General features: G+C 45.1%; 1 protein-coding gene across 1 annotated transcript; it reads right to left on the bottom strand.

Moving 5' to 3' along the window:
- Nucleotides 1–53,885: 53,885 nt before the first annotated feature.
- On the bottom strand, nt 53,886–67,341 carry LOC141990099 (prolactin-releasing peptide receptor-like). Its single transcript, XM_074957068.1, has 4 exons — nt 67,089–67,341; nt 59,582–59,689; nt 58,757–58,819; nt 53,886–55,021 (listed from the first exon to the last, which is right to left on the bottom strand). Exon 4 carries the CDS (start codon nt 54,981–54,983, stop codon nt 53,886–53,888), a length of 1,098 nt encoding a protein of 365 aa, XP_074813169.1. The 5' UTR covers nt 54,984–55,021; nt 58,757–58,819; nt 59,582–59,689; nt 67,089–67,341.
- Between the last annotated feature and the right edge of the window lie 4,748 nt (nt 67,342–72,089).

Below are 72,089 nucleotides of genomic sequence, written 5' to 3'. Positions count from 1 at the left end.
GAGTTCCACAGATTGACTGTGTTTTGTGTGGGGAAAAAAATACTTTCTTCTAGTTTTTTTGTTTTTTTTTTTAAACCTGCTGCATATTTTAATTTAGTAACTCCTCCTTCTTGGGTTATGAGAAGGAGTAAATAACACTTTCTCCACACTACTCATGATTTTATAGACCTCTATCATATCCCCTCTTAGTCGTCTCTTTGCCAAGCTGAAAAGTTCCAGTCTAATTAATCTGTCTTGATATGGCAGCCGTTCCATACCCGTAATCATTTTTGTTGCCCTTTTCTGAACCTTTTCCAATTCCAATATATCTTTTTTGAAATGGGGTGACCACATCTGCATGCAGTGTTGAAGATGTGGGCGTACCATGGATTTATATAGAGGCAATATGATATTTTCTGTTTTCTAATCTATCCCTTTCTTAATGATTCCCAACATTCTATTTGCTATTTTGACTGCCGCTGCACATTGAGTGGATGTTTTCAGAGAACTATCCACAATGACTCCAAGACAAAGGCACCATCTCCATGGGTGCTCCAGGGCTGGAGGATCCACAGGGGGGAAAATGGTGGGTGCTGAATACCCACCAGCAGCCCCCCTATCAGCTCCCCTCTACCACACCCCAGCACCTCCTGCCTGCTGGTGGGGCCCCGTGGATCAGCGCCTTTCCCTCCCTCCCCCGTGCCGCCTGCCTGCCACAATCAGCTGTTTCGTGGCTGGGAGGGAGGGGGAAGGAGCAAAGATGCAGCATGCTCAGGGGAGGGTGTGGAGTGGGGGTAGGAATAGGCGGAACAGGGATGGGGCCTTGGGGGAAGGGGTGGAGTTGTGGGCAGGGCCTGGGGTAGAGCTGAAGGTTGAGCACTTTAGAAAGTCAGCGTCTGTGCTCCAAGATCTTTCTTGAGTGGTAACAGCTAATCTAGACCCTATCATTTTATATGTATAGTTGGGATTATGTTTTCTAATGTGCATTACTTTGCATTTATCAACATTGAATTTCATCTGCCATTTTGTTGCCCAGTCACCCAGTTTTGAGAGATCCTTCTGCAGCTCTTCTCAGTCTGCCTGGGTCTTAATTCCCTACTCTTGCAAGTCACCTGGCCACCCAATCTTCTTTGCATTTCTAGTATGTTAAGCATGCACTTAGCACTGCTTCAGGGGGCTGGAGGACTAGTGAGCTGTAGCTCACGAAAGCTTATGCTCAAATAAATTTGCTAGTCTCTAAGGTGAAACAAGTCCTCCTTTTCTTTTTGCGGATACAGACTAACATGGCTGCTACTCTGAAACCTGCTAGGGGTAAGTTTGCCCTGTCCAGCTAGTGTCTAGGCTCAGTTGCTTAGGTCACCCAACCATGGTCTTGTCCAATACACTCCTGATCTGCAGGACACGGTATCATGGAGGGGATTGAGGACATAGTGTGAGTGGAGCAGGAGCCTGAAGTCTTGTGGCCATTAGTAGCCTTTCAAGCAGGTCTTTCTGACGTGCTCTAGCTTCGTCCCTCAAGCTGCACCAAGTCTCTCCTTGTGCTCTGATGCCTGTCTATGCCTTTCCACTTGTCGTGAATCCTGTTCCCTTTAATATTGTACCTGCTTGTTGTCCCTGACCAGGATGTCCACTCATGTATTCATTACGGAAATGCCTCCTCTTTGACTGGTCCCTGACAGCTCAAAATCTCAGGCTCCTGTTGAGTGTGGCTGGGCTGCTGAGGTGGAAGGGCCTGAAAGCAGAACATTGGTCCCAATCCAAATCCTATCAACTTCAATGGGAATTATTCTAAACTAAATCGTGGGGAGTGGGATGCATGCAGGTCAGTCAGCATCACATCAAAGGAAAAACTATCATGAGCCAGTGAGTAGTGCTGCCAGTATTCCATATTAGCTGCAGGAGCCCAATTAAGTCCAGCTGTGGCTAGGACTTCAAACTCCGGGGCTCTTAATGCAACACTTTTCTCAAACACTAAACTCACTAAACATTCAAAAGAAAAGGTACCACAAACAGTTTTTGTTTTGGGTTTGTTGTTAAATTCACCGTTTTTAGTTGCTTTGCCTTGTTCCACCTCTCATCCACAGGAGACACTGAGCATATTTCATAACATAAGCCACATTTTAAACATTGTGATAACCAGGCTCAGCATTAGATTGATCTCTCTCTCTCTCTCTCTCTCTCTCTCTCTCTCTCTCTCCCAGATAGCTCTTGCTGCTTTCAGAAAAATCAAGTGACTCATTCTTTGAGTACAAGCTCTTATTATAAAATACTCCTCGGAATGGATGAGAGCCTTAAGATCAAGAGAACAATTAGAACTATAATGTAGTTATGTTTTTCTTTGATCTTGCTGTTTTTCTAGAGATGGGGTTTGGTTTCATAACCCCTGGAGTTGCACTTTGTTTAAACTTAGCTTTTAATGTTGAATGAACCAAAGCAGGAAGCTTATAGATTCTAAGGCCAGAAGGGACCACTGTGCTCATCTCATCTGATCTGTGTTTACAGAAGATTAGAGAACTTCCCCAAAATTCCTACAGCAGATTTTTTTCAGACAAACATCCAATCTTGATTTAAAAATTGCCAGTGATGGAGAATCCACCACAAGCTTTGTTAAATTGTTCCACTCACTGTTAAAAATTACGCCTTATTTCCAATCTGAATTTGTCTAACGTCAACGTCCAGGCATAAGACCATATACCTTTCTCTGCTAGATTGACAAGAGTATTATTAAATATTTGTCCCCCATCTAAATACTTAGACTGTAATTAAGTCACCTCTTAATCTTCTCCTTGTTAAACTAATAGCTAGACTTAAGGAGATCAATCACTATAAGGTATGTTTTCTACTCCTTTCATCATGCTCGTGGCTCTTCTCTGAACCCTCTCCAATTTATCAACATCCTTCTTGAGTTGTGGCCACTAGAGCTGGACACAGAATTCCCATAGCATTGACACCAGTGTGGAAAACAACTGAAATTCCATTGTTTGTGGAAAGATTAGGTATTTTTAGGGCTACCAAGTGATTAAAAAATTTAATCTCAATTAATCGTGCGATAAAATTAATGATTAAAATTATTAAAATTTAATTGCACTGTTAAACGATAATAGAATACCATTTGTTTTAAATATTTTGGATGTGTTCTACATTTTCAAATGTATTGATTGCAATTACAACACAATACAAAGTGTACAGTGCTCACTTTATATTTATTACAAATATTTGCACTTTAAAAAAACAAAACAAATAGTATGTTTAAATTCACTTAATACAAGTACAATAGTGCAATCTCTTTTTATCATGAAAGTTGAACTTACAAATGTAGACTTATGTACAAAAGAAATTGCATTCAAAAATAAAACAATGTAAAATTTTAGAGCCTGCAAGTCCACTCAGTCCTACTTCTTGTTCAGCCAATTGCTCGGACAAACAAGTCTGTTTACATATGCAGAAGATAACGCTCCCCGCTTCTTGTTTATAATGTCACCTGAAAGTGAGAACAGGCATTCCCATGGCACTGTTGTAACCAGTGTCACAAAAGATATTTATGTGCCAGATGCGCTAAAGATTCATATGTCCCTTCATGCTTGAACCACCATTCCAGGGGACGTGTCCATGCTAATGGTGGAGTCTCCTCGATAACAATCCAAAGCAGTGCAGACCGCTGCATGTTCATTTTCATTATCTGAATCGGATACCACCAGCAGAAGACTGATTTTCTTTTTTGGTGGTTCAGGTTCTGTAGTTTCTGCATTGGAGTGTTGCTTTTTAAGACTTCTGAAAGCATGCTCCACACCTCGTCCCGCTCAGATTTTGGAAGGCACTTCAGATTCTTAAACCTTGGGTCGAGTGCTGTAGTTATCTTTAGAAATCTCACATTGGTACCTTCTTTGCATTTTGTCAAATCTGCAGTGAAAGTGTTCTTAAAATGAAGAACATGTCCTGGGTCCTCATCCGAGACTGCTATAACATGAAATATATGGCAGAATGCAGGTAAAACAGAGCAGGGGACATATAATTCTCCCCCAAGGAGTTCAGTCCCAAATTTAATTAATGCATTATTTTTTTAACAAGCGTCATCCGCATGGAAACATGTCCTCTGGAACAGTGGCCAAAGCATGAAGGGGCATATGACTGTTTAGCATCTCTGGCATGTAAATACCTTGCAGTGCCAGTTACAAAAGTGCCATGCAAATGCCTGTTCTCACTTTCAGGTGACATTGCAAATAAGAAGAGGGCAGCATTATCTCCTGTAAATGTACACATGGTTGTTTGTCTGTGATTGGCTGAACAAGAAGTAGGACTAAGTGGACTTGTAGGCTCTACAGTTTTACATTGTTTTGTTTTTGAGTGCAGTTATGTCACAAATCTACATTTGTAAGTTGCACTTTCATGACAAAGATTGCACTACAGCACTTGTATGAGGTGAATTGAAAAATACTATCATTTTTACAGTGCAAATATTTGTAATAAAAAATAATATACACTTTGATTTCAATTACAACACAGAATACAATAGATATGAAAATGTAGAAAAACATCCAAAATATTTAATAAATTTCAATGGGTATGCTATTGTTTAACAGCACGATTAAAACCGCAATTAATCGCTATTAATTTTTTCAGTTAACAGCAATTAATCAATAGCCCTAGTATTTTTTTAAAAATGATTTGGTTATGTTGTCTCCAGCAAACATAGCCCCTGTTCTCTATAAGGCTGCATGACTTAAGAATTCCCTCTGGCCACAGAAACCAAACACATGGGACTGGATTCTACCGTCTGCTAAGACCACTTTGCACCAAGTAAGCACTACAAACAGCCAACAGATGGTAACTCTCTTTCTGGGTTTTGGAATGTGGAAATGCCAAGATTGTAATTTCAAGATAGTTGTTGGTGCACTGGAAGATCAGAATTTAAGGTTGTGCAATGATGTGTGATAACATTGTTGAGCAGACACCGAGGGCATGTCTACACTGCAATAAAAAACCCATAGCTGGCCTGTGCCAGCTGACTCTGGCTCGCGGGGGATGTTTAATTGCAGTGTAGACATTCGGGCCCAGGCTCCAGCCTGACCCTGAACATCTACACTGGAATTAAACAGCCCCCTGAGCCCGAGTCAGCTGGCACAGGACAGCTATGGGTTTTTTATTGCAGCATAGCCAGACCCTCGGTATAACAGAGAGGGCTTTACTATGGTGGAATGTCATAATGGTAGAAGGCCAATGCTTGACTATTTGTCTTGTATTTTACTGGGTGTGAATGTTGCCTTCATTTAGGTCTTCCTTGCTTTTCAGTGTTTGCATTTTTCATATGAAATATATTTGAGCAACCTAAATGCTTTTATGGTGGATACTTTTAACAGCAGAAGTTCACCAATCTCCAAAGCTACTAGGATTTTGTTCTGTGGTTTTTTTTTAAAACCCACTTAAATATCTCAGACATAACTACAAATGCCCTTTGGGACATGCTATAAGTCTCTAATGTAGTCTGAATTGTCAGATATATTAGTGCCAAGTGGAGGGTAGTGGGGTAATGAAATCACTACCCTACCATTTGGTAAGATATTTAAAAACTCACATGTTCAGTATCCGTTCAATAAATAAGGGAGAAGCCATTAAAAACAGCAAACTTGGACTGGCAGAAATGGCAAAACGTCTATGGGAATTAATGAGCAAAGCAGGATCAGGTCTCATTTTTTCGAGTCACTGATCAGATGTTCCGCTCCCGCAGAAAGTCAGCCACCCTGTGTCTTGAAAACATATCACCGCTTGTTGAATGATGTTGGCTGAAAAAGTAATGTTTCCCTGACATTGGAGCCCAACAGAAGAGAAACTGCAGCCCTTTGTAACTGATCCCACTGAGCTTATCCAATGAATCACAAACTCGCCATATGATGTAACCCTCGAGGTACAAGCAGGGCTCTTATGACCCACGTCACTGAATCTATTTGCAAGTCCTGGTAGCATGAACAGGACAAGCCTCTAATGATGTGGGGGGAGGGGTCTCTTTATATTTCAGTCATGTTTTGGTAGGCAGGAAACATTTTTCTGTATGTTTTGCATCATGGGGTCCGTTCAACCTCTGACTTCCCACTGCTTGTCCTCTATCATAGACAGAAACGCTAAGTACTTTGAAAATCACAGGTCCAAAAGCAGGTTATGAATGGACTCAGAGTATTCAATAGCTTTCTGAACCCCAGGGGCAGAACAATTGCAGAATTCAGAGCACTTGCACGCACTTAAGAGGAAGTCTTACAAAACACACAAGTATATCAAATTCAGACCTAGCCATGTCACCTACAGAGACAGTTACAAGCAACCAGAGTGAGGCTGGACCAGCCACGTTTAGCTAATAAATAACAGAGGTAAGTACCAATAGCTTGTTTAGTTTCTGCAACACAAAGTAAAACCTTCATCACTAAATGAAAATAACTGCACTTAATGAGTAGAGAATTGGGTGCTCACTTCTCATCCACTGAACAGCATGTTGTTCCTGCTTGTGCTTTCAGTGTTGCCTGACGTTTAAAATAGACTCGCCAGGAGTTTCCATTAAATCTCCAGGGCAGGAGAAAGCAGGTGTCATTGAGGGGAAAGCATTTCCTCTCTCTAGTGCTCCATTATCCAGTAGTTTCCAAATTGTTCCTCCAAGAGCAGAAAACTTGTGTGTAAAGGACTTAAACTCTACCTCAATGTTCCACAAATTGGAAACTGGAGAAGTTTCCAGCTCCCATCACAAGAGGGCTCTGATCCTGAGTGGAGCCTCCGGGCACTACTGTAATACAAATAAACAACAAGAGTTAAATATAATTTCACCATCATTTTGGTTTTGCTGAGAGGGTTTCCAAGTGGTTGTTGATGTTTTATTAATGCCTCATGTAGGGTCGAATCCTACTCATTTACACCACAGTAAATCGGGGCTAGCTATATTGAAGTCAGTGGAGTTACAACAATGTAAAACCAGTATGAGGGCAGAATAAGGCCCATAGATTTATGGAAAACTGATCCCCCAGGTCATTTTTCTTTTCTTCAGTCTCTTATCCTTGGCTTGGGGGCTTTGGCCAAAAAAAAAAAAATCCAGGAAGCAATCAGCCACCCCCTTCTCTCCTGCACCACAGTTCTGGGACTTTAAGCAGCATTGTCTAAGTTCTCTTCCTCCCCCCCCCCCTTTTTTTTTTTTAAACCAGTTTCAGGCCTCATCTACACTTGAAAATTAGGTTGGCTTAACTAAGTCAGTAAAGGGTGTGAAAAATCCACACCCTTGCGCAGCATTGTTAAGCCAACCTAAGTTCCCAGGGAGACAGAGTTAAGTTTGACAGAAAAATTCTTCTATCAACCAGCTACCACCTCTGGGGGAGGTGAATTACCTACACGAAGGGGAGAAGCCCTCCCCTTGGTGTAGGTAGCATCTACACTGAAGTGTTACAGCAGCGTAGCTGCAACGGTGTAGCTGTGCCACTGTAGCCTTTTAAGTGTAGACCGCCCTTAAGGCTTGTCTAGGCTAGGGAAATTTGCACTAGTGTAATGACATAATTGTGGTTACATCACTATAGCCCTCTAACATGGACACACTATACTGTAGACACATAGTGCATGTATGTGTCTTCTTACACCAGTGCATCAGTGCTAAAAATTCAGTACAAAACCACCTTCAAGCCAAACTAGTCTGCGTGAAGTGTTGTGAACAATAATTTATTGAGAATAGTGTAAGGATTTCTGACTATAAAGGCAACTAAGCAACCATTGCTGCTAGGTGTGAGATGCAAAGTTTCAGAGCTAGCATTCTGGAGGCCTATGAATTAGAGGTAACTGCAAGGCGCAAAACAGCTGTGTATTCTTGCCCCTGCTCTCAGTAGCCCCAGTCTTATTTACTCATTGACAGTCCCAGCTGAAAACTACAGCCTGGAATATGAAAAGTGGGAGGCAGTAGCATTAATTTGGGGTGGAGAAGTAGAAATGCTCTTTCCTTTTCTGCACTGGATCAGGTTACTGTGGATGCAGTGTGAGAGGCCAGGATCTAATTACAAAACATCCAACTGCAATACAACAAGGAAACATTCCCATCCACACTTGGCCACTAAATGTTTTTTCCCCAGTGTAAATTGTGAGAGTGGGATTGACTGGAATAGAATGTACCCGACGGCATTGCTAATCAAATGTGAGAGAGCCCCCGTGATTCAGCTCTTTGGCAGCAAGGGCTCAAAATAACAAAGGAAGAAATGTTGTGTCATCAAGGAGCTGTATGGCCAGAATCCTTAGGATCCTAATCCCATATGTCTAATTTGCATAAAATAAAACTGGCCATGCCTGGCTGCATCTGTACTATGGAGGATGCCACCTTTGGGGAGAACAGGGCCCAGCATAAAAAGCTCTAGCTTCAGCTGAGAGGTGGTTTCTCTTGCCTCAAGATGGAGAATTGCAAGTTGGAACTGGTAGGGCCTGATTGCACAGGTGCCAGGCACTGGAGAAAGTGGAGGTCAAAGGGTGTAAGTCAGTGGAGAATCCTGACCTGCTAGCATTTTACATTCACTTCGCACAGCTGTACAGATGCAGAACAGTGGACAATCCTGTGTCTGTGGTCCTTTCCCTAGACTAGGAAAAGGGGTTGTGTTTAGCTAACATGAGCTTAGCTAAGCCCGACCTAAATGTGACCACTTTTCTCAGTGGGGATGCCTGGTAACATTGTCTTCAATTTTAGGAAGTCCAGTTATACCCTAGGCTCCTGCCTAGTTGGCGCTAGTCAAACCCAACCTAAATTCAACCTTTCTCCTAATCCTAGACAAAGCCTGCACAGAAATGTTAAAGGTGAGAGTGCCAATGTGCTGCTGAGGGTCAGCTGGCCAGCCCTGAATTTCCTCTGGATTGAGGATTGTGCCTGCCTTTGCCCACTGCCGGATCGCCTTAGCTTCCCAGATAGTACCTGTCTGAAATCAACTGTGCTGAATTGGAGCGGTAACACAGTGGGAACCATTATCAGAAATTAGCTCATCAGGACTTGAGAAACAGCACTTGGTATCTTGTGCTTTCACGCCTCGCTCTGTCTACTCAATGAATTGGCCTGCTGGAAAAAAAGGGCATGAAAAGAGAACGTTGATGGGAAAAATCAATCCGGAGATAAAGAACAAATAAGCGTTGTCTAGTTTTTCTCATTGGACTTGTCCGCAGCTTTTCCTTTTGTCCTACAGAGAACTGTGCGGGGGAGGGAGGGAGATGGATTATGCCATTATTATGCCATCCTTACAACTATTTTATTACTACCTAACAACATTTATATAGCAAAAGTACCTAGGAGCCATTGTGCTGTACAGACACAGGCTAAAAGACAGTCCCTGCCCCAAACTTCTCCCACTCTAAATAGACAAGAAGTAGCAAGTGGATGAGACAGACAAGCAGGCCAAGGGTGTAAGCAAGGCATGGGCAAAGGCAAAGTAATGACAGAAAAAGAAAAGGCTGTGCACAATTCTTAGCCAATCAGAAGCTGTAATCTCAGTTTACCACCTTCCCAGCTGTTATCAGGTGGCAGCTTTCTGGAGCCATTAGGTGAGTTTTGAGGAGTGACTTGAAGGAGAACAAAGGCAGTAGCACTATGGAATTTGACAGGAAGGAAACATGAAGTTAGTGAGAGAAATGAGGTGGGTGATAGAGGCTGGCGTCATTGGTGGAATGAAGGGGAGAGTTGAGTTCACAGTATACTGGGCAGAGCTAAATTGTGAAGTGGTTTGAAAGTAAGGACAGGAAGGCTTTGTTTGATGCAGTGGAGGAGGGGGCACGGCAAAGCACAGCTCTGATGAGGGGATAGAACAGAGCTGCACTGCCCCAGGGGGAACCCGAGGAGGCACTCGAGTTCAAACCCCAGAATCCATGTGGAATGAGGGGGAAGTCACTGGCCAGACTGAGGAGGAGTGAGCAGGTTAAAGGGTCCTTTGCATCCCACCTCTTGCTCTGGGGAGGTTTCCAAGGAAGGGTAATACAGACCAAATCCACATTACCTTTCCTACAGAGCCATCTCCATGCTGGGGAAACTCCCTCCTCTAAGAGGAGTCCCAGGGACAGCAGGGACCAGGGGAGGCCCTGGTAGCACACTGCCAGGGTGTGGAGCACTCTGCTAGACATGTGGTCCCAGAACCAGGATGGGAGATCTAGAGGGTTGCTGCACAAGTGATCCTGTGCTTCTAACAGAACCCTAAGATCTGTAGGGGTTGAGGCTGTACCCTCCCTTTCTCCCAAAGGTAGGGGGATCCTGCCCCACCCTGATAAAAGTACATCAGGATGGAGAACTTCACAGGAAAAGTCCTGGCCCCTCTGTGAGTATTCTCACTTAGGGGTACTATCAGACTCTGAGATATTATATTTTGTCCCCTGCTCCTGTGGGAGAATGTGTGTTTCCTGGATCCTGCTCCCCACTACGCCATAAAGTGTAAAAAACCTGACTAGCTATTTTAGTGCTCTGGATGGATGTTGCACTTTGTTAGTAACTTGTTTCTCCCTATGCTGAAGAGAGGGTTCTGTCTGAAACATGGCAAATGAAAAAAGTTTGGGGTAATATAATCCGTAAGCATCCTGGGTCATGCACTTAAGATGACGACTCATTTCTCTAAAGGATGAATTACTACATATTTCTACAGAAGTTTCCTGTTCTCAGTTCTACCAAGTTCTAGGGAAGTGAGTAAACAGCTGTGTTTTGCAATCTGACAATGCAAAGCGTTTCAGAGCTAATCCAGGAGGAAATGGGATCCATTGACGTTTTACATGGTGACTAATGAGAACACTTGGCCTTTAGATAATGTTTGATCATCTTCCGAAGATTCCATGGAAACCTTAATTGCTTTCTGTCTATAAACTGTTTCTATTTCATCTTTCCGTAACTCCTGAAGCAAAAGTAATGTAACCGGTTCCTCTTTCCTGGCCTGGCAGTTTCAAATTGTGCTCTCATTAGAAGAGGATTTTCCAATCTCTCTCCAGTTTTTCTTCATTTTTTTCACCTGAAGCCAGCTTCATTATTTATTCGTGGAGACTGTCTGGTGTTTAGTCTTAAGACTAGATTGTAGCTGAAAGTTGCAGCCCATGCAGAAGGGGGTGCTCTTAGAGAGCAGCCTATAGAGGGAATTCTGCCTGCCTCAGCCAGAATTGCCTGGGGGCGTCTCCTGAAGAAAGAAAGCTGGAGTAGCCAGCCTGCCACCCTGGAGAACGTGCAGCATGCACTCGCTGCAGAACTGACCAGTCAGCTTGCCAGTGCAAAGCTGGGGCAGCACCACCACAGAGCATTGGATCACTAGCCTCAGAGAGGCACAAGGTCCTTTTGCCCCTTTCCAAACTCACTGCACCTGCATAGGGGCCATCCACTATCCAGGCCTTAGTATTTCACTTTCTAAATAACAATTTACCGAGACACAGACTGTAATTACCATTTGAGCATTACTAGAGAGTATGATGCTAATTCAGTGGCCCCCAAACTTTTTACCTCCTGCCCCCCTATTATCCCTGTCTGCGCCCGCCCTCCTCCCCCCCCCGACCCCCGAGCCAGGACCAGGAGTGGGGCCATGGCTCTGGGAGGGGGGGAATGCAGACAGAGGTAAGGGGACCTAGCTGAGGACGGGAGCAGAGCTGAGCCCTGGGGCTCAAGGCTGGCAGCCAGGAGCCAAGCTGGATGGCGCTCCCTTCCCACTCCCTAAGGGGGCTGGCCTGGGCCCCAGCTGTGCCCCTTCAATATTCCTCTGCACCCCCTTAGGGGGACAACCCTCACGGATTGGGGACCTCTGTGCTAATTAAGCCCTGCCCAGTATATAACTGGAGGAGGAGCTGGGCTGTGTGCTGCAGATCTCCTCAAGGGGATGAGCGGGAAAGGGAAGAATCCTCACTCCCAGCCTATGGAGCAGCAGAGGAGCTTCTATGCCATCTGCATCCCTCTCCCAGGCCAAGAGGGAGGCTAGGAGGGTACGTCTATATTGCAGACCCTGGTCGTTGGCAGGTGGGGTCAAACCTGGGACTTCTGGAGCTAAATGCATGAGCCAAAAGCCATATGGCTGTTAGCTAAAGCTGTAGAGCAGACTATATATATATTCCCTCCCTGCCGATGGGACAGAACACCCCACCCAGTAGGTGTGTGGGTTAAACTAGGACCTATGTGGGGGTGGAAGGGGCTGAGACTTAAATCCAAGCCCTGCCATTTTATAGTGCGACTGCAGCTCAAGCCGCATACCTGAGTCAGAAGGGCTGCATAGTACAATACAGACATGTTAGCACAGTTGTGAGCCTTGGGTCCAGCAATTGGAAACCCAGGCTTACAATGCAGTGGTGGACACTCAGGGGTGGGCTTGGAAACACCTAGTCCACAAGCCCAGGTCCCATGGACCTGGGTTTACAAGGCAGTGTAAACATACCCTAGCAGACCCACTAGTCTGCTCTGCAACTCTCCTGCGCCTCTCCCACTCCCCCCTCAAACACCTGCAGCCCAGCCACTCGTGTGTGTGTCCACCACACCCAGGGCTCTCCAAATCCTGCCCCACACTAGTTCTGCTACCGGCAGGACCCCATGTGCTCATCGATCTGGGGGTTTGGTTGGAATAGGATTTGCCTTTAAGGGCATTACCAGAAGGCACACTCATCATTCACACTTACGCCAAAAAGCCCATGCTGTGCAATAAGAGCTCAAAGCAGCCTGGTTGTATGTAGGCACATTACTTAGCTAGCACATCTCACCTCTTAGTGTTCTGTATATGAGTAGGTTGTGGCTGGGTCTTCTGCTTTCTGGAAGGTTTTTTTTAAACATACTTCCCTTCTTTTCAGCCATGTCCTTAATCACTTTCTGGACCCCTTTCTCATGCAGCTGAAATAACAAGCCTTGTGCATCTGCTGGCACTGTTGTCAGCTAGGCCAGGGGCGGGCCTGCTGAGGACAGATGGCTCCTCTTCACAGCATCCGCATCGTCAAGGTGAATAATTGCAAGGAGAATTGCTCTGCCATCCTTGTTTACTTTTCAAGACCAAATACACCTTTCCAAGCACTCTCCACTCATTCTACAAAGGGAGGCTGCAAGATGAGGAAAAAAACCAAATCAACTTATTCTCATTTCACCAAATCAATTCCCTGCACTGGTGCACCTCGGTCCCTCGTATTTTCTGCCTGTGGCACATAATAGTCTAATTTCCTGTGGGTTGTAATACTTTAGTCTAATCCAGGTTATTGGGTGCAATATAGGGATAACTGGGTGTGGATTAGTGGCCTATGATGTGCAGTAGGTCCAGAAAGACTAGACCCCAAGCTAGACACATTTTTATCATTATTCCCAATAAACCAGGAAACAATAAAAAATTATTTGAAATGTCCTGAGCACTTTACATCTGAGCTCCTCTTGGAATCAGATGTGGTGAATGACCCCAGTTCCACAAGGGAGGTTCTTGTACAATGGCTATTTTGCTGATTACAAGAGGCATCATCACTGCTAACATCATGAGAGGGCAAAAATAACAGGGGGAACAGGACCAGTGGCAAATGACTGGGCATATTTTGTTTTCATTGCCTGATTGGGAGACCAAGGAGAATATTTCCAATAGATGAGTCAGAACATGCAAAAATATCCATGAGCCTTCATGTGCATTTATGACTAGCGTTACATCTCGTTTCCTTCTGAGAGGAAGGACAAAGCATCTTATGATTTGCAGCTATTGGAATAATCTGAACAGTAATCAGATACTGTTAAATACCTTCCATTTATATAACAACTACACACCACGAAACAAAAACACTAACCCAGGAACCAATCCCTGCAACAAACCCCGTTGCCAACTCTGTTGCATATCTATTCAAGGGACACCATCATAGGATCTAACCACATCAGCCACACCATCAGGGGCTCATTCATCTGCACATCTACCAATGTAATATATGCTATCATGTGCCAGCAATGCCCCTCTGCCATGTACATTGGCCAAACTGAACAGTCTCTACGCAAAAGAATAAATGGACACAAATCAGACATCAAGAATTGTAACTTTCAAAAACCAGTAGGAGAGCACTTCAATCTCCTTGTACACTCAACAACAGACTTAAAAGTAGCAATTCTTCCACAACAAAACTTCAAAAACTGGAGAAACTACAGAACTGGAATTAATTTGCAAACTGGACACCATCAAATTAGGCCTGAATAGGTACTGGGTGTGGATGGGTCACTACAAAAAGTAATTTTCATAGAATCATAGAATATCAGGGTTGGAAGGGACCTCAGGAGGTCATCTAGTCCAACCCCCTGCTCAAAGCAGGACCGATCCCCAATTAAATCATCCCAGCCAGGGCTTTGTCAAGCCTGACCTTAAAAACTTCTAAGGAAGGAGATTCCACCACCTCCCTAGGTAACTCATTCCAGTGTTTCACCACCCTCCTAGTGAAAAAGTTTTTCCTAATATCCAACCTAAACCTCCCCCACTGCAACTTGAGACCATTACTCCTTGTTCTGTCATCTGCTACCACTGAGAACAATCTAGAGCCATCCTCTTTGGAACCCCCTTTCAGGTAGTTGAAAGCAGCTATCAAATCCTCCCTCATTCTTCTCTTCTGTAGACTAAACATCCCCAGTTCCCTCAGCCTCTCCTCATAAATCATGTGTTCCAGTCCCCAGTCATTTTTGTTGCCCTCCGCTGGACTCTTTTCAATTTTTCCACATCCTTCTTGTAGTGTGGGCCCCAAAACTGGACACAGTACTCCAGATGAGGCCTCAACCAGTGTCGAATAGAGGGGAACGATCATGTCCCTCGATCTGCTGGTACTCTCACCTTTTTGTCAACTGTTGGAAATGGGTGACATCCACCTTGATTGCACTGGCCTCATTAGCACTACAAAAGTAATTTTCCCTCCCTTGATATTCACCCCTTCTTGTCAACTGTTGAGAATAAGTCACTTCCACCTTAATTGAATTGGCCTCGTTAGCAATGACCCTCCACTTGGTAAGGCAACTCCCATCTTTTCACGTGTTCTAATATACATACTAGTTACTGTATTTTTCACTCCATGTATCTGATGAAGTGGGTTTTAGCCCATAAAAGCTTATGCGCAAATAAATTTGTTAGACTCTAAGGTGCCACAAGGTCTCCTTGTTGTTTTTGCTGATACAGACTAACATGGCTACCACTCTGAAACCTTTCACATGATGATCTCCAAGTGCTTTACAATGGAGCAAGTTATAACAGCTGTTTGCCTCTTGGAGGAAATTGAGGCACAAACTGTTAACCAGCCTAATGGTCTGATTTTCAGAGGTGCTGAAAATTCAGAGCTGTTGGAGTTAATGGGAGCTGTGGATAATCAGCACCTCTGAAGATCAGACCAGACATTTTCAAAGTTTGGGTGCCCAGACTGTGATACCTAAGGCCTAATTTCCAGAGGCGCTGAGCACCGGCAACTCCAGCAGAAGCTAAGGTCATACTCCTTTTCTTTTTGCGAATACAGACTAACATGGCTGCTACTCTGAAACAGTGAAACCGTGTAACTCAGGATTAGAATCCAAGTCTCTGACTTGCAAACTGCCTTCTTTAACCATTGTACTGTACTGCCTCCCTTCAGATAAAAGTCAGAATGACGCTGACAGTGATCATCTGCTTCCCTGTATACAGCTTATGGCATGCAAGTGACGTGGCTCACTGCTGAAGACTACCCAGGAATCGATTTTGATATACTCCTGTATCAAAGGCGAACAGAAGCAGCAAACAGGAGTTCTGGAGTGTATACCTGCAGACCCTTGCTTGGAGCGAGAGGGACTCGGGGAGTGGCATGTTTGGCCTGTTTGTTTTTCCATGAGGGAGGTGTAGCTTGGCTGTGTTCCCCTAACCAGGACAGATGAGACAGGTCTGTTTGTTTGCATCTTACTGTGAGCTACGTGGCTTGCCAAATAAACAAGAAAACAGAAGGAGCGTGAGAGGTTCTTTCCAGGTGCAGTTCTACACTCAGAACTGCAATGGTCAGTGATTGATCAGTGGTTGTGACTTGCAACAACAGTGCTGTGTTTAGGAACATAAGGAACACTGACAATTTTATTGCTTCACTCCTAGACGGAAATGGTAGATTTGTCACTAATGCAGAAAAGGCAGAAGTGTTCAATAAATATTTGATCTGAATTTGGGAAAATTGCTGTTTAACATCCTCTTTAGTTACTGTTGGATGCAAAGTATTTTGTCGTCGTCCTCTGCATCTGAAGAAGTGGGTATTCACCCACGAAAGCTCACGCTCCAATACATCTGTTAGTCTATAAGGTGCCACAGGACTCTTTGCCGCTTTTACAGATCCAGACTAACATGGCTACCCCTCTGATACTTGCATTCAAGAGTTTTTTAAAGAACTGGCTGGGGATCTCTTTGGACCATTAATTCATTTTTCAATAAGTCTTGGAATACTAGGGAAGTTCCAGACCTGGGAAGAAAGCTAGTGTTGTGCCTGTATTTAAAAAGGGTAAAGAGAATGATCCAGGTAATTATAGGCCCGTCATCTTGACACTGATCCTGACCAAAATAATGGAATAGCTGCTACAGGCCTACATGAGAACATAATTTAAGAATATAAGAATGGCCATACTGGGTCAGACCAAAGGTCCATCTAGCCCAATATCCTGTCTTCCAACAGTGACTAATGCCAGGTGCCCCAGAGGGAATGAAAAGAACAGGTAATCATCAAGTGATCCATCCCCTGTCACTCATTCCCATCTTCTGGCAAACAGAGACTCCACATCTACCCATCCTGGCTAATACCCATTGATGGACCTATCCTCCATGAATTTATCTAGTTCCTTTTTGAACCCTGTTATAGACTTGGCCTTCACAACATCTTCTGGCAAGGAGTTCCACAGGTTGACTGTGCATTGTGTGAAAAAATACATCCTTTGTTTTAAATCTGCTGCCTATTAATTTCATTTGGCAACCCCTAGCTCTTGTGTTATGAGAAGGAGTAAATAACACTTTTTCCACACCAGTCTTGATTTTATAGGCCTCTATCATATCCCCAGCCCCTTAGTCGTCTCTTTTCCAAGCTAAAAAGCCCCAGTCTTAGTAATCTTTCCTCATATAGAAGCCGTTCCATACCCCTAATCATTTTTGTTGTCCTTTTCTGAACCTTTTCCAATTCCAATATATCTTTTTTGAGATGGGGCGACTACATCTGCATGCAGTATTCAAGATGTGGGCTGTACCACAGATTTATATAGAGGCGATATGATGTTTTCTATCCCTTTCTTAATGATTCTTAATATTCTGTTAGCTTTTTTTGACTGCTGCTGCACATTGAGTGGATGTTTTCAGAAAACTATTTGTAATGACTCCAAGATTTTTTTTTCTTGAGTGGTAACAGCTAATTTAGACCCTATTGTTTTGTATGTGTTGTTGGGATTATGTTTTCCAATGTGCATTACTTTGCATTTATCAATATTTTATTTCATGTGCCATTTTGTTGCCTAGTCACACAGTTTTGTGAGATCCTTTTGCAGCTCTTTGCAGTCTGCTTGGGACTTTACTATCTTGAACTCATTACATTGATTAAAAACTGGGCAACTCATAGATCTCTAAATGTAACTGTAAACTGGGAATCATCATTGAGTGGGTGTGCATCTAGTGTGGTACCAGAGGGACTGGTTCTTACTTTTATGCTACTTAATATTTTTATTGATGACCTAAAAGAAAACATAAAAATCATTATAGATAAAGTCTGTGGATGATCCAAAGGTTGGGGGAGTGGTAAATAATGAAGAGGAAATGTTACTGATCCAGAGCCATCTGGATCACTTGAACTCAGTCAAACAATATCCATTCCAATAATGCCAAATGTAAAGTCATACACTGAGGAACAACGAATATAAGACTGTAGCTCTGTGACACTTTCTCAGGGCACTCAGGACTGTGAGTCACCTTGTTACCTCCCTGCTTTAGCAAAAGAGACTTGTGGTACTAAACTAGGTGTCAGCTCCCTGTCACTCCTATCTGTTAGCCACCCAAACAATCTCCTCTGAAGCTCTTCCAGCCTTTACTTTGCCTTGCAGGTTTACTTTAGGTGCACCTCAATCGGCAAGCCCTCTTGAAGAGCATTCCCCTGTAGTGTCCAACCCGTCACTGCACACTGACAGAAATTACCAAATTCACTGTCTTCAGAAAGTCAGTGCACACCCTAGTTATTCATGAAGCTGAAGTGGCGTAATTTAGATCGATCCCCCGCCCCGTAGTGTAGACCAGCCCTCAGGCTGCTTTGCACCCAACTATACTCGAAGACCTATTCATACTCCCTCTGCTCTTGTGTGAGTCAAAGTTGGCCTGATGTGCTTGTGAGCAGCAGATGGTGCACATTAAAGTAGCTCTTGTCCTAGTGTTGACATACTCCTTTTTCTGGCTCCTAAATTAAACCAGCTTAAGCTACATTGACACTTGGAGCCAGGGGATGTGATTCCCAGCTCAAATAGAGGTACTTGTGCTAACTCTCATCAAGCTAACACACTAAAAATAATAGTGTAGTTGTGGTAGAAGGAGCAGCAGCGAGTGGCAGCATGGGCTACCTGCCCCAAGTACAAACCTGCCCAGACCCTGTGGGTACCCCGGGCAACTTGTCCATGCTGCTACTGCGCATGCTAGTGCAACGCTGAATATGCTACTATTATTAGGGGGCTAGCTTGATGCAAGCAAGAGTACGTCTACATGGGCTGGCAATTTTAACCCCTAGCTCAATCTGTAGATGTAGCTTTGGACTCCCTTGTAGGGGGTAGAATGGGTTTAAGTAGGTCAAGGCCAGTCTGGGTGAAAGGGCCATTTCCTGTTGACTTCAGTGAGTGCTGGATTAGGCCATAAATTAGTAAAAGGAGGGGAAGGGTGTAACTTAAACCACCTCTGCATTTGTTCCAGTCAGAAACTGTGGTGGGAATAATCAGGCTGAGTGGTCAGAGCCATGGCAGTTATGCCCAGTGGTCGGAACCAGAATTGAGTCCAGAGCGAGGTTGGAACAAGGCCAGAGTAAGAGCAAGGCTAGGGCAGGCTAAGGCGTGTGGAATGTATTACCATCATCAGGCAGGGGAGAGTTCTAAGCCCTGAAGGGACCTGGAGCAGACTGAGCTGCTGTTCCTCCTGTGAGGCTTATATACCTGCCCAGAAGTCCCCCGACCAACTCCTGGCTTGTGGATTGGCTGGCGCCTACCACAGGAATGACTCAGTCATGCACGTGGCTTAATCGGGCTCTAGTTCAGAGACGATTCATTACCTTACATGTCCTACAACACTTGATTGAGCCCTGCTACACTATTGGGGCAAGAAGGATTTTTTAAGTCCCCTAACTGAAAAATGTGCTGCTAGATGGTCCGTAAAATAAGCCTGAACAGGAGGAGATGTATCACAGAGTAGCATGGGGCCTTAGCAGAGCCGGAGAAAGGAACACAAGGCCTATTGAGAGAGGATAGCTTCTGTATTAAAGATGTGCAGCTTTAACGACTGAAATTCTACTATATGCAAACTGCAATTTATCCTTTCCTTTGACATATGATTAGATAGTCCTATGTGCCACTTTACATTTGAAAAAAAAACCCTGCAGAATGAAATAAAAACACCAGCAACAACAACAAACATTATCGAGTAGCACCAGCAATAGGAAAGTCCAAACACAACAGCCTTTACGCTGGGTAGCAGCACAGTGGTTCTCCTTTTGTTGTTGGTTGACAATCTCCTGGTGAATTTCATTTAGAGGCTCATGCAGTGCAAGAAGGGGAGAGTAGCAGAGGAGATGGTTCATGAGGGAATTATTTTTTAAATGAAGTGGTCTGCAAATGAAAAGAGCTGGTAGAGTAGCACTTGGCTTCAATGGGCCTTCTTGCATAAGTACCACTCAGCAGAGTAAAGGTTTCATACAAGTGGCTCAGTAGAAGAGCTGCAACTGTCTCTGTCATTTGCATCTGCACTTGCAAGCTTATTATTTCAGAAACAAGCCCATAATTTGTAGCTCTGCTACCTGAGAATGACTCAGAAAGATTTCACTGTTACTCTTGCAAACTTCATAGCCACAGTTCACCACTGGTGTTGTTGCACAGATGGTAGCAACAGCAGAAGCTCTGGTGTAGACAAGACTTAGATGTTTTTACTCTGGTTAGAGTAGGGTTGATGACACAGCAGTAAAAACACCTGTGCCCTGCGTACACTAGACCTTCCTCTGCAGAGCTGCACCAGTGGCAAATGTATGGCTTTGGAGCTTACTAGTGTAAATGCAATGACAGAGACTGTTGTTGCAGCTCTGCCACTGAGCAGCAATCCAGCCACTCCAGTGACAGGCACAAGCAGCCTCACTGGATGGCCGCCACGGACCAAATCCAGGATGTACCATATGTGGGTGAGGGTTGGCTGGAGGAAAATTACAATCACAAGCCATGTGGCGCTGTGCACTTCTAGGCATCTCAGGACATTCTGATGCCACTTGTGTCAGCCTGGTAGACGCTCAGGCTGCCCTAGTCACATTTGTGCTTTCTTATTTATTAAAGCTAGCAGCCAGCATGGGCCTGTATCAAAGAGAGAATATCTGACTACACTGATGATTGAGCCTGTTCTGGTTTTTCCATTCCTAGGTTTTTAACTCAAATTGGCTGACCCAGAAGTCAGAAACATTATCTCCTTGTTGGGTCAGTGGTAATGGATAGACAAAGGGACATCTGAGGGTTCTCGTCAAAGCCAGTAGCGCTAAGCAAATTCAACAACGCTGGTGAGATCATTGGACTGCTGATGGTATTTTCACTAATAAGCACTGATCAAGCATGGTGAGGTTCCAGCAACCCAGAAGAAGCACTGCTAAACAGGTTCATTAAGCCAAAATATTAAGTGAGAGATGGGAGCCTGATTAAGTTGATTGTGTTATAGGAACAAATAAATATGAGAGGTCTCAGAAAAAAGTTGCACTAATTGAGGATGCTTCAATGATGTTATAGTTTAAAGAGGATAAGCAGCCACATAAACAATTATCATGAAAAGAAAGAGAACACACTGACAAGTACAACTCTCACTGACATTATTAACAACCATAAGGAAAAGAATCCAACCCACAGAAATGTTTGGGAAAGGAAAACACATTTAACTGGAAGACACCCACATCAGGAGAAAGAGTGCAAACCCAGTGACATTTCAGCATTGCAGCCTTCCTCAAAGCTAGTTCTAGTCTCAAAACTGCAGTACCCCTAAGGATCATCTCTGGTTGAATTTGTCCTAAAATTTAGGTTTATGTGAAAAGAAGTTTTTACAAAACCTAAAACCAACAGAAATGTTTCCATGATTTTTTTTAAAAATTCCACTACAAATTAGTTTTAAACATGCACACAGCTCCCTGTAGTATTTTTTGCAAACCAAACATTGCAGCATTGTGATTGTGCATGAGAACCTGAAAGTGAAAACACTCATTTTATATTAAAAAGTGTGTGTGTGTGTGAGAGAGAGAGAGAGAGATTGTCAGAAGAGTCCTGTCAATTGTAGCAATCTGTTTATATCAGTTTATGCAGTGTTATTGTAACCGTGTTGGTCCCAGGATATAAGAGAGACAAGGTGTGACACTGGCAGACCAGGTACCAGCTCATGCCAAGGCCTCTAGGCCTTATTGAATACTGACAAAGGCATAGCTGGAAACCAGTCTGACTCACCGATGTATTAGCATTGTTAAAATAGAAGTTAGTTGATAAGAATATGTTTAGTCTTGCTGAGATGTTTGTAGGATGCTGCATGTATTGATCTCACTTATAACATCTGTAACCCATGGTCTGAAACCAAATGAAGGATTGTGAAACATCAGAGGGCAAAGACTTTGTTGTCGTCCCCCCCAGCCCCCCCACATGTCCCATGAAGAGGAGACAGGCTCCACACGTGTTCCATCAGTTTGAACTCTTGGGGAAGGGAATAAAAATCCCTGACCAGAAGGCATTGTATCACTGTGCTGCTTGGAATTCAGGGAGGGCACTATTTCTAAGCATAAGCAAGAGACCCCCAAGCTGCTTGGCTTGGGCTAGCCCTAATGCACATATAGAGCTTGCCCATTGTAGCAGCTACTAATATCTTTTGGAACCTAAGACTGGATCTCATTTGTGTGTGTATGTTTACCTGCTTTAGCTTTGTAAATAACTCTCATTTCTTTTTCTTAGTTCATAAATCTTTAGTTAGTATTACAGGATTGGCTACAAGCATTATTTTTGGCTTGAGATCTGAGGTACAATTGACCGGGGGTAAGTGAGTGGTCGAATATTGCTGTGATCTTTGATGTAAGGGACCATCTTTCACAAAGGCAAGTTTGCCTGGGTGGCAAGGTAGACCAGAGTACCCACGGGAACTGCCTGTGACTCCATTTTAAGGCTGTTATAGTGCTTGAGGAGTTCACACTTGTTGGTGAAATCTAAGTATAGAACTCACACCCAGTTTGAGGTTTGTGTCCTGCTTCTTGACAGTCTGCCCTGAAGTTGGCACTCACGGACAACTTGACACAAGGCGGGTGAGGTGATATCTTTTATTGGACCAGCTTCTGTTGGTGAGAGAGAGACACTTTCAAGCTTACACAGAGCTCTTCGTCTGAAGAAGAATTCTGTGTATGTTCAAAAGTTTGTCTTTCTCACCAGCAGAAGCACATACAATAGAAGATATTACTTCACCCACCTTGTTGCTCTTATATTGGTTTGTGGTTTTTAAGGCTACCTTTGCAAGGAAAAAGAAAAGGACTAGAAACTTACATTTCCTAAAATGAAACCAAAGATTCTCCTTTCCATTTCCAGTTTCTTCAAATTAGGTTCAACTTCACCAGCTTTACAGAATTCAAAGGGCAGCGCTGAACTTACATAGTCAGTTACATTGCTTTATTAGGTCACCCTTGCAAAATATTACTATCCCACTGGTCTTGGGTGAGTAACTTTGACAGAAGAGGAGAATATGATTAGGTGTGAGTGCCTTTCTCTCTTATCCATCAACATCATAGTGAGGGTGGGTGAGTAGGTTTGAGCCTGGGCTACAAGATTTTTTTCAAGGCAGTTTTCCAAGGCTGAATTAGGTACCTATCAGTTTGCCACAGGGTGACACAGGCCTTTAAGAGGGAAGAGGCCACTCTGTCTGTGACTGGTCAACTGAGCCTCAGCTGGGCTATAAGCGAAGGAACCTGGGAGGGGAGCGAGTCAGTCAGCAAAGAGCTGAAGAGAGGAGACACAAGGCTCTTTCTGCTTCCTCCATGGGAATAGGGAGACAGCCCAGGAGGCCTGGGTAGTGGGAGTAGGAGCAAGTTCCCTGAGGGTATGTCTACACTACGGAATAAGGTCGAATTTATAGAAGTCGGTTTTTTAGAAATCGGTTTTATATATTCGAGTGTGTGTGTGTCCCCACAGAAGTGCATTAAGTGCATTAACTCGGCGGAGTGCTTCCACAGTACCGAGGCTAGAGTCGACTTCCGGAGCGTTGCACTGTGGGTAGCTATCCCACAGTTCCCACAGTCTCCACTGCCCATTGGAATTCTGGGTTGAGATCCCAATGCCTGATGGGGCTGAAACATTGTCGCAGGTGGTTCTGGGTACATATCGTCAGTCCCCCCCTTCCCTCCCTCCCTCCGTGAAAGCAAGGGCAGACAATTGTTTCGCGCCTTTTTTCCTGAGTTACCTGTGCGGACGCCATACCACCGCAAGCATGGAGCCCGCTCAGGTAACCGTCACCGTATGTCTCCTGGGCGCTGGCAGATGCGGCACGGCATTGCTACACAGTAGCAGCAACCCATTGCCTTGTGGCAGCAGACGGTACAATACGACTGGTAGCCGTCCTCGTCATGTCCGAGGTACTCCTGGTCGCCTGTGTGAGGTCGATCAGGAGCGCCTGGGCAGACATGGGCACAGGGACTAAATTTTTAGTGACTTGACCAGGTCATTCTCTTTAGTCCGGCAGTCAGTCCTATTGAACCGTCTTATGGTGAGCAGGCAGGCAATATGTCCTTCTGCACCGTCTGCTGCCAGCCAAAGATGTAAAAGATAGATGGAGTGGATCAAAACAAGAAATAGACCAGATTTGTTTGTACTCATTTGCCTCCTCCCCTGTCTAGGGGAATCATTCCTCTAGGTCACACTGCAGTCACTCACAGAGAAGGTGCAGCGAGGTAGATCTAGCCATGTATCAATCAGAGGCCAGGCTAACCTCCTTGTTCCAATAAGAACAATAACTTAGGTGCACCATTTCTTATTGGAACCCTCCGTGAAGTCAACCCTGTAAGCCGTGTCCTCAGTCGCCCCTCCCTGCGTCTGAGCAACGGCAAACAATCGTGCATCTGAGTTGAGAGTGCTGTCCAGAGCAGTCACAATGGAGCACTCTGATTGGGCTAAAACATTGTCGCGGGTGGTTCTGGGTACATATTGTCCGGCCCCCGTTCCCTCCCTCCCTCCCTCCGTGAAGGCAAGGGCAGACAATTGTTTCGCGCCTTTTTTCCTGAGTTACCTGTGCGGACGCCATACCACCGCAAGCATGGAGCCCGCTCAGGTAACCGTCACCGTATGTCTCCTGGGTGCTGGCAGACGCGGTAAGGCATTGCTACACAGTAGCAGCAACCCATTGCCTTTTGGCAGCAGACGGTACAGTACGACTGGTAGCCGTCCTCGTCATGTCCGAGGTGTTCCTGGTCGCCTGTGTGAGGTCGATCAGGAGCGCCTGGGCAGACATGGGCGCAGGGACTAAATTTTTAGTGACTTGACTAGGTCATTTTTTTTAGTCCGGCAGTCAGTCCTATTGAACCGTCTTATGGTGAGCAGGCAGGCAATATGGATTGCTAGCAGTCCTATTGCACCGTCTTCTGCCGAGCAGCCATGAGATGACGATGGCTAGCAATCGTATTGTACCATCTTCTGCCGGGCAGGCAAGAGATGACGATGGCTAGCAATCGTACTGTGCCATCTTCTGCCAGGCAGGCAAGAGATGAGGATGGCTAGCAGTCGTACTGTGCCATCTTCTGCCGAGCAGCCATGAGATGTGGATGGCTTGCAGTCCTTCTGCGCCGTCTGCTGCCAGCCAAAGATGTAAAAGATAGATGGAGTGGATCAAAACAAGAAATAGACCAGATTTGTTTTGTACTCATTTGCCTCCTCCCCTGTCTAGGGGACTCATTCCTCTAGGTCACACTGCAGTCACTCACAGAGAAGGTGCTGCGAGGTAGATCTAGCCATGTATCAATCAGAGGCCAGGCTAACCTCCTTGTTCCAATAAGAACAATAACTTAGGTGCACCGTTTCTTATTGGAACCCTCTGTGAAGTCCTGCCTGAACTACTCCTTGATGTAAAGCCACCCCCTTTGTGGATTTTAGCCTCCTGAAGCCAACCCTGTAAGCCGTGTCGTCAGTCGCCCCTCCCTCCGTCAGAGCAACGGCAGACAATCATTCCGCGCCTTTTTTCTGTGCGGACGCCATACCAAGGCAAGCATGGAGTCCGCTCAGCTCACTTTGGCAATTAGGAGCACATTAAACACCACACGCATTATCCAGCAGTATATGCAGCACCAGAACCTGGCAAAGCGCTACCGGGCGAGGAGGCGACGTCAGCGCGGTCACGTGAGTGATCAGGACATGGACACAGATTTCTCTGAAAGCATGGGCCCTGCCAATGCATGCATAATGGTGCTAATGGGGCAGGTTCATGCTGTGGAACGCCGATTCTGGGCTTGGGAAACAAGCACAGACTGGTGGGACCGCATAGTGTTGCAGGTCTGGGACGATTCCCAGTGGCTGCGAAACTTTCGCATGCGTAAGGGCACTTTCATGGAACTTTGTGACTTGCTTTCCCCTGCCCTGAAGCGCATGAATACCAAGATGAGAGCAGCCCTCACAGTTGAGAAGCGAGTGGCGATAGCCCTGTGGAAGCTTGCAACGCCAGACAGCTACCGGTCAGTTGGGAATCAATTTGGAGTGGGCAAATCTACTGTGGGGGCTGCTGTGATGCAAGTAGCCCACGCAATCAAAGATCTGCTGATATCAAGGGTAGTGACCTTGGGAAATGTGCAGGTCATAGTGGATGGCTTTGCTGCAATGGGATTCCCTAACTGTGGTGGGGCCATAGACGGAACCCATATCCCTATCTTGGCACCGGAGCACCAAGCCGGCGAGTACATAAACCGCAAGGGTTACTTTTCAATAGTGCTGCAAGCTCTGGTGGATCACAAGGGACGTTTCACCAACATCAACGTGGGATGGCCGGGAAAGGTACATGACGCTCGCATCTTCAGGAACTCTGGTCTGTTTCAAAAGCTTCAAGAAGGGACTTTATTCCCAGACCAGAAAATAACTGTTGGTGATGTTGAAATGCCTATATGTATCCTTGGGGACCCAGCCTACCCCTTAATGCCATGGCTCATGAAGCCGTACACAGGCAGCCTGGACAGCAGTCAGGAGCTGTTCAACTACAGGCTGAGCAAGTGCAGAATGGTGGTAGAATGTGCATTTGGACGTTTAAAGGCGCGCTGGCGCAGTTTACTGACTCGGTTAGACCTCAGCGAAACCAATATTCCCACTGTTATTACTGCTTGCTGTGTGCTCCACAATATCTGTGAGAATAAGGGGGAGACGTTTATGGCGGGGTGGGAGGTTGAGGCAAATCGCCTGGCTGCTGGTTATGCGCAGCCAGACACCAGGGCGGTTAGAAGAGCACAGGAGGGTGCGGTACGCATCAGAGAAGCTTTGAAAACCAGTTTCATGACTGGCCAGGCTACGGTGTGAAAGTTCTGTTTGTTTCTCCTTGATGAAACCCCCCGCCCCTTGGTTCACTCTACTTCCTTGTAAGCTAACCACTCTCCCCTCCTCCCTTTGATCACCTCTTGCAGAGGCAATAAAGTCATTGTTGCTTCACATTCATGCATTCTTTATTCATTCATCACACAAATAGGGGGATGACTACCAAGGTAGCCCAGGAGGGGTGGTGGAGGAGGGAAGGAAAATGCCACACAGCACTTTAAAAGTTTACAACTTTAAAATTTATTGAATGACAGCCTTCTTTTTTTGGGGCAATCCTCTGTGGTGGAGTGGCTGGTTGGCCGATGGCCACCCCACCGCGTTCTTGGGCGTCTGGGTGTGGAGGCTATGGAACTTGGGGAGGAGGGCGGTTGGTTACACAGGGGCTGTAGTGGCAGTCTGTGCTCCAGCTGCCTTTGCTGCAGCTCAACCATACACTGGAGCATACTGGTTTGGTCCTCCAGCAGCCTCAGCATTGAATCCTGCCTCCTCTCATCACGCTGTCGCCACATTCGAGCTTCAGCCCTCTCTTCAGCCCGCCACTTACTCTCTTCAGCCCGCCACTTACTCTCTTCAGCCCGCCACCTCTCCTCCTGGTCATTTTGTGCTTTCCTGCAGTCTGACATTATTTGCCTCCACGCATTCGTCTGTGCTCTGTCAGTGTGGGAGGACAGCATGAGCTCGGAGAACATTTCATCTCGAGTGCGTTTTTTTTTCTTTCTAATCTTCACTAGCCTCTGGGAAGGAGAAGATCCTGTGATCATTGAAACACATGCAGCTGGTGGAGAAAAGAAAAGGGACAGCGGTATTTAAAAAGACACATTTTATAAAACACTGGCTACACTCTTTCAGGGTAAACCTTGCTGTTAACATTACATACATAGCACATGTGCTTTCGTTACAAGGTCGCATTTTGCCTCCCCCCACCGCATGGCTACCCCCTCAACCCTCCCCCCTCCCTGTGGCTAACAGCGGGGAACATTTCTGTTCAGCCGCAGGCAAACAGCCCAGCAGGAATGGGCTCCTCTGAGTGTCCCCTGAAGAAAAGCACCCTATTTCAACCAGGTGATCATGGATTATATCTCACTCTCCTGAGGATAACACACGAACGGATGTTGCTTGAACGCCAGCAAACATACACTGCAATGCTTTGTTGTACAATGATTCCCGAGTACGTGTTACTGGCCTGGAGTGGTATAGTGTCCTACCATGAAGGACGCAATAAGTCTGCCCTCCCCAGAAACCTTTTGCAAAGGCTTTGGGAGTATATCCAGGAGAGCCGCGAATGCCAGGGCAAAGTAATCCTTTCACATGCTTGCTTTTAAACCATGTATAGTATTTTAAAAGGTACACTCACCGGAGGTCCCTTCTCAGCCTGCTGGGTCCAGGAGGCAGCCTTGGGTGGGTTCAGGGGGTACTGGCTCCAGGTCCAGGGTGAGAAACAGTTCCTGGCTGTCGGGAAAACCGGTTTCTCCGCTTGCTTGCTGTGAGCTATCTACAACCTCCTCATCATCATCATCTTCTTCGTCCCCAAAACCTGCTTCCGTATTGCCTCCATCTCCATTGAAGGAGTCAAACAACACGGCTGGGGTAGTGGTGGCTGAACCCCCTAAAATGGCATGCAGCTCATCATAGAAGCGGCATGTTTGGGGCTCTGACCCGGAGCGGCCGTTCGCCTCTCTGGTTTTCTGGTAGGCTTGCCTCAGCTCCTTCAGTTTCACGCGGCACTGCTTCGGGTCCCTGTTATGGCCTCTGTCCTTTATGCCCTGGGAGATCTTGACAAAGGTTTTGGCATTTCGAAAACTGGAACGGAGTTCTGATAGCACGGATTCCTCTCCCCATACAGCGATCAGATCCCGTACCTCCCGTTCGGTCCATGCTGGAGCTCTTTTGCGATTCTGAGACTCCATCATGGTCACCTCTGCTGATGAGCTCTGCATGGTCACCTGCAGCTTGCCACGCTGGCCAAACAGGAAATGAGATTCAAAAGTTCGCGGTTCTTTTCCTGTCTACCTGGCCAGTGCATCTGAGTTGAGAGTGCTGTCCAGAGTGGTCAAAATGGAGCACTCTGGGATAGCTCCCGGAGGCCAATACCGTCGAATTGTGTCCACAGTACCCCAAATTCGACCCGGCAAGGCCGATTTAAGCGCTAATCCACTTGTCAGGGGTGGAGTAAGGAAATCGATTTTAAGAGCCCTTTAAGTCGAAATAAAGGGCTTCATCGTGTGGACGGGTGCAGGTTTACATCGATTTAATGCTGCTAAATTCGACCTAAAGTCCTAGTATAGACCAGGGCTGAGACTGACTGCCAGAGTCCCCTGGGAGGGGAGGCAGCGAGAATCTGCTGGGCAAAAAAGGATCCCCAGAGGGAGAGAGCTCTCTGGGTGGCCGTGCTCAATTAACAGAGTTTGAGAGACTCCTACCATCGGCCCTGAGGCAGGAGGCATTGAGAGTGGCAAAGGGGGAAATAGCTCAGCGTGGTCTGAGGAAGTGTTTGTGGGGTTTTGTTTGCGGTTGAGAAATAAGGCTGCCTGCCGTAGAGACTCTGGGTGTGGCAGGGGGTTCTTCGTGGGCTGGGGTCATGCCAGCACTTTACACGGTTATTTAAGACCTGGGTGCTTGTTCTAGGAAGATTAGTTCCATGTAGAAACGTGAAGGTGGACGCCTCAAGCCCAACTTTACAATTTGCGAGACACTGGCATTGAGGATCAGCCCATGAGTTATTCACCTGATCCTGCTGCTGGAGAGGTGGTGGTCCGGGATTGTTTACTCTCACTTTGATTCTGTGACTGGTGAAGAGGATAAGGCTGGCCTGCAGCCTGCAATGCTTGGGTGATGTATGAGGACCCCTCACCAAAGCTGAGCCCCATACAACCGTTATTTTGGCTTGGAGCTCACTTTGCTAAAGGCTGCAAAGCTACAATGTCACGCCTAGTTCTCCCTCTCCTGATGTGGGTGTGGGTGACTTTCTATAAGAGTGCACTTTCCTTTGCAAAACATTTGTTTTAGATTACAAGAACATAAAAGACATTGAAACAGAGAGAGAGGAGAGTAAGCTTGCTGTTTGCCTGAATTGGGGGTGGTGAGACTGTGCTTTCAAAAGCTGTTGTGCTCCATTACATTAGCCAGCCTTGGAGCATACAGCAGAAGAAAGATAAGAATTATTTAGGACTAGAGCTGGGTGAATAGTTGACTTTTCAGTTCACTGGCAATTCTGGAAAAAAATCAAAATATTCATTTTGGGTCAAATCACATGTTTCATTTTGATTTTGACCATTTTTAAACATTTGCTTGCTTTTTAATATAATTAAAGAAAAATTGAAATAAGTTGTTTTGAACCAAAAAATTCAAAATAGTTTTTATTTTGTTGAAATTAAATGTTTTGATTTGGGGGAAGCCGGTTAAAGATTTTGTTTTTTCAATTGACACAATTCAGCAAAACAGACACTAGGAGAGAGGTCCTGGAGGCCAAATTCAGGCTGCTGGGTAAGGGATTGAAGTCCAGAACCTTCATGGTAGCATTCTCTGAAATGCTTCCAGTTCCACATGCAGGCAGAACTGCCTCAATGCGTGGATGAGACGATGATGTAGGGAGCAGGGGGTTAGATTTATTAGGAACTGGAGAAACTTTTGGGAAGGGAGGAGCCCAGACAGCAAGGATGGGCTCCACCTAAACCAAAATGAAACCAGATTGCTGGCATTTAATTGCTATACAACCCTTTTTGATTTTTTTAAACTGAGGGCCGGGTGAAAGCCAACAGGTTCAGAGGAGCACGTGGTTTGGACAGAGACATCCCTTAGGGGAGGATCTATTAATGGAGATTCTCTATGTCCTAGTAAGGAGGAGAGGATGGAACATGATAAAATACGGGTAAGATCTGATAAACAGTCAAATGAAAAAGAGTCCCATTCAATTACATCATGTAATGGCAGACAGCTAAAAAGTGACAATTTATTAAGGGCTTATATACAAATGCTAGAAGTCTAAATAATAAGATGGGTGAACTAGAATGCCTCGTATTAAATGAGGATATTGATATAGGCATCACAGAAACTTGGTGGAATGAGGATAATCAATGGGACACAGTCAAACCAGGGTGCAGAATATATCGGAAGGACAGAATAGGTTGTGCTGGTAGGGGAGTGACACAATATGTAAAAGAAAGTGTAGAATCAAATGAAGTAAAAATCTTAAATGAACCAAACTGTACCATAGAATCTCTATGGATAGTAATTCCATGCTCAAATAATAAGAATATAGCAGTAGGGATGTGATACTGACCACCTTACCAGGATGGTGGTAGTGACTGTGAAATGCTCAGGAAAATTAGAGAGGCTATAAAAATAAAAAACTCGATAATAATGGGAAATTTCAACTATCCCCATATTGACTGGGTACATGTCACCTCAGGACAGGATGCAGAGATAAAGTTTCTTGACACCTTAAATGACTGCTTCTTGGAGCAGCTAGTCCTGGAACCCACAAGAGGAGAGGCAATTCTTGATTTAGTCCTGAGTGGAGCACAGGATCTGGTCCAAGAGATGAATATAGCTGGACCACTTGGTAATAGTGACCATAATATAATTAAATTTAACATCCCTGGTTGGCGGGGGAAACACCACAGCAGCCCAACACTGTAGCATTTAATTTCAGAAAGGGGAACCACACAAAAAGGAGGAAGTTAGTTAAACAGAAATTAAAAGGTACAGTGCCAAAAGTGAAATCCCTACAAGCTTCATGGAAACCATAACAGAGGCTCAACTTAAATGTATACCCCAAATTAAAAAACAGAGTAAAAGAACCAAAAAAAGTGCCACCGTGGCTAAACAACAAGGTATAGGAAGCAGTGAAAGGCAAAAAATGCATCCTTTAAAAAGTGGAAGTTAAATCCTAGTGAGGAAAATAGAAAAGAGCATAAACTCTGGCAAGTGAAGGGTAAAAATATAATTAGGAAGGCCAAAAAAGAATCTGAAGAACAGCTAGCCAAAGACTCAAAGTAATAGCACAAAAAACATTTAAGTACATCAGAAGCAGGAAGCCTGCTAAACAACCAGTGGGGCCACTGGGCGATCGAGGTACTAAAGGAGCACTCAAGGACCATAAGGTCATTGTGGAGAAACTAAATTAATTCTTTGCATTGGTCTTCACAGCTGAGGATGTGAGGGAGATTCCCAAAACTGAGCCATTCTTTTTTGGTGACAAATCTGAGGAACTGTCCCAGATTGAGGTGTCATTACAGGAGGTTTTGGAACAAATTGGTAAATTAAATAGTAGATTAAACATCAGTTACCAGGGCCAGATGATAGTCACCCAAGAGTTCTGAAAGAACTCAAATATGAAATTGCAGAACTACTAACTGTGGTTTATAAACTGTCATTAAAATCAGCTTCTGTAACAAATGACTGGAGGTTAGCTAATGTGACGCCAATTCTTAAAAAGGGCTCCAGAGGTGATCTCAGCAATTACAGGCCGGTAAGCCTGACTTCAGTACTGGACAAACTGGCTGAAACTATAGTAAAGAGCAGAATTGTCAGACACATAGATGCACATGATTTGTTGGGCAAGAGTCAACATGTTTTTTCTAAAGAGAAATCATGCCTCACTAATCTACTAGAATTCTTTGTGGGGTCAACAAGCATGTGGACAAGGAAAATCTTGTGGATATAGTGTACTTGGATTTTCAGAAAGCCTTTGACAAGGTTCCTCATGAAAGGCTCTTAAGCAAAGTAAGCTTTCATGGGATAAAAGGTAAGGTCCTCTCATGGGTCGGTAACTAGTTAAAAGATAGGAAACAAAGGGTAGGAATAAATGGTCAGTTGTCAGAATGGAGAATGGTAAATAGTGGTGTCCCCCAGGGGTCTGTACTGCGGGCAATACTATTCAACGTATTCACAAACGATCTGGAAAAAGGGGTAAACAGTGAGGTGGCAAAATTTGCAGATGATACAAAACTACTCAAGGTAGCTAAGTCCAAAGCAGACTGAAAAGGGTTATAAAGGGATCTCACAAAACTGGGTGCCTGGGCAACAAATTGGCAGATGAAATTCAATGTTGATAAATGCAAAGTAATGCACATTGGAAAACATAACCCCATCTATACATATAAAATGATGGGGTCTAAATTAGCTGTTACCACTCAAGAAAGAGATTTTTGGAATCATCGTGGATCGTTCTCTGAAAACATCCACTCAATGTGCAATGGCGGTCAAAAAAGCTAGCAGAATGTTGGAAATGATTAAGAAAGGGGTAGATAACACTACAGAAAATAGCATATTGCCTCTATATAAATCCGTGGTATGCCCACATCTTGAATACTGCGTGCAGATCTGGTTGCCCCCTCTCAAACAAGATATATATTGGAATTGGAAAAGGTTCAGAAAAGGACAACAAAAATTATTAGGGATATGGAACAGCTTCCATATGAGGGGAAATTAATAAGATTGGGACTTTTCAGCTTGGAAAAGAGAAGACTAAGGAGGGATATGATTGAGGTCTATAAAATAATGACTGGTGTGGCGAAAGTAAATAAGAAAGTGTTATTTACTCCTTCTAACACAAGAACTAGGGGTTTCCAAATGAAATTAATAGGCAGCCGGTTTAAAACAAACAAAAGGAAGTATTTTTTTCACTCAACACACAATCAACCTGTGGAAATCTTTGCCAGAGGATGTTGTGAAGGCCAAGACTATAACAGGGTTCAAAAACTAACTAGATAAATTAATGGAGGATAGGTCCATCAATGGCTATTAGCTAGATGGGCAGGGATGGTGTCCCTGCCCTCTGTTTGCCAGAAGCTGGGAATGGGCAAAGGGGATGGATTACTTGGTGATTATCTGTTCTGTTCATTCCCTCAGGGGCACCAGGCATTGGCCGCTGTCGGAAGACAGGATATTGGGCTAGATAGACCTTTGATCTGACCCAGTATGACCATTCTTATGTTCTTATGAATTCACAAAATGATTCAGTGTGATTGATTGGTAAAAAACGTTTCGGTAGAAAAATTTTGCTCTGCTCGTCTGAAGACAGTGCAAGAGGTTTTTAATTAGGGATGAAATAACAGATGTTGTAATGGAAGGAAGTTAAGAATGGGGGGATGAGCTGGAATAATTTGTATAGTGGGGTCACTGAGAACCATTGAACCAAATTGTAAACCCTGTATGTGATGGAAATCACTTCAAGCCAGGGGGTGCAGCAGCACCTCCAACACTCCGAGTTCCAGCACCTATCCCTTGGTGGTGTAAATGTGGACCTGAGAGGCCAGTTATAGTACCTGACTGCACCTGGAGGGAGAGTCAGGCTTAAATGATTGTGAAGCCCAGCTGGGCAGGAACAGGCTGGTTAGTATAAAGTCAGGAAATCACCTACTTGATTTTTCCATTCTCTGGATTCCCAAACTGTACAGTAGTAGAGTCCATGGACTGAGTTAATGAGATTAATGTCCCGTTACATCTTGTACTTTTAAAAGAGACCTGCATTGACTTTGAAGCTCTGGGTGCTTAATCTACCAGTAAATCTAATTTAGAAAACTTTGAAAGACGAATGGTCAAGAAGGATTGTCTCATGAGAACCATTTTCAGAGAAGTCTAGACCATGAAATATATCTCTGCACAAAACTCAGGGCCTGACAAAGGAAAACCTCCTTCCATAGCTTTGACTCCTGGCTTTGGCTTCCCCTTTCAGAGTACTGCAGTAAAGGGCATGCTTCTTTTTTTCTCAATATGATAATGAATGGAAGGTGGACCATTGTGATGCAATTGCAAGGATACAAATGATGTCAAAACTTGGCTTTTTTCATGGGGGAGACTTGTCAGGAACTGGTGCACAACTCCATGACAACCCAACACACTTAAAGAGAAACGTAGGCCTAATCCTGCTCCCATCAAAGATAATTGCAAAATTCACGTTGAACAAAATGGCGGAAGCCCTATAGGCATCAGTGAGACCAGAATTTGGAGCTTATAACCTGATAGAAGTCTGTTAACTTGGACCTTCGTTGTGTCATTAGATGGTCTGTGAGTCTATTTCAGTTCACTGCCTGGACAAAGAACGAGGTGGTAAGAATAAGGCCTTTTCCTGTAGCCATATTGTAAGGCCTAAAGCCTAAGGCCTTTGTCTGCAGCCATATTAAGAGAGCTGCAGCCATTAGCTAAGAAGCAGAAAGTCACATCCTGACATTCCATCTAAATTACATTAAAACAATGTAATAGCCTGTTAAGAAGGTGATCCTGGTCTAATAGTAACCCCATCACCAGATAAAGAAACAGCTCTTAAGCTGGTTAAAGAAAACTTAGTTTGATAAGTGATTTCTTGCCAGACAGAATGCTATCAATAGTTGTGGTTGTGAAATCCTCATTTCTTTATTTTTTTGTCTTTATGGTCCTCCATTTCCATATTGGTTGTCTTTATGATCTCTGTCTGGTTCTTTGATTGTTTGTCTGTTACATAATTAATTTTGCTAGATGTAAATCAATTAAGATGGTGGGGCATGATTGGTTAGAGAATTTTGTTACAATATGTTAGGATTGGTTAGTAAAATTTTAGTAAATGATTGGTTAAGGTATAGCTAAGGTCCAAAAGGAAGTTCTTGGGAACCAACTCCAGGAATACAGCTGCATCAGAGCTGCCAGACCTCAACACTCTGCCAATGACACCATGTAGAACCTGGTGTCCCCCAGATGGACCAGATCCTGACTGGCCATCAAGAAAAGTTCATCTGTCTTATTGGGAGTGGTAATCATTGTATGTGTAAGCGTGTGCATACTGTTTTGGTGATTGTTAATAAATAGAGGTTAAATAGGATATTAATGTGTAAGGCTCTTTCACTGGAAAAAGACCCCGCAAACCTGCAGAGTGTAAGGTTACACCTGAGCCCACAGAAGGGTAAGAGTGAATACCTAAATTGACAGGGTTATGCCTGAGCCTTAGGAACGGGGCAAGGGTGGCTGCCCTAGAGTGTAAGGTTATGCCTGAGCTCTAAGAACGGGGTACAAGTGGGTTCCTAAATTAAGAGGATTATGCCTTGAGCCCTAGGAACAGGGAAAAGGTGAGTGCCCCTAGAGTGCGTGAATAACAAAGAATTTTGTACAGGTAACAAGGTCTTATCACATTTGTGCTCTGATTCCCTTTCTGTTCCCTCTGTGTATCCATGGCAGAGGGGAAGATAAGGATCTCATGAAAAATTAAACATTGTGAAATCTTTGGTCCTTAAATGAAGAGGCATTGGCAATGTGAAATGCACTGTCCATCACTTCCCTTCTTTGGTTGGCATTTAACATTCTACCTGTCAGGTAGGGCACAATGTCCTCCTAACAAATGAGTATGCATAGTAGATATGTGACAAAGGATTGAGAATTGCATGTGCTTTTATTGTGGGTGTTCAGGGCCAGAATCCAAGTGGGAGAAAGAGTTATCTGTGCTCAGGGTTCTGAATGTATGCCATCACTAATCCAGGCCTAGGATGGATATACTCTAAAAATCACACAACTGCTTGGGTGCCTCCATAAAGAAACAATAGAGTCTAGCAAATCCGGATTAGTGTCTCCAAGGTTTAGAAAACCTCCCTCTTCTGGCACGCAGTACTGGCCTGCCCATTGTGCTCTATGCCACAGGAGATCCAAATGTAACCCCCAAGGAGATTACCTAGATTCCTGGGGCTCTGTCTGCTGGCAGCTTAGGGAGAGGCACACTGTCCCTGGTAGGGAGGGGGAGCCAAGGCAGATTTAGAGTCTGCCTGGCAACCCATAGGGAGTGAGATGCCCTTCCCAGGGAGTTTAGGAAAGGGGAGAAGCCATTTTTGAGTGAGTCTGAAGCCAGCCAGGGCAAGGGCAGGACTGGTTGTGTGGGGAGCTGGTGAGTCCCAGGCCTGCATGCAGGGTTCCCCATGAGAACTGGCCTCTAGGGACCTGAAAGCAAGATCTCTCCACTGATGACTCCTAGTTCGTAGAGTTTTGCTAGGGAACTTCCCCAGCCAGGCTGAGTTAGCCCCCAGCTCCCTAGGTGAAACTAGTCACCACATAGTCAGCTCTGCTCTGGCTGCTAGTCCAGGGCTGCTGCCTGCTGTGAGTGTGTCTGGACGCTGGGGTAGGAGACGACAGTTTGGATTTTAGTACAGTTGTGTAATCTGCACCTTGAGCCTTGAACCCCTTTGTGGTGAGGGAAAATCCTGGGACCGAATCAGCCTGACTCCTGCCTGAAGAGGATCCCTGCCAGCAGAGATCAGCCCCTCTGCAGTGACTGAGGAGTCCAGAGTCATCTCTGAACCTGAGGATCATTCATGGAGTTTGTGAGTGCACCATCTTTTAGTTAGTCAGGGAACTTGTTTTGGGGACCCCCTACTCCCTGAACTGTGTCCTCCAGCCAGGGAGTAAGGGTTTGGGGATTTTTATAATCTGCTGCATATTAAACCTGCGGCAGGACTTACCACCTCCTCCCACTTGTGAGTCCTTTGGGCTGTACTGAACCCAGTCAACCACACTGCTAAACCACTGCAGAGAAAATATCATGGTCATAGCTCATCAAGGGCCGTACCAATGGGACACTAACCTTACATTTGCTACATCAGGTCCTGTGTCTGGAGAAAGTCATGGGTGTTATCAGCGTGGGCACTGGTGACCCTAAGAATAGTGTTTTACCCTGTTATGTTATATTTGTTTCCTGTTTAATAGAATTACTGTGTTGAATACATTGTATGTATTTGTGTTATTTCTTGGGAGTCTCCAACTATCTGACAAGTAAGTGGGGGGTTACCCTGTGGTTAGAATTTTCCTCCCAAGCTGCCCTGGTGACCCTGCTAGGAAGGACTGCGGGGGTGGAGGCACCACCAATTAAATTCATAGGGAAAAATAAAGAAGATACACCTTGCTGAGTGGGTGGCGGGATCCAGAAGAACCCAGACCTGTCCATCAAAACCTGTAATCAAATTTGCATTAAAGAAGGTAACTGGGTGGAGAGGGGGCTCTACACAAATATAATTTCCCAGACACACCGTTTCTTTCCAGGCCAACAGAGGCTGGAATGCCAGTTAGATGATTGCTGTTCAGCCCCCGAGGCTGGATTAGCCTTGCGCTACTCTCAAAGCAATCCAGTTGGTTAATAAAGATTGAGAGGCCTTGCTATGAAACTCGGTGCTGGAGGGGAAAGGCTGGAGTACTAATGAGCTTGACTTAGGGGTTGCCAACTTTGGTTGGATTAATTCCTGGAGCTTTCATCATCTGACATAATCTTTAATTCCTGGAGACTCCAGGACAATCCTGAAGGGTTGGCAACCCCAGCCTGACCAGTGACCACTAGGAACTAGATAGCATAATGGGTTAGTGTATAAACCCTTCCCTCCAGGAGACTTGTGAACTAGTAGCAAGTGATGAGAATGTATGCCTCCATCTTGCACCATGAGAGAGATGCTAGTAATGGAACTTGATTCATGGGGCTTCTGCCAATATAACCCAAGGTACAGCATTCCCAGTGGCAGACAGGCTGCCTAGAAAGGAGTCATAGCATTGCCTCCAATGCTCACTCTACCACAGCTGGAACCAGCTAGCACAGTACCAGGGGTAGTTACCATTGGCTGGGCACCTAGGGGATGCACTGAATCAATGCACCCTTCTCCCCACCTCTGCAGTCTCTGCTGAAAGGTTCCTGTGGAGACTAAGTTGCAAAATTAGAGCTGACCTCCCTGGCAATGGACCCCCCTAGAAAGTTAGTGATGCAAACATCCTGGGACCAAATCACCTGCCCCTACCCCAAGGGTGTGCAAAATGCAAGGCCAGAGTTTGAAATGGAAAACACAACCCTAACAGAACCCTTCACTAAACTACTGTGTATGGGTTTGCTTTTAAGTTGCAGGGATCTTCAGGTGTTAAATTAGCCATTAGATGGAGCCTCTAGTGTCCCATAAAGCTAATAGAATTGTATTGATCATTTTAAGGAAAAAATAATATAAAATTTGGATTTTTAAAGGAATCCCTTTGCTTCTGGTAAGGATAAGGTCAGTTTAGTCTGCTTGAATTCTCTTCCAATAGTTCATGATCCCAGCAAGCTACCTGCAAGACACTTCCTGCTTCAGCATTCTGGATCCATGTGATAGGGTGACACAGAAGTTACACCAAATTAACACAATCACTAATGATGGAAATTGGCATCTGCTCCTTCCATCCCTCCTGATGTATGAAGGGCAGAAAGAGGACAAATGCAGATTTTAACTTTATACTGATTGTTTATATGAGCACTAATAGGATCTTAGTTTACCATAAGTTTCATAGCACATTAGTAATCACATTTATTTTCTAATTGCGTCAGTGCATCACTGACCATTTTTAGCTCACATTTTCACCAGCTCTGGTTTTGGTTTTTGGTTTTTTGCCCAGTTTCTGAGGGCTTGGATGTTTTTTCTGGGCTGTGAGCCCAGGTTTTCTTTACTTTTATGTAAGATTGGGTGCAGGACCTGTGAGGCTGTACCAAGGTGGACACGTTATAAATTGATGGTCATAATCAAGGACAATGGAAATCTGTTCAGCATTTTAGTAAAATTCATGGAGATTTTACACCAAAATCTATTGATGGTATAAGCGGGATGTTGGCCCCTGTAATGAAACTGAGTGGCCTCCCTCCGAGCGGAAGAGGGAGAGACCATTACACTCCCCTTGAAGGGCGGAGCCTAGATCAACAACCCCCCCCCCCCCCCGCCCACCGGAAGTACCAGGGCGTGGCCGGAAGTATAACAGGCAGGCCCTGCAGCACAGTTGGGGCAGAGCCTCCAGAGGAAGGATGCTTTGCCTGTTCTGCAGCATCCCAGAGGGGAGCCTAAGCTTGGCTGTTCCCGATCCCCACACGCTGACGAGGACTGGAGTGGAGGGTCTGCCGCCGTGTACCCTGAGGAGCCGGAAGAGGCCTGGAGACCACAGGTACCGAACCCTGGGGAGGCAGGAAGTGGCCCAGGGGTAGCCATGGAGCAGCTGGCTGCAGAGAGAGGTGTGGCTCAGTTAGCGTGTTGCAGCTGGATCCCTGCCGATGCAGGGGCAGCCAATCCTGCCCCTGCCAGGGCCCTGGGCTGGGACACGGTGGAGTAGGGTGGGCCTGTGTCCCCCTGCCACCCCACCCCGGGGTGGCTGACTCCCCACACTGTGCAGGGAAGTTCGAGCCCTGAAGAAGGAGCCTCCCCAGCTCCCTTGTAGGCAGTTTGTTTGAAGGTTGCCTGAGCTCCGCCCATGCCAAAGCCAACCTGAGACTGTTTCGCTTCCTGGCAGCCTGAGCCTCCTCAAGCCCAGGCCCCAGCCCACTGGTAGACTGCTTGTTGCTGGCCACCTGAGCCTCCTCAAGCCCAGGCCCCCAGCTCAGTTATAGACTCTGTTTAAGGCCTGACAGCTTGAGCCACCCAAACGCAGGCTAAACCCTGAGACTGTGACTATTGGTCACCCAGCCCTATTGTGGGCTCTTGACTGTCCTGTGGACTCAGGTCCTGGCCAGACAGGACCAGACTAAGTGGCCTCCCTCCCCACAGGAGAGCGAGGGACCATTACAGCCCCTTACAGAAATTGAGTGGGTTTTTGTTTTTTTGGTTTTTTTGATTGGCCCCTCTCCCAGTACCAGAAGAAAGGGGGAGGGCCAAAAAGGAGTCAGGATCCTGGGACTGACAGGTCCTCCAAGTCAGCTGGATTGACAGGGAGGGCAGGCCAGTGAGGGAGTTGAGAGGCCAGGGCTTGGCGTCCATGTGAGCTGGGGCTGCCAGGGCAGAGTTAGACAGAGACGGGGAGAGCGCAGCAGCCCAGAGCAGAACCAGGGAGAGTGTAACAGCCCGAGCAGGCGGAGCAGCAGCCTAGAGCCAGAGGAGCAGTGAAGCAATAGTCGTGGGGTGAGTCTCCTGCTCTTGCAGCGGGGTTGTGTGCGCTGGTGTAGGGAGAGAGGAAGAGACTGGCCCCGTTCCCAAAGGCTGTTGAGAAGGCATCAAGTGCCAGAGTGGGACATGGCCTGACAGGAGGCCAGAACCAAAGGTGGAGAATGGGTTCGTCACACAGAGTCCGAACCCATCCTGGGCAAGTGCCACACCCACAGTGTCACGGCAGCACATCCAGGTCCCGGAAGACAAAACAGGGCTGTAAATTTGTTTTAACTGTAAAGTTTATTGCGCTTTAGAGACTGCTGCATTGACCCTCACCCAAGCCACTTCCTCACTGTGCTTATGCTGTGAAGTCGTCTTAATCCCCAAAGAAACGGTTTCTGGTGTAACTAAATTGTATAGCTGTTTAAGTGAACTGCGGTGATTACAGGTTAAAATGGTCACAAGTGAGTTAGGAGTTTCCTGGAGTGGGGGACACCATCATCTTTGCCCTGAGTTGCCCATAGAGAGACTGAGGTAAACATCCAGGAACCCCAGGGCTCAGTCCTTCCTGTGTGATGTGAGTCCTGTTCACCCAGGGCCGAGCGGGAAAGTCAAGGTGAACAGATACATAGGCGGGCAATTGTGTGCCTAATTTATGCACAAAGTTTTGTAACTGCATATGTATATTAGATAACTTTGTGTGCAAATGCATCAAATTTTCAAATTTTGCACAGTTACCACAATTTACATATGCAAATTATGCATCCAGCTATTCATAAATTCAGTGCCAAAACTGTCTCGTTACATTATGTAACAGAAGAACTTTTAAATTGCATTGTAAAATTAAATGTAGTTTACCATTTATAAATTAATAAATCCAGGTGTTTCTGTTTTGGACAAACTGAATTGAAAGAACAAGTAATTAAATGGAATGAATAGCTACTAGACTCTAATAAATAGGCAAACTTCATATTTCTGTTTGTGCTATACATTGTTTCATCTTGGCTGCATAATGCAACCTGAACCAGCAATGCTTGAATTAATCTAGGAAAGTGCTTTTCCCACCAAAAGTGTTAATAACTTTGGGCTTTATTGTGTTAGTTTTTGGGCAGAACTCTCCAATGTAGGGTTCTATTGAAAAATCGATGATTTGTGATACCCCTTTTGTGTTTTTTAACTATACTATAAAATTCTGAAGAACACAGTAAAATCTGCAGAGGGGAAAAACTAAATCAGCAGACACTCTGTGCCCAGAAGCACTTACTGTATTTCTTCTGATTCTCTTCTTGATCACTCAGTAGGAAATGCTGCCTACAGAGCTGGAATTAAAGTTATGAGCCAGAAAACTGTAGTTTTATTTCATCTGTGTAGCCTGAGCTGCTCTAAATCCAACAAACCCTTAAAATACAATAAATTAAAAATCTGTAGCAAACATTCATCTGAGTCTCACCTGCCCTCTAGTGGTTGGAGGCCTACAATAAATCTTTATGCTGTAATAAAATCTGGCTCGTTTGGGAAATGTAAACACTTTAAAAGAAAAGGAGTACTTGTGGCGCCTTAGAGACTAACCAATTTATTTGAGCATAAGCTTTCGTGAGCTACAGCTCACTTCATCAGATGCATACTGTGGAAAATACAGAAGGTGTTTTTATACACACAGGCCATGAAAAAATGGGTGTTTATCACTACAAAAGGTTTTCTCTCCCCCCACCCCACTCTCCTGCTGGTAATAGCTTATCTAAAGTGATCACTCTCCTTACAATGTGTATGATAATCAAGGTGGACCATTTCCAACACAAATCCAGGGTTTAACAAGAACGTCTGAGGAACAGTGGGGAGGGGGGGAAAGGAATAAACAAGGGGAAATAGGTTACTTTTTATAATGAATCAACCAAAACCTGGATTTGTGCTGGAAATGGCCCACCTTGATTATCATACACATTGTAAGGAGAGTGATCACTTTAGATAAGCTATTACCAGCAGGAGAGTGGGGTGGGGGGAGAGAAAACCTTTTGTAGTGATAAACACCCATTTTTTCATGGCCTGTGTGTATAAAAACACCTTCTGTATTTTCCACAGTATGCATCCGATGAAGTGAGCTGTAGCTCATGAAAGCTTATGCTCAAATAAATTGGTTAGTCGCTAAGGTGCCACAAGTACTCCTTTTCTTTTTGCGAATACAGACTAACATGGCTGTTACTCTGAAACCTGTAAACACTTTAATTGCTCAAAAGGTCCTCAGCTGAAGTAGGCAATTAATTAGCTCTTCTATAGCTCCATACATTTTCCAGGCTAAATAAAGGTAAAAATTACCATGTCAAGGGAGAGCTGTACCATGCAGACTATTTTTTGTAATTTGCCATTGTTTCAATTATAAATATTAGATGGGTGCCATTGGACACAATCTCTTTGACATAGTCTGTAATTAGTGCCCTTCTGCAGCATGCAGGTAGGTCACATTTAATAAAATGTCCCAGATTAATGGATAGTTAGTAATAAACTCTGTATTCCCATCAAGGTAGCCAAGCCAAGAAACACATTTATTGACAATTTCTTACACTCCAACTTTGTTACTATCGTAATTTCAACGATAAAAAGGTCCACTGTGTCAGACATTATAAAAAGTACCGAGGAAATCTCCTATCCTATATTCCTCACACATTCAAAACTCCTGCAGTCTTGGAAATTAATATTTCAAAGTATTGGAGCCATTCAAATTCTGTTTCTGATCATATGTCAATTTTTGCAGAACTCATAATTTCAACCATCAAAAAATCCAGTTTACATATGACAGAGTAAAGAGAAATATTTCTAAATTACCTTGCTATTTTTATTGCTAGACGCTTTTATATGTATGCTGATAGTCAATTTCTGATGTTTTTTTCTTTTGTGATAATGAATGGCACGTTACCAGATTTTGTAACCTGAATGAAACTCTGTAAAAGAACTAGGAGTTTGTATCTCCTTCTGTAGTGCTGAAATCTCACTGAGGTTTTACATCACAACAGTTTATTCACTTTGGAATTATTCTTATTAATGGTTGATAATATTCAAGGGCAGCTTGAGTTTTGCCTTTTTAAGACAGCATTTGGTTGTTAAAATGAATGTTAATATTGTTTGTTACATTTTTGGTAATGCTAAATAAAATGTGAAGGAATGTTCTGGTCACTGAGTACTGGGCTGAAGAATCAGGGAAAGGGGAATGTGTACTATTTCTCAGGGAGTGGGTATCACTTACCCATCTTCATCTGAAATGCATAGGAATAAACAAGGAAATCTCCAGTAGGAGTAGAGAAGTTATTTTACCTCTGCATTGGCACTGTTGTGACCACTAACGTAATGCAGTGTTCAGTTCCAGTGTTTGCAATTCAAGAAGGATGTCGATAAATTAGAGAGGATTCAGAGAAGAGCCATGAGATTGATTGATTAAAGGATTAGAGAAATCTATAGTGATAGACTCAAGCACCTCAATCTACTTAGCTTAACAAAGAGAAGGTTAAGGGGAGACTTGATTACAGTCTATGTTCCCCATGTAGGTACTTAAATATTTGATAATGGACTCTTCAGGCTAGCGAAGAAAGGCATAACATGACCCAGTGGCTGGAAGTTGAAGCTGGACAAATTCAGACTGGAAATAAGGTGTAAAATTTTACTGGTAAGAGTAATTAACCCTTGGAGCAATTTACCATGGGTCATGATGGATTCTCTATCACTGACAATTTTTAAATCAACATTGGATGTTTTTTCAAAAAGCTTTGCTGTAGGAATTATTTTGGGGACGTTTTATGGCCTGTGTTAGACAGGAGGGCAGAGTAGATGATCCCAGGGGTCCCTTTTGCCGTTAGAATCTATGACTATAAAGACATATGAGGTAAGCTAAAACAAATCTACACTTTGTTACTTTATAAAAATGTGTATTAAAGACACATGGTCCCCACCTGCTGCTACCATTTTTTTTTCTGTCTGGTGATATTTGCTTGTGGAAATATTCTAATACAGCAACCACATAACTTACACCCCTGTGATTTCACCGTTCCCCACCATAGCCGCCTCCTCTAAGCCACAAGTAGAGGCAGCAGCTAGGACAATCACATGTAAACCCAGTATTCATTTTTAGAATGACAGTAAACCTCGTAGATTTTTTTTTCCTTAATGTGTCAATTCAAACTCAGAAAGATGCTGGGTTTTGTACATATTTATTGAAAAGGACAAGAAGCATTACTTTTTTTTCCCCTGCAGAACAAGTGATCCAGTTTCTTCCACAGAGCACAATCGTACATGACAGCTGTCAAAAGTAAATAGTCTTTGCTCTTCTATATTAGTAAAGCAGATAGATTACAAGTTGCCCATATTGCGTTTAATATGTCCCAACCTCAGCTGGTTACACTACAAAACATAATACACTATTTAGAATAGCATCATTAGGACACGCAAAGGTCTCCAAAAGTACAAAGCATGCAACAGCTCTTTCACATGTATAACGAGACTGGATTAGGGAACCCACTGCGACTATTATGTTCCAACAGGCTGAGTTTGCACTGAAGAATGCCAAGCTGCATTTTAAGAACATAGTGACATGACTGATTTCTACATCCACTGAGAGCTTTCACTGGCAGTGGGAAAATTGGGATTTGCAAATCCTACAATTCTTCCTCCTCTTGTGAAGTATGGTGATAGAAACTCTCACTCATCGGAAGCTTAATGGACAGCTTCGTGAAAGGCATTTCCTCATGTGGACTTGTCACAGAAACCTGGATCTGAACAGCAAAACCAGCCGCTCCAGTTGGCCTAGAGGTGAAGTGGGCCGGAGATGCTGGCTGAACACAGATCCTACTTTTGTTTCTCAACTGGATTTATAAAAATAGCTTTCTGTTTTCAAGCTTCTCTGTGATGGTCAGCATTAAAGAGAATGGGGCATGAGGACGGTGAGTTTGTGAAGCCACTCATTGATCAGTGAGCCATAGCTGCTCCTTGCTGCTCACTTTTCTCCATCAAGTTCCAGTAGGTCCATCTAAAAACACATGTTGTACAGCTTAGTAGCCATTCTGGTGTCTGATCCTTTTGCCTACAGATTTTCTATCCCCAGTGGGTCATCAGGTTGACATTCAGTACATGCTGGAAAGAAGAGTACTGATACCAAGGGAAGACATCATCAAGTAGAATCATAGAATATCAGAGTTGGAAGGGACCTCTGGAGGTCATCTAGTCCAACCCCCTGCCCAGAGCAGGACCAATCCCAACTAAATCATCCCACCCAGGGCTTTGTCAAGCCTGACCTTAAAAACTTCTAAGGAAGGGGATTCCACCACCTCCCTACGTAACGCATTCCAGTGTTTCACCACCCTCCTAGTGAAAAAGTTTTTCCTAATATGCAACCTAAATCTCCCCCACTGCAACTTGAGACCATTACTCCTTGTCCTGTCATCTGCTATCACTGAGAATAGTCTAGATCCATCCTCTTTGGATCCACCTTTCAGGTAGTTGAAAGCAGCTATCAAATCCCCCCTCATTCTTCTCTTCCGTAGACTAAACAATCCCAGTTCCCTCAGCCTCTCCTCATAAGTCATGTGTTCCAGACCCCTAATCATTTTTGTTGCCCTTCGCTGGACTCTCTCCAATTTCTCCACATCCTTCGTGTAGCGTGGGGCCCAAAACTGGACACAGTACTCCAGATGAGGCCTCACCAATGTCGAATAGAGGGGAACGATCACGTCCCTCTATCTGCTAGCAATGCCCCTACTTATACACCCCAAAATGCCATTGGCCTTCTTGGCAACAACGGCACACTGTTGACTCATATCCAGCTTCTCGTCCACTGTCACCCCTAGGTCCTTCTCTGCAGAACTGCTGCCTAGCCATTCGGTCCCTAGTCTGTAGCGGTGCATTGGATTCTTCCGTCCTAAGTGCAGGACTCTGCACTTGTCCTTGTCCTCATCAGATTTCTTTTGGCCCAATCCTCCAATTTGTCTAGGTCCCTCTGTATCCTATCCCTACCCTCCAGCGTATCTACCACTCCTCCCAGTTTAGTGTCATCCGCAAACTTGCTGAGGGTGCAATCCACACCATCCTCCAGATCATTAATGGAGATATTGAACAGGACCGAACAGGACCCCCAAGGACCGACCCTTGGGGCACTCCGCTAGATACCGGCTGCCAACTAGACATGGATCCATTGATCACTACCCGTTGGGCCCGACAATCTAGCCAACTTTCTACCCACCTTGTAGTGCATCCATCCAGCCCATACTTCTTTAACTTGCTGACAAGAATACTGTGGGAGACCGTGTCAAAAGCTTTGCTAAAGTCGAGGAATAACACGTCCACTGCTTTCCCTTCATCCACAGAACAAGTTATCTCATCATAGAAGGCAATTAGATTAGTCAGGCATGACTTTCCCTTGGTGAATCCATGCTGACTGTTCCTGATCACTTTCCTCTCGTGTAAGTGCTTCAGAATTGATTCCTTGAGGACATGCTCCATGATTTTTCCAGGGACTGAGGTGAGGCTGACCGGCCTGTAGTTCCCAGAATCCTCCTTCTTCCCTTTTTTAAAGATTGGCACTACATTAGCCTTTTTCCAGTCATCTGGGACCTCCCCCGATCGCCATGAGTTTTCAAAGATAATGGCCAATGGCTCTGCAATCACATCCGTCAATTCCTTTAGCACTCTCGGATGCAACACATCCAGCCCCATGGACTTGTGCACGTCCAGTTTTTCTAAATAGTCCCGAACCATTTCTTCCTTCACAGACGGCTGGCCACCTCCTCCCCATGCTGTGCTGCCTAGTGCAGTAGTCTGGGAGCCGACCTTGTTTGTGAAAACAGAGGCAAAAAAAGCATTGAGTACATTAGCTTTTTCCACATCCTCTGTCACTAGGTTGCCTCCCTCATTCAGTAAGGGGCCCACACTTTCCTTGGCTTTCTTCTTGTTGCCAACATACCTGAAGAAACCCTTCTTGTTACTCTTAACATCCCTCGCTAGCTGCAACTCCAGGTGTGATTTAGCCTTCCTGATTTCATTCCTACATGCCCGAGCAATATTTATATACTCATCCCTGGTCATTTGTCCAATCTTCCACTTCTTGTAAGCCTCTTTTTTGTGTTTAAGATCAGCAAGGATTTCACTGTTAAGGCTAGCTGGTCGCCTGCCATATTTACTATTCTTTCTTCACATCGGGATGGTTTGTCCCTGTAACCACAATAAGGATTCTTTAAAATACAGCCAGCTCTCCTGGACTCTTTTCCCCCTCATGTTGTTCTCCCAGGGGATCCTGCCCATCAGTTCCCGGAGGGAGTCAACGTCTGCTTTTCTGAAGTCCAGGGTTCGTATTCTGCTGCTTTCCTTTCTTCCTTGTGTCAGGATCCTGAACTCGACCATCTCATGGTCACTGCCTCCCACGTTCCCATCCACTTTTGCTTCCCCTACTAATTCTTCCTGGTTTGTGAGCAGCAGGTCAAGAAGAGGTCCGCCCCTAGTTGGTTCGGCCAGCACTTGCACCAGGAAATTGTCCCCTACGCTTTCCAAAAACTTCCTGGATTGTCTGTGCACCGCTGTATTGCTCTCCCAGCAGATATCAGGTCGCGCATGAGAACCAGGGCGTGCAATCTAGTAGCTTCTGCGAGTTGCCAGAAGAAAGCCTCGTCCACCAGTAGTATCAATGTGGGCCTAATTTTAACATAGATTAAGACAAAGAGGGTTGCAAAACTGAGTGGGGTAAAATGCAGCCTGGGCTGTAATTGAGGAACTCATCCTCACTCTCAATTTTTGTATTTTCCCTTCTTTCCACTGTGTATTCTCCTTCTTCTGCTCTCCCCACACATACAGTTATAAAGCGGGGAGGGCGGGGCATAAAGCTCAGGAGACCTATTTTGCTCCACTTTTGATTAGGATGATTAGTAAGGACCTCTGATCTAGGACCATGGTGAAACCAGAGTGGCCACTGCTAAGGTAGGTGGCAATATTTCTCTTTAACTCTTCCATATGACAGTGCTTAATCTTTGAAATGCTTTGTCTTGGTTGCATTCTGTGCCTTGTATCTTTTTCTGAATGCTGATGTGGAGGAAGAGGCAAGAGTGAGTAGGACATGTACACACTAGTGCTTACTTCGGTATAACGTAAGTCGCTCAGAGGTGTGGAAAAGCTACACCCGCGAAGGATGTAAATTACACCAGTCTAAGCTCCAGCGTGGACAGGGCTCTGTCAGTGGGAGAAGCTCTCCTGCCAACATCACTTCCCCAAATGGCGGTAGCTGAGTAATTATCTCCCATCAACATAGACCATCTGCATTAGCAGCACTGCAGTGGTGCAGCTACATCAGTACAAACACTGCTTTCAATCTCATAGATATAAATTTTAGGAGAGAGAATACACTTCTGGCAGATGACTCCTCACTCAAATATCCCTTTAGAAGGAGATTCCTTTCCTGATAGCTAATCTATGCTGTTCGTTCTTAACTTCACACCATTGTTGTATGATATCCCAACTCCCTGGAGTGTGAAAGGCTGTCCTTCTCTCGCCGCCCCCCCCCCCCCGATCCTTGTTTGAATTCTTTAGGTCCTAGATATCCGATCTAACTTTATCCCTTTGCTTTTTTTTGTGGCCTGGTCTACACGGGGGGTGGGGGGATCGATCTAAGTTACGCAACTTCAGCTACGTGAATAACGTAGCTGAAGTTGACATACTTAGCTCTATTTACCACGGTGTCTTCACTATGGTGGGTTGACAGCAGGTGCTCCCTCATCGACTCCGCCTGCGCCTCTTGCTCCAGTGGAGTACCGGAATCGATGGGAGAGCACTCGGTAGTTGATTTATCAATCGACCCCCGCTGGATCGATCGCTGCCCGTCGATCCAGTGGGTAATGTAGACAAGCCCACAGTGTGTAAGGTAACAAAACCAGGGGGGGAAATTCCATATGTTGTTAATTTTTGATTTGTAAAGATGGTAAAAAAAGATGGTGTTGCATTATCTTGTGGTGACAGAGGCACTATGTGGAAGAGAATGGGACCAAAAGAAAAATGTGTCTGGCAAGCGTTCCTGCCGAGCACACAGCAAGCCAAGCAAAACATGTGTATTGGTAAAGTGTGCAGATGGGAGTGTGACAGCAGATCCATCTCCAGTACCTGCTCCAGTGTCTGAACATCCATATAGTGCGCTATCCCACTTATATGTGGGAGGAAATATAGGAGCCACTTAGTTTTTCACTCTGCTGCTTTTTTGGAAAGCTAAGTAACTTCAGTTCATGAGCCTATGAAAGTCCTTGCCTTTCTAAATGAGCCTTGTCTTGACTCTCTCTGGTACCATCTCCGGTGTTTGAATGTCATACAGACAAAGGAAAATGTATTTCTTAATGTACGCCCTTTACTAACAACTAATTTTGTTGTTTTTTTTAAAATGCACATTATACAGTAATGTAACTATTCTCTGTGGTGCATTTTAACATATTTTGTAGAAGAAAGAGATAGATACTATTTGTTGCTTAGAAACAATTCTGTGTAATGCAAAATGAATCCATAAACTTGTAAGCCTTCTTAAAACACATCTTGTGTGTGTATTGTTTATAGGTTGGGTCAGCTGCTAACTAGGACAGATCCCCAGGAACATGTTACCCCTGTGCATTGCACTGGCTTCCTACTCACTTCTGGGTGAACTTAAAGATGCTGGGTACAGTCTACAAAGCCTTACTGGTCTAGTCCCAACTATGTACCACTTCTTTTAAACCCCACTCTGTCAGCTGCAGGCAAAAGACTCAGTTTTTCTAGGGTGAAGCTTGCAGGTGTTGAACAGAGCATTGTCACTGGCAGTTTCTTGCCTTTTGGAATTTGCTCCTACCAGAAACACACTTAAGACCAAACTTCTTCTTCAATCCTTAGCCAAACATCAGCCGTAGCGATTGTTTACCATTTGGTCTGTTCCTGTGTGGCCACAAGGGCTTGACGGGCCAAAAGTCCAACGTTGGAACAGACTTAATGGACCCATGTAATAGTAGGTCTTCCTCTGGACTGCTTCCACCACTTGGTTAGTGGAATTTTTATCCCGGATGTTACAAGCCACATGGAGAGCAGCATTCTGGCAATATGTCTGAAAAGCGTAAGACGTCAGCTGCGGCCAATGGCCTGAATAGTCTGTAGATCGGAGCAACTGTAAATGTCTGCGTAACAAATGAAGTTGTTCCATTTTATGCCCAATATATGACATTGGCATTTTGTGTGGAAAGCCTCCAGCTTTTCCCAGTCGGAGCAGCATAGTGTCCATGTTTCATAACCGTACAGCATTACGGTGAGGATACAGGTCTAATAGATCCTAAACTCTGTTGTCATGCTGAGATGATGTTGATTCCATATTTGTTGTAAATGACCCATGGCAGACACTGCAGTCAGTCAGGGGAAGAACCTCCGTATGAGAGTTGGATGAACTGCTGAGTATAGAACCCAAATAGCAAAAGCTGGAGACTGCTTTGAGAGTTTCGTTATTTTAGGAGATTGGAGTCGTGGGTGGACCTAATCCTAGGTTTTGCAGCTATGTCTTTGACCAAGAAACATGGAGGCCGATCTTGGCCAACTAATCCTCCATTTACTGCAGTGCCTCATGAAACCTGTTGGGACTCTGTACTAGAAGAACAATGATAGCATCCTTCAACTACCTGAAGCAGGGTTCCAAAGGGGATGGAGCTAGGCTGTTCTCAGTGGTGCCAGATGACAGAACAAGGAACAGTGGTCTCAAGTTGCAGTGGGGGAGGTCTAGGTTGGATATTAGGAAAAACTATTTCACTAGGAGGGTGGTGAAGCACTGGAATGAGTTACCTAGGAAGGTGGTAGAACCTCCATCCTTAGAGGTTTTTAACGCCCGACTTGACAAAGCCCTGGCTGGGATGATTTAGTTGGGGTTGGTCCTGCTTTGAGCAGGGGGTTGGACTAGGTGACCTCCTGAAGTCTCTTCCAACCCTAATCTTCTATGATTCTATGAATGTCAGCAGCATAGTCAAGGTCTGAGAGTGAGAGATCATGGATCTTAATGCCTGTGGACCTGACAGAATGCTGCATTATGAAATCCATTGCCCAACAAAAGTGTGCAGTGGCCAAGACACAGCCCTACCTGACACCAGATATTGATTTAAAAGGTGCCAACATCTAATTTCCCAGATGAACATGGGCAGTGGTTCCATTGTACATCTCACTAAGCAAGGCCAGCGGAGTGGTTGGAACACCTATGCCCTTTAAGGCTGAGTCAAACACAGCCTTGTGACATATGCCACGTGGAGGGGCTTCTTGAACTCGTGGTGTATCTCTGACAACAAGCGGAGGGCCAAAATGGCATCTAATGTGGACCTAGTCCTCGTAAATCCTGACTGTTGAGAGTCACGCTTCCAATGTAGCAGGGGCTCCAAATGTGCCAGGAGAACATGCGCAAACGCCTTCCCTGTCACGGACAACAAGGTGATTGTCCTGCAGCTCTTACATTTGCAGTGCAGTCCCTTACCCTTATAAAGTTAGATCACAATACCAGTATGTGCATTTGGGTCAGCCAGGAACACGAGATTATTATGTGGAGGGATGATGCATACTAGAGATTGCAATTGATCATAGAAATTATCTTTAATTAAATCAGCTAATTCCTCCCTCAGTGCATAAACTACTAGGACAGCGAGGTGACCGTGCCGATGTTTAAGACATGCAATAAGTAGTCAAGATGACATGGGCATCCAAGTTATCAAGGAGGACTTGGCCTTGCCTCGGAGTAGTAATGCTACCCCATATAAGTGGTTGGAACTGCTGGAATACAGAAGTAATGAATCTTCCACCTCATGGCATCCATGATCTATCAGCCTTGCTTCTGATAAGCCAGCGATTGATATGCCAAGACAGTCCATTTCACATGAGACAACAACCTGATGACCACATCTGTAAACAGTTGCAACATTCCAGGTTGCAATTTTGATGGATTGGCGGATAGCCCAGCTACAATTGAATACTTTGTCACAGTATACTGCAGAGGCACCTGCTGACATCAGAGGACACACGTCCCCAGGGGGCTTTGGTGTGAACTCGTCACATTTGCACTGGGGGAAGATGGCACCAGAAGGGCATCTGCAGTTGAGAGTAGGGCAGGGAGAGTAAGTTATTCACGTTGACCAAAAGCAAGAGCGAATGATTGTCCCAGAGAATACCTCATCCCAGTGGGATGAGACTGAAGCGCAGTAACTCAAACCTTTTTCTGGTCTCTTAGTACTGGCTTCCCACTGTGCAACCCAAGCTGTTGAGTCTTTCTCTGAGACATCCTTCACCTCAGGTAGCTAGGTGCAGCTGCTGCCCTGTGTCTTGGCTGCCTAAGTTAGCCATCCATTTTCAAGGTTCTTGTTGGACCTCACATAATGCCCCAGGCGATATTTTGGACCAGCCTTCATCACTGATGGCACAACTCCAGCAAGCAATCCCCTATTTCAGATGTTACACCACTCCACCACAATGCGTACAGGTCGCACTCTGGGTAGTCAAACTTGGCTACCTTTTTATAGAGCCCTTTTTGTCCGGTCTTTCCATTAAATGCACTTCTGGTGCTCCCTGGCTTTCACGCTCCCATTGGGTTTTCTCCATCTCAGGATCTGCTGGGCCTGGGACTGGTTGTCACCAGGTATATCAGTACAATACCTATTTTGAGGGAAATGCTTGTTTTAGACAGGATCTAACCTGTATACATGGCATATATATACTATGCTGACAGATGCCATAGAAATCTAGATAATAATCATAAGCAATTTAGGCAAGCACCATTTGACAGAAATACAGCTATTAGGCATCCAATTTTTGCCTCAAAATACAACTTACTGATCCACACTTGACTTTTTGTGCACCTTTAGGCACCAGAAAACAAGTACAATATTAAGCATGCATATTTGTAGGCCATTTCTGAAAATCATGATATTTATAATAAAATAGTTAAATGTATGTTCTTTAATCTTGAGGGCATGTTTACTGGTCTGTTGCAAGAGAGCAAATGGCTGTTTCATATGTAAAGACTTCTTAGCTTTGAATTGAATTAAATCAAAAGGAAATGCCTGCTATTCCCATAGCATCACCCTATACAAAATAAGGACAATGTTAATAAAAACTGTACAGAATTAACTTAAACTTACAGGACTGCCATTTTTGTTCTTGAATTTGCTTGTTTTGACAAAGAGCAGAATACACTTCAGTTGCTCAAATGAGCTCTTTCTATCCCTTCAGACACAAACCCCATCTGTTTGTTTCCCTTGCACTACTGCCAAGTTCTCAGATATCTACATTGTCTTGAAATGACCAATTACCAGTGTAACATAACTTGCACCACAGGCTTTGGTGTGCAATATAACAAACCCAGAATTAAGGTGTATGCCACCTCTGCTGATTTGATCTCCTGTTGTATTTTAGTTAAAAGAAAACCTCCCTTGCAGGGTTAACTTATCGGTGATGCCCATGGGAATATCTGCCAGCGTGGAGCAGGTATTGAGTCGCGAGGCCTTGCGGGACATGATGCTGGACCTCTTTTTGTGATGGCAAAAATAGTTACTAACATGAAATCGGAATTTGTCATGGAGGGAGGCATAGATGAAAGGGTTATAACAGGCAGAGCTCATAGCGATCAAGTGACATGACACTTGAATGACATTCACGTACCTCTTGTCTAAAATGATGAACTCCTCATCTACATCTCTGATGAGGTTCACCACCTGCAGAGGTAGCCAGCAGACAGCAAAGCACATGACTGAAATAATGAGAACCCGGAAGGTCTTTCGTTTTTTATTGGTCCATTTCTCTTGGTTGTGGTAAGCAGCCCCTGGGACATTCCTCTTCCTGAGGCGATAAGAAATGGCACAGTAGGAGATAGAGACTGCAGAAAGTGGGAGCATGTAGGACAAAAGGAGCATTGAGCATGAGTACAGCAGCCTCTCTTTCTCTTGGTGCTTCCAGAATTCTTCACAGATGAACATGTCGTGGCCAGTCTTGTTGAGATCTAGATAATGGGTGTGCATGGATGTAGGCACAGAAACCACAATGGAGAGTAACCAAATGAAGGCCACTATGTAGACACAGGACTTGCGGCTCAGCCTTTTGCGAATGGGGTAAGCAACAACAATATATCGGTCCACTGCAATAGCTGTGAGGGACAGCACAGACACAAATACAGTAGCAGTCTGCATCAAGGTGACAAAGTAACACATGAACATCCCAAAGAGCCAGCCCCGGATCTCAAAGGCATAGGATGCAGTAAGTGGGACGCAGAAAATGCACATGATCAGGTCAGCTGCAGCCAAGTTTCCAATAAGGAAGTTAGTGGTGCTGTGCAGTTTTTTGGTGACAACAATAAGGAGAATAAGGAGCAAGTTGCCGGTGCAAGCCACAGCCACCAGAGTGGTATAGAGGGGAATGAAGAGGGGCTTCAGGTCAAAGAGGAGGTCAAGGCCAGTGAACACAGGGATCGAACTGTTCTTCAAAGAGTTGTTTGGTAGCTGGCCCTGTGCCATGTTGAGTTTCACGTCTGATGACTGTTACTTATCCTTGCCTTAAACAAATTCAAACAGGAAAAGCTTGTTAGTACTAAAAAAAAATGGTGGTTTTGTTTATCAATTTCTGCCACAGGAGGTCAGCTGACTTCAAGGCCCAGATGCTCAGCTGTAGCCCAGGAGCCACCAGGCTGTGGTCCAAAGGAGGCTTACCTTTGTGTTTCCCTGATTCTGGGCTAGCTGCATGCCTGGATGGTCTCCTGGAATATGTTAGAATAGCCCAAATGCTGCTGTGAATTACTTTGGCTGCCAATGGCCCTAAGGGGCTGTTATGGCACCAAGGATTCACCAAAGTGCAGGGAAGCCCCAGCCACGCACCTTTGCCTCTGGCTTCAGGGGTCTGGGTGGAATGGGAGTCACCACAGCACAGGAGGATTCCCCCACACTGGGATGATCCTTCCAATGCTGGCTACATCATCTTTAGGGTTCCTTTATGCTGCTGGTGCAGTGCCAAGCAGCTAGAACCTGGAAAAAGAGACAGGTTCCAAGTGTGTATCTTACCTATTCCCTTCTACTCACTTCCAACTAGGGCATATGCCTAAGAGGCTCTTTCCACCTATGGAAGTGAGCCAGTCTGAGCTGCTGCTCATAAGATTTTCATCTCTCGGTGTACTTGGGGTTTCCATTTGATCTATATATCCACCCTACTTATTGTTTGCTGCATTGCCACAGCACCCAGGGGCTCCAGGTGCATTGCACTAGGCACTGTACAAACATGTAACAAACAGGATGGTCCCTGCCCCAAAGAGCTACAACCCAAGAACTTGACTCTCATGGCCCTCATTCCAAATAGAAATAGCTCAGTCCCTCACTAGCTCTAATGTATTTATCCTCACCTTGTGAGGTAGGGAGGTGCTATTATTATCTCCATTGTACAGTTGGGGAATTGAAGCACAAAGGGGCTAAGTGACTTGCCCAGGGTCCTGCAGGAAGTCTGGCAAAGCCGAGAACTGAACCAGGTCTACCACATCCTTGGCTAGCGTTCTAACCACATGACCATCCTTCCTTATCCTGGGTGGTGCAAAGGACCCTTAAATTAAGTGTTGCACTGCCTCAGTGATGTAAATGAAAATCAGGCTCCAGGTATTTCAAATGTTAACTGCACCTGATTGGCCAGGGAGTGGTACTTAGCCATGTGACTGAGACAATGAACATACCACCCTCACAGCCCACTAGAGGGTGAGAAAGAGCAGTCCAAAATATTACTCCTATCTTGCTTTTCTCTCAAGCCCATGTTTTCCATGTGGCGAGGCAATGTACTATAAACTGTGCCACTGGCTGGCTTTGAAGACAGTAGCTGTCATTTTAAAAATTGTTCAAAGAGGAAAGACAAAGATTAACACTGGAAAGGACAAAGAACTTGAAATAATTGTCAAAACAGTTAAATATGACCGGTCATTTCATGCTAAATCTCTGAACATAATCCAGTTTGTCACTACTGTTTCACTCAGAGCAGCTCGTTATACTTTTGTCACTCAGACAGTTTGGCAGTCATTCAGAGAGTCAGATCTCTAGAGCAGTGGTTCTCAAGCAGAAGTACATCAACTCAACTAGATATTTGCCTAGTTTTACAACAGGCTACATGAAAAGCACTGGAGAAGTCAGTACAAACTAAAATTTCATGCAATCACTTGTTTATACTGCTCTATATACTATATAAGTGTTTCTCAACCTGGAGGGGGGGGTCACGATTTATTTTTTTAATTATATGGTAAAAGTGAGAAAGTAAGCATTTTTTCAGTAATAGTGCGCAGTGGCACTTGTATTTGTATGTTTGATTTTGTAAGTGAGTAGTTTTTAAGGGAGGTGAAACCGTGGGCAACCGGTGACCCAGCCATTGGGGGAGGCTAGCTCCCAGCCCCACCACTTGTGCCAAGGCCCCTCCTCTCCCCTTTTGCCCCCCCCCCCGCTGCCCTCCCTCTCCCACAGGAGCTCAGAGCACTCCCACCACGGCCCCAGCACTGGGTGGCCAGGGGGCGATGCCCCAGCCCCAGTGCTCTGGGTGGTGCAGCCAGCCCTGGTGCTCCAGATGGCGGCATTCCCAGTCCTGGTGCTCCGGGTAGCCAGGCGGGGTGGCAAACCCCAGTGCTCCAGGTGGCGTGGCCCCAGCACCAGCCCCTGACTCCCTGTGGGAGGCAGGGCAGCCAGCCTGGGCCAGCCAAGGCAGAGCACTGGGAACTGCAGGAGGGGGCCTGGCCTGGGGGCGGAGCATGGACGGGGCTACACTAGGCTGTTTGGGAAGGCACAGCCTGTGATACCCACTGCCTATGGGTGAAACTTGGGGGTACTCAAGACAAACCAGCCTCCTGAAAGGGGTACAGTAGTCTAGAAAGGTTGAGAACCACTGCTCTAGAGTTGTATTTTACTGTCTCCTCTCCCAGTTCTACTCCCCTATACCCAATCTTCCTCTCTAATCCAGCCTGTCTCCCTCGGTCCTGTCTCTTCATTTCAGTTGCCTCTGACATCATTTTAATAACCTACCACCATTTCAAGCTCAACATGGTGGAAAACAGAACTTCTCATCTTTCTTCCCAATCCCTTTCCACTGTCCTCTTCATCTTGCAGTCATGTAAGCTTGTCATCAATTCTTCTCTCTTCTTCTCCACCCATAGCCAGATTCTCACTAAATCCTACTGCTTCTTCCTTGACAGTATCTCTAAAATGTGTCCTTTCCTCTCCATCCCATCCACTAAGCTCCTTGTCTAAACCTTGGGAATCTTACCCTTTGACTACAGCAACCTCCTCCTTTCTGGCCTCTTTGCTTCTCAAATTGCTTCTGTTAAGATCATCTTCCTCTCCCACTACTTAGAACATAGGGCCTGATTCTCCCTGGCCCTACACCTTGCACAGTAATCTACACCAGTGCAAAGTGCCTGTGAAATGTTACCATTCTGCATTGGTGGTGATGTTTTGCACTCACTGTGCACTAACATGAACTCTTGTACAAGGTGAAGGGCAATGGAGAATCAGACTCCATGTCACTCCCCTCTGGAAATCTCTACAATGGCTTCCCCTTGTCTTTCTTGTGAAGTTCAAGTTTTTCATCCTCCCTTTCCAGGCTTTGAATAGCTCTGTCCCCTTCTCCTATGTACCAGTTATATCAATTAGTTAAGTACCCTTTTATTTTACAGTGTACATATACTTTTGGGTTTGATGATAAATACCTATTTTTTCTTTAGAGAAATCTTTTCTCTTAAGAGATGGGAATAATACTGGCCTTTTTGTAAAGCTTGAGGAGCTCATTCTGATCTCACACTGGAGTCAATCAGGAGTAATTCAATTGAAGCTAATGGAAGTACAGCGGTGTTTAAACTGGTGTGAAATCATAATCAAATCCTGAGACTTTTAGAGTAGGAGAAAGAGAATTGCTACAGAACTGTGGGGGCATATTCTACCCTGAGACTTATACACACAGCTTGCTGTGCATTGAGATGAAAATATACCTCATTCATCCAATGAAAATACAATAAATGTTGCTCTGGAAGGATTGGGGTGTGTATAAGCAGGTATTAGTGACTTTCATCACGGTCCTTCCAGTGTTCAAAAACACTGTCTCTAGAAATATAACTAAGTCAATGCTAGTCCAGGAGATGGAGGCTCTAATGTCACACTCTTAAGAGATTTTTTGTCATGAGAGGAGCACTGGCACCAGCTCAGCACTGGCTCAGAAAATGATCTGTGATCAGTTCATTACTTACATAAGGGAGGAAGGAGATTTTCTTTCACTTACTTACATTTCGAACATATCACACTAAAACTGGAAATTCTACTGGTCTTTTGTCGTGGTCCATGTTGACCTGTGTAAACACAAATCAGAGTTTAAATATAGCTCAGGGTTACAAACGATTTTGATTTGAATGTAACTAATATGATGTTTAATTCACAGTTTTCTTCACCAAAAAAAGATCCCTTTTGGTTGCAGTTAATGGTATGGTTATTTTAGTATCTATTTTGTAGTAATGCTCTATAAAATAAAATCAGCAGAAGTGGAGGAATGGGTACATTCATGTATGTGTCCGTCCCACTTACATCTCAGTCATTCGTGTATTTCTCGTTTTATTATGTGTTGCTGTGGATATCGCATTTAGTCATGTATATCTCACACAGCGAATAAGCTTGTGCTCCTGTATAGCTCATTCAATCATGTATACCCTCAAGGAAAAGTATCATACAATGTAATAGCGATAAAACTGATAAGGTTCTGTAGAAACGTGATAGGATTTTACAAAAATTACTCCAAAAAGCTAATAGAAAAATGAATCCTTTTAATAGGTTTTTTTAAATCATCCCATAGAATTCTATAACAGGAATATTATTCTATATTCAAGTCCACAAATGTTCCCAAAAAACCTATAAAATTATTAAATTCAAGAGGACTTTTCCATAAGAATATGTCTTCCCTTTACATATCATTACATTACCTCTGTATCATTACCCTTGGTAGATTATCTTCTCTACAGGTTCTTCTCATGGACTACTGCTTCTCCAATGCTTTCATCCTTAATGATTCATACGCAGTCCAGTCTTTTAGCAAGTAGCAATAAATGGGATGCTCTCACCTTTGACAGTTATGGATGCCTTTCATCCTCTCTATGTTATATGGATCTGGCACCTTAGGGGCATCAATTGTACAAAGCTTCAGGGACAAGAAATTGTGAAAGTGGAACCTATGAAGAAAAAGATGCATAAGCAACTCTCTCCCTTCATGGCACGTATCTCACTAAATAAAACAGGCACTCAGCTAGGGCAAGAAGACAACCCATGCTTTAATTTCAGTAAGACCCTTCCACTCCATAAATAAAACTAAGAGGGGAATGGTTTAGTAAATTTGTGGAAATAAACTACACTAATATAGGTGTATTTATACCTGGTGGTTTCAATGGTGTCACTAGATCTGTGTGTACACTCGGGAATAGCCTTGATTTACCAGTCAGTAGCCAGTGTAGCTGCACTGCTTCTGACCCCTAATTGTTAATAAAGGCAAACTGAGGTTTGCACCAGCTGAGGTTTGCACTAGGGTTTATCCCTGCTTCAGGCACATCCTTGCCTGTGCTTAGGGGTTGGGATCGGTGCAACTACACTATAGTACAGACAAGGCGTAGGCTGGGAATTTTATATTTTGAATGTGTGTGCTATCATTCCAATTTTCATGCAATGTGTTACTCAGTTATTTCTATTGTGTACTGAGTGACTCTTTTTGTACAATATTTAAGTGTTCAGGTTGGATGGCTTTAACTCTGTTTTTTTTTTTCTTTTCCGACGTAAAGCCAATTATTCCGCCACTGAGGATTGCTTAACATTTCCCACGGGCTTAATGTTGTTACATCTCACCTGATATTAGATTGCAAGAAAGATTGTATTATCATCTCAATGAGATAGTTGAAGGCCCAGAGTTTTAAAGGTATTTAGGCGTTGCTTCACTCAGCATTATGAGGTCTAACTGACCTAGGAGCCTAAGTCTCATTTTCAGGAGTAACATCCCCAGAAGTAAGATCCTCAAAGCCCACCCAGCTTTGGCCCCTCCATCATGATGGGAGGGTGGCAGGGCCAAAATTAACAAGTGCCATTGTGACTTGGTGCACAAAGTGGGTGTGGGGAGTTGCTGTGTTGGCACATGGGTGGGTTGCAGTCACCGTGTCGCATATGAGGGTCACAACACCTCTCACATTTGGTCCTGTGGCCTCTTCGTCATGATGGAGGGGCGGTGGGGTCAAAATTGCAAGAGTGGTGTTGCAATCTGGCATGGGGGGGAGCACTACTCAGTTTTGGTCCTGTCTCACTCCCCCATCATTTAGCAATGCTGCAATCCCCCAACTCCCCTATGCACTAGATCGCAATGCCACTCAATTGTAGCCCCACAGACCCTCCATCATGATGGAAGACAGCAGAGCCAAAACTGAGCAGTTCTACCACACGCCTTGGAATCTATCAATCTGTGAAATGAAGAATTTACATACTTGAGTGTTTAGTAGGTCTGCTCTGGAGATGAGGGAGTGGTCTAATCTGGGAGAAACATTTGTGTACAAAAGGGGAAAAAAGCTGTAGGGCCTGATTCTTTGTAGCAATCTGCCTCTTGTGCACTGCAGAAACAGAAAGTTAATGCAGATGGTCCCATGGGAATATCAGAAAGCAGAGAGCCTCCCTAGCTGGCATAAGGTATGTGGAAGAGGAGCGGGGGGGGGGGGGGGAGGAGACATGGCTAGAGAACATTGTGTTCCAGCTATTCTCTGCTCCCCACAGGCTATTAGAGGCTATGAAAAGCAGAGCAAGACAGAGCAACCCTGAAGGAAACAAAGCTGATATCAAACCCTTTCTGAATCTAATCTCCTGTGATAACTGGGTTGTAATGGATCCCCTGGCTTGGTAATAGTTGGGTGGTAGATGGGGCCTTAGTGGTTTGCTTTCCTATTTTGGCTACCTCAGGGGTCTGAATAAGGACAAGGTGGAGCATGATGTTAAGGCCATCCTCTGAGGCAGATAATGTCTGTCTGTCCCTCCTATGGCACCAAGTCTCCATGCCGCCATCCTGATGTGTTTCTTTTTCAATCAGGTTTTCTCTCTCAGATGGAGAATGGGACTCCCAATCTCCCCGGTGTGGCTAAAGCTGACTAGATAGTAAGTCAGGCAAGAGTTTTGTCCCAGAGTGTGGAAAAGGGGATGGCCATGCTGGGTATAGTTAGCGCATTTAATGCCTCTCTCGTACAGCTGCAGCCTTATGAAGCCAAAGGGGGTCTAGAGCTTTTGAACCTCAGTGGAGTAATTATGGTCTATAAATGTTTTTCTTGCCACCAGTCCTTTTCTCCAAGCTGTCTAGCTTCACATGGAGATGTCTAGAAGTGCTAATACAAGGGAGGGGAGGGGCTGTATGATAACCCCCCAACAAACTATCCTGGTCATAAAAATCCTCTATCACCAAACATAGAAAGTGTAGCAAATGCCACCCAAACCGCAAGACAAGAATGAGGGGGCTGTCACCCTTCGAGCTAAAAGAGAGATTTTCTGAAGCATTATAAAAATAACTGTAAAATGCATTTACTCAGTATTTGTTAAGCATAAATTTTAACTGCCTAAACAACGTGTAAATATTTGAGAGAAATGCTAAGGACAGTTTGCTTGAGAAATGTTAAACATGCAGTTTGATTTGGCAGAGAGAGTTATTGAATGAGTGCTCATTGCACTCTTTGGCTGTGTCTACACTAGTTCAGAAGGTGTTTGATCATGACCAGCTAACATGTCTATAAAGAAGTTTAACTCTGCCTACAGTAGCTGCTAAGTAATATCTAAAACATCTTATTTTAAAAAGTGTAACCTAACACTTTAAAAAAAACAAAAACTTCTAGTCAAGTCTAGGTAGGACCTTTCTATGTTTGGTCCACAATTGATGGTAGGCCTAGGATCTTTTCAGCAAGAGTGAATGAAGCTGAACATATTTTGTTTTCCACCTCTTCCCGGAATTCAGTAGATACAGGCATGCCTTATATACAGATGTTGCTCCAGCATGACCTGGTCTCCAAATCATCACATTTTCCCTCAATTCTTTTCCCCTCTGAGAACAATCGAGTTCTTTGTCTCTTTGAATACCTCAGTCCTTTTCCTTGCAATGCACTGCTCTGCTTCTTCTCTGCAGGGATGAAGGCATTTTTGGTTTTTATTTTTGAGAAAGTATTCAACCTTTGGGCTTCCCAGCCACTTTCTGCTTGAAGGAGTGCACGAGCCAACTAGGGGGGGAGCTTTTCTTGACCTGCTGATCACAAACAGGGAAGAATTAGTGGGGGAAGCAAAAGTGGATGGGAATCTGGGAGGCAGTGACCATGAGATGGTCGAGTTCAGGATCCTGACACAGGGAAGAAAGGTAAGCAGCAGGATACGGACCCTGGACTTCAGGAAAGCAGACTTCGACTCCCTCAGGGAGCGGATGGGTAGGATCCCCTGGGGGACTAACATGAAGGGGAAAGGAGTCCAGGAGAGCTGGCTGTATTTCAAGGAATCCCTGTTGAGGTTACAGGGACAAACCATCCCGATGAGTCGAAAGAATAGTAAATATGGCAGGCGACCAGCTTGGCTTAATGGTGAAATCCTAGCAGATCTTAAACATAAAAAAGAAGCTCACAAGAAGTGGAAGGTTGGACATATGACCAGGGAAGAGTATAAAAATATTGCTCGGGCATGTAGGAATGAAATCAGGAGGGCCAAATCGCACCTGGAGCTGCAACTAGCAAGAGATGTCAAGAGTAACAAGAAGGGTTTCTTCAGGTATGTTGGCAACAAGAAGAAAGCCAAGGAAAGTGTGGGCCCCTTACTGAATGAGGGAGGCAACCTAGTGACAGAGGATGTGGAAAAAGCTAATGTGCTCAATGCTTTTTTTGCCTCTGTCTTCACTAACAAGGACAGCTCCCAGACTGCTGCGCTGGGCATCGCAACATGGGGAGTAGATGGCCAGCCCTCTGTGGAGAAAGAGGTGGTTAGGGACTATTTAGAAAAGCTGGACGTGCAGAAGTCCATGGGGCCGGACGAGTTGCATCTGAGAGTGCTAAAGGAATTGGCGGATGTGATTGCAGAGCCATTGGCCATTATCTTTGAAAACTCGTGGCGAACGGGGGAAGTCCCAGATGACTGGAAAAAGGCTAATGTAGTGCCAATCTTTAAAAAAGGGAAGAAGGAGGATTCTGGGAACTACAGGCCAGTCAGCCTCACCTCAGTCCCCGGAAAAATCATGGAGCAGGTCCTCAAGGAATCAATCCTGAAGCACTTACACGAGAGGAAAGTGATCAGGAACAGTCAGCATGGATTCACCAAGGGAAGGTCATGCCTGATTAATCTAATCGCCTTCTATGATGAGATTACTGATTCTGTGGATGAAGGGAAAGCAGTGGATGTATTGTTTCTTGACTTTAGCAAAGCTTTTGACATGGTCTCCCACAGTATTCTTGTCAGCAAGTTAAAGAAGTATGGGCTGGATGAATGTACTATAAGGTGGGTAGAAAGTTGGCTAGATTGTCGGGCTCAACGGGTAGTGATCTATGGCTCCATGTCTAGTTGGCAGCCGGTGTCAAGTGGAGTGCCCCAGGGGTCGTCCTGGGGCCGGTTTTGTTCAATATCTTCATAAATGATCTGGAGGATGGTGTGGATTGCACTCTCAGCAAATTTGCGGATGATACTAAACTGGGAGGAGTGGTAGATACGCTGGAGGGCAGAGATAGGATACAGAGGGACCTAGACAAATTGGAGGATTGGACCAAAAGAAACCTGATGAGGTTCAATAAGGATAAGTGCAGGGTCCTGCACTTAGGACGGAAGAACCCAATGCACAGCTACAGACTAGGGACCGAATGGCTAGGCAGCAGTTCTGCGGAAAAGGACCTAGAGGTTACAGTGGACGAGAAGCTGGATATGAGTCAGCAGTGTGCCCTTGTTGCCAAGAAGGCCAATGGCATTTTGGGATGTATAAGTAGGGGCATAGCGAGCAGATCGAGGGACGTCATCGTTCCCCTCTATTCGACATTGGTGAGGCCTCATCTGGAGTACTGTGTCCAGTTTTGGGCTCCACACTACAAGAAGGGTGTGGATAAATTGGAGAGAGTCCAGCGAAGGGCAACAAAAATGATTAGGGGTCTGGAACACATGACTTATGAGGAGAGGCTGAGGGAACTGGGATTGTTTAGTCTGCAGAAGAGAAGAATGAGGGGGGATTTGATAGCTGCTTTCAACTACCTGAGAGGTGGTTCCAGAGAGGATGGTTCTAGACTATTCTCAGTGGTAGAAGAGGACAGGACAAGGAGTAATGGTCTCAAGTTGCAGTGGGGGAGGTTTAGGTTGGATATTAGGAAAAACTTTTTCACCAGGAGGGTGGTGAAACACTGGAATGCGTTACCTAGGGAGGTGGTAGAATCTCCTTCCTTGGAAGTTTTTAAGGTCAGGCTTGACAAAGCCTTGGCTGGGATGATTTGATTGGGGATTGGTCCTGCTTTGAGCAGGGGGTTGGACTAGATGACCTCCTGAGGTCCCTTCCAACCCTGATATTCTATGATTCTATGATCTTTGCATGCGTGCATTTCCACCTCTTTGATCAGCCCTAGGAGGCCAGAGAGTGGCTCATAGACACAGCTGTGGATGGGGAGGAGGAGCTGCCAGGTTGGCTTCTGCCTGGCAGAGTGTTTATCTGCAGCAGAGTTTTGGTTTTGTTAACATTCCTATTTTCCTGTTGCCCAAGAACAAAGGGATCGCTCTGACTGAACTCTCAGTAAGCCAAGAGAGGCCACATCCAGCGCTTTGTTTCATCGGGCTCTGATATCTGATGCTGCTGTTGTCTTTAGTTCTCTCCTGGCTTCCTTATTAGAAGGGTTTTGTAAACCAATCTAGTAACTCCAGGGATGTGGTATAATGAAATAACTTCATTTAAGGAAGTAGAGGCAGGTAGTTGCACCTGGTCCCATGAAACACCCAGTGTGTGGATGGGTCTTTTCACTGTGGTTAGATTATTCTCTTGGTACAACACTGTGCATTGGTGGCTAGGCTATATCTCACAAAGGGAGGCCAGTATGGAAGTGCTATAATTCCAATCTGGGTTGAGTCACCTTATTGATTGGGCTCCTGCCATGTTCATTAATATTATTTATTATTTATATTCCCAAAGCAGCTAGGAGCCCCAGTCATGGACCAGGACCCCATTTGTGCTAGGTGCTGTACAAACAGAACAGAAAAATGGTCCCTGCACCCAAAGAGTTTGCAGCCTAAATACATTGTAATATTTAATTCAACCCAACCCCTTTACTCCAGGATGGAGATCAGCTTGGTGCAACCATTGAGGAGTCTGGATTTCTCAGAGTCCAGCTGGGAACCTCAGGTATTTCCTGGGTCTAATGACTCAATTATGTCAGCTCACACCATACTGTTCCCCTCTGCCATAACTCCACATGGGACCGCAAGGCAGAATAGAATTAAATATCCAGTCACCCATGCCAGGGTGTAAGAGAACAGCCGGGGCTAGGAACTGCAATTTTCTTTTCCACTAGTGTCCTTTCCCCCTGCTTAAACAATTGCTTTGAAGGCTCTCCAAATGGTAGAGACCAAAAAACAGGCCTGGGGAGGAGATTTTTTTTTTTTAAAAAAGAGTACCCAAGAGTGCTCGCGGGAGACAACCAGCAGCCACGCTTGATGCAGATCGCTTCTGCACGAGCCCTAAGGTCTAGGCTTCTGCGTAACTAATTCTGAGTTTAGCCAGCCAACAAAGTGCAGTAGGGAACCTAATTTAAGCTTAGTTAATGAATTCGGATTAAAAACATAGCAGACTGTCCCGCATTAAAGACCGTGTAAATGGGTGTTTATAGTATGGAGATTTTTAAAAGTCACTCACTCCTGTGGAAATTGCTTAAAACAGTTTTGCCTCTGTTTTAGGGGGAAATCTCTCTGTGCGTGCTGCGGAATTACGAGAGCAGAGTGTGGAAACTGGTGTACGGGACAGACGAGCCTGAAGCCTGGTGTCCACTTTTATAAGAAGAACTTTCTTGACGGAGGAGTCGAACCATCTGCTGCTAGCACTAATTAAAAGGGGAGTTTTCTCCTTCAAGCCCCAGCTTTGGTTATTTCAGAGCTTTCGTGAAAATACTGTATTCCTCACTCCTCGCCTGGCATCCCGGCGGGCTCGTGTTGGCTGCCTAAGGGCTGGGGCACACGCATCTCGCTCCTGAGCTTGTCTCTTGGAGCGAAATAAAGCAAGCGCCGCCTAGCTCCCTGGCTCCCGTTACAGAATGGTGCTGCTCTTAAGTTGTTTCCAAGGGGCAGTGAGCCAAGAGCTCTGCAAACAGGTGCACCCGGGAACCTATAGATGGCAGAAAGCGAGAGCTCGCCGTTGGTGGAGTCACGAGAGACTCATGCCAATCTGGAAGGCAAAATGAAGCAGCAATTCGGAGAGCCGAGGGCCACCGGAGCCTTTAAATGTAAGGAGCTGTGGAAAAGGTCGACAGCCGTTCCGCGGGGGAGGGCGAGGACCCTTTACAGCCTGGGGTAATGTAAAGCAAACTGGAGAGTAACCCTGCACCCTAACATTCAATGCACTGTGCCACTTACTGAATCAAGCCGCCGGCTCGTCCCAGGTCCTCTCGTTGCGTTGGTGTTCGCGGCCCACCTGCGAGGAGAGGGGGAGAAGTTTGCACAGCGGAGCTCCGCTGGAGGGGCTGCTGCCGCACGGCAGAGAGCTGCGAAAGCCAGTCGGGGAGAGCCGGCAACTAGCTTCAGACCCCGCCTTTGGACAAACTTCGCCCGGGGAGGTGGGTCTTGCAGACACAAGCTAGGGGGTGACTCGTGACTGAAAAGCGTCTCCATTCCCAAGGGGCTGGGGATCCACGGGGGTGCTGCAAAGTACCCCCCCCCCAGCCTCCGAGGTAGGGCGGCTGGGGCTGTGTGGGGAAAGGTGACAGTTTAACAGAGCGGTTTCAATAGCTGGAGCCTGTCACCTCCACAGCAGAGTGGAGAGCCCGCGGGCTCACCTGCGATGGGAGCTGCTGCCCATCCCCCACCCTGGTCCTTCCCCACTTCAAGCCGAGATCTCGCTGGGGTCTGGGTGAGGTGCTGGGACTCAAACGCCCGCACCTCGCCGGGAGCTGTCCCTTCTCCGCGGTACTGAATCCGACGGCTCGCTCGCTCTACCCCGTCTCTAACCAAGGGAGCAGCCGCCGCCTCCTTCTCGGGGGACCTGCTCTCTGCTCTCCCTCCCCGCAAAGACACTATTTCCTTCCCCCTTGATGCTGAAGGAGGGAGTCGGTGACGGCCAGAGGGAAACTCCCCTGGCAGCAGAACCTGTTCAGAGCGCCCAAAGCAGCCCAGCTATGGCTGGTGCCCCGCGGACACCCAGCTCTCCACTCCCATGCAGAGCCAGTGAGCCGGTCCCCGTAGATGTCGCTTTGTATTCTCTTAGCAGGAGGCTTCTCTTGCTGCTTTCAGCGAATTCCCCAGAAACGTATCTGCAATTGGTGGGAAAGAATGGGGGACCGGTGGGGTGGGGGAGGAGGAGGGGGGGATACGGTCGCACATTAGCCCTTGTTGCTGGAGAAAACTTCAGAACTTACCCACAGCTGGTTTCCAGCCCAAGGACCTGTAGATCACTGGGGACGCGGCGAGTCGTCTGGAAACCCCACGCTGTTCATTGGGAGTATAGGGCCGAGAAGCTGTTGTTCCAATTGCCACGGAGCAGATCTCTGGTGGCGCCTGGTGATCAGGTCTCGAAGGTGGGCTTGTTTGTTTTCAGAGAGCCAGAAACTGCCCCTGAGAAAGGCAACTCTTCTTTGCGGGGCTTTGACCCTCTCCCCCCTGATTAGGCACAGAGCTCGTGAACAGTTTGCCATCACAGGGGCATTTCTCGGAACTCGGAAGTAGAGACTCGCTTTGCGTATTCAGCCATAGCTCTCCCAATGGACACTGAAGACCTGACCTTCTTTCAGAAGTGGGTGATGGGAGTGACTCCAATCCCAGTAAATGTCTTCTTGGGTCGTAGCAGCACAGCAGGGCAGAAACAGCTAGATGTGGGTGGCCTTGCATCCGACAGAGAACTCCCCAAACACTGAGAGTTCCAGAAGGAAGATGGGACGTAAAGAAAACTACGCAGGTGGAGTTCCCAGCCTGCAGTGAAAAGAATCTACACACACTGGGCTGAACCTTCGCTGCAGCTGAGCTCCACTTTGCTCAACTGGTGCGGGGGAAAGGTAGGTCGGCTTCAGATTCCAGCACAATTTCAGCACCCTCAGAACTTCTTTAACTAGGACTGGCTGGCAACAGCTTCACAGAGCCACTCCACCTCTTGGGGCTCATCAGAGCAGAGACGCACTCTTGGCACTGCCTCTGATAGGGCCCCTGCACTGGACCCAGCTCCTAGAGGTAGATCTGGTTTTGCTGGTTTCTATGCTACCAGGGAATTCCCCTGCACTAGGGAAAACTCCAGTCACATAGTAGAGCTGGCTCCCCACCTGCTTCCCATTGAGAGAACAGTGCAAAGCTAGTGGGGGGGGGGGCAGGGGGTATTCAGGATATGGCCCATTGTATTCAACAAAACTTAGTCTTCCTAGGTTTTGTTTTTTATTGGTAATTCTACTAACAATAATAAAAACATAAAGCAGGCCTACGTTTTCTTCCTGAGTTTGGCTGTTCATAGGGTTTTCATGTAGCAACTTCATCATACACCCCAATTCCCTCTGCCGACAGACCAATTTGCACCTCAATTTATATCCAGGGTGGATTTAACAAGCCAGATGTGTCACACTGAGTCAACAAGAATAGGTCACCATCTCCCTACAGGGTTCCACCACCTGCTAATAACATAAGCATCCTCCCATCCTGCTGCAAAATCAAGCACATGCACAGCAGATGCTAAAGGCCTGATTCTGATTTCATTTGCACAGGTTTTACAGAGGTGTAACTCTAATGATTTTGGTGGAATTACTCCTGGTTTATACCAGCATAAATGAGAGCTGAACCAGGCCCTGAATTTCACTGGAGATGTATCTGCTTCCATCATAATTTCCTCTGAGATTTGGGTCCTAATTCTTTTTTTCAAAGATGCCCCAGGATAACTCTAATCTCAGAAAGAAAAGGAGTACTTGTGGCACCTTAGAGACTAACCAATTTATTTGAGCATAAACTTTCGTGAGCTACAGCTCACTTCATTGGATGCATCGTAGCTCACGAAAGGTTATGCTCAAATAAATTGGTTAGTCTCTAAGGTGCCACAAGTACTCCTTTTTCTTTTTGCGAATACAGACTAACACGGCTGCTACTCTGAAATCTAATCTCAGAATGAATTAAACAAGATAACTGAAGTATCTCAGAAGTGGCTTCATGTAGAAATGCAGCAGAAATTTGTATGAGAAATTCTTTCCACTTGTGATTCTACTGATGAATGGACCTTTTATGTTCCAATTTCAGTACAGATTTTTTTTTTTACTTCTTTAATATGATTCAACTTTAAATAAATGGATGAGAGAAAAGCTTTGCTACTGGGCTCTTCTTTTACATGGGTGCTTTGTGTGAGGCAGGTGCTTTTCCAATACAAAGTATATTTAGGACACACAAGATTTTAGTGTTGTATAGTACCCTGTTCTGTCATGATTGTTCTCTCCTGTATCTGACTTTAAATACACATTACAAATAATGTAAATGAGTGTAGGAAAAAAACTCAGCATGCCGCCTGTTCTCAGAATGAATGTTGCTTGTTTTGGGGGGGTGGGGTTGTGTTTAATTGTCCAGTGAAAACTGTGGCCCTGATACTACAATGAGAATTGGATAGGTAGATGACAACTTCATTGATTTCAGGATCAGGGCCTGTAATTTGTAATGACACTCTGCTATATGTTTCTGATCAATTGATACTTAAGGGCATTTGATTTGGAGCATCCTGAATGGTGATTAGAGCTGGGCAAAATATTTGCAGTGACTTCTTCTGTTGCTGAAATTTGCTGTTTTCAAGTTCACAAAACTTTCACAAAATTTGGAGTCATCGTATGATTGTCAAATTAAATTTCACACACTTTTTATGGCTGCAAATTTTACAGTGAATTTTCCTGTTATTTTTTCAAAGTTTTGTGATTATTTTCATTGGTCATGTAAGTGACATGGTTTGGGTTCTGCTTCCCTGATTGGCTATGTCCATGTGGTTAGGAGGGTTAACAGAAGCCATTTTGATCCATTTTCTCAGGGGGAATGGCTGCATTTTGTACATGCTGCCTAAGCCAGGCAGAAAAAAACTTGATAGCAGCAGGGAGCAGCTCAATGCACTGCTCCCTACTGCAGTGCTGCTGTTGCCAAACTAGAAATTCCCACTCACTTACACTGGGAGTGTTGTTTTATACCCTCTTTGCCCAGACGTAAATAACTACTCAAGGTTCAAGGCAAGGAACAATCAAGCCTGCTGTCTAGTAAACACAACAATTACTGGACCTCATGCTGCTGCCCTTGGTGCAAATGGCAAATTTCTAACTGATATCAATGGGAGCAGGATCAGCCCCCTTGAGTGTAGTTCTCTGTATGTCTGGTTTTGGAAATAAACAATGTATAAAATAACTTTAGTTTATGAGAAAACTAGTGCTGAGTAACTAAGGGGTTGTAAAACTCTTTATCACACCACAGACACTTTCAGCCTCTTTACCTAATGCCCTTTGTCCTTTGCTTTTACACCTTCATGTTTTCTTTAGGAAAAAATGGGTTCTAAAATGTCCACTAGAAATATTTCAAAAGTGCACTCCATTCTTGTACTTTTCCTTCCTTCTGTACCAGTGGCAGTTCTCAAAGAGAGGAACATGGGGTGCTTTGCGCTTGCATTGCACATGTAACATCTGATCTTTTATAAATATTTTAAACTGTTGGCTAGGATTTGAAATACCAAATGGAAATTTTATTCTTTTGATTGACTCAGCCCACAGTCATTTACCATTTTCCTTTAAAAAATGAATTGATTGCTCATGAAAGGAGCCAGGCTCGCAAGTCCCAGGGCTCAATCCTGCAAGGATCAAGTACTTTAGGTCAATACAGCAACAACAACAACAAAACGGAGGGGGGGGAGATTTAAAGTTAAGAACATGAGTAGTCCCACTGAAATCAGTAGGACTATTCATGTGATTTAAATTAAGCATATGCTGAAATGTTTTGCTGGATTGGGCTGTAGTGCTCAGTATTTTGCAGGATCCAGCTGCTGGAGACTGAATTCCTTTAGTTAAATACAGAACAGGTAAAATACAGGCAGTAGCCATGCAAACCTCACACACACATGCTGTCTTCCCAATTTACGTCAGCTGCATTCAGTCTAGTGAACGAATCCTGAAAGACCAAGTAGCATCTTTTCCATGCAGAGATACATCTATTTCAAATGCTGTATGTAGTGAGGTGGGAGGAGCCTGGCTGGGCCCACCCCTTACACTGGAAGCAGAGAGGCGGACTAGGTAGTATAAGAGGTGGAACTTCCAGCTCATTTGAGGGAGAGCCAGGGAAGGAGTTAGATACTTCTGCTGGTTTTTGAACCAAGGACTGAGCTGTATCAACCCCTGACTCTGGAGGAGCTGTCCCCAGGTGAATACCCCAAGGAGC

This window comes from Natator depressus, chromosome 6 (assembly GCF_965152275.1).
Source record: "Natator depressus isolate rNatDep1 chromosome 6, rNatDep2.hap1, whole genome shotgun sequence".
Taxonomy (NCBI): domain Eukaryota; kingdom Metazoa; phylum Chordata; order Testudines; family Cheloniidae; genus Natator; species Natator depressus.
This window is presented reverse-complemented; position numbering and strand designations above follow the sequence as displayed.

Excerpts from the sequence above, each read along its gene's own strand:
- LOC141990099 (XM_074957068.1), bottom strand. The coding sequence starts at position 54,983 with ATGGCACAGGGCCAGCTACCAAACAACTCTTTGAAGAACAGTTCGATC.